The 65,946-nt window shown below is 49.2% G+C and overlaps 1 protein-coding gene across 1 annotated transcript; it reads right to left on the bottom strand.

Moving 5' to 3' along the window:
• Positions 1 to 13,940: 13,940 nt before the first annotated feature.
• On the bottom strand, positions 13,941 to 59,665 carry LOC135887537 (zinc finger protein 84-like). The gene is made up of 13 exons (XM_065415266.1): positions 59,423 to 59,665; positions 56,918 to 57,142; positions 55,808 to 55,923; positions 45,675 to 45,766; positions 44,145 to 44,281; positions 41,360 to 41,486; positions 37,795 to 37,908; positions 36,814 to 37,374; positions 35,787 to 36,561; positions 28,379 to 28,467; positions 16,444 to 16,683; positions 15,618 to 15,731; positions 13,941 to 15,217 (listed from the first exon to the last, which is right to left on the bottom strand). Exons 1-13 carry the CDS (start codon positions 59,663 to 59,665, stop codon positions 13,941 to 13,943), a joined length of 4,110 nt encoding a protein of 1,369 aa, XP_065271338.1.
• Between the last annotated feature and the right edge of the window lie 6,281 nt (positions 59,666 to 65,946).

Genomic DNA, 65,946 nt, shown 5'->3' on the forward strand with positions numbered 1-65,946 from the left:
CCCTTTAATCACAGAGGGTGGGGGTCTGTTCCTAGGAGCCGTTGCTGTTACAATGAAGTGAAAGTCACTTAAAGGCTTAAGGCTCATAGCAGGGGTGGTAACATAGTGCTCACTTCAAGAACAAAGTCAATTAACTTGTTTGTAAGTTTTACATAGTAATAAAGTATCTTTCACAGAACAGATACAATCAATGGTTTCTACAGACAGTAGCTTACAAGTTTTAACAGAAGACCCAAGAGATTTTTGTACTTGGTGAAACTGTTGGATTTTAAAGTGTGGGGGACAAATTAGGGGGGGGGCACTGTCACTTGGGGGAATCACTGTTAGTACCTTCTTTAATATCCCTACATGAATTTATCCCGTTCTCTTTTAAACCCTGTTATAGTCCTAGCCTTCACAACCTCCTCAGGCAAGGAGTTCCACAAGTTGACTGTGTGCTGTGTGAAGAACAACTTCCTTTTATTTGTTTTAAACCTGCTACCGATTAATTTCATTTGGTGGCCCCTAGTTCTTATATTATGGGAACAAGTAAATAACTTTTCCTTATTCACTTTCTCCACATCACTCATGATTTTATATACCTCTATCATATCCCCCCTTAGTCTCCTTTCCAAGATGAAAAGTCCTAGTCTCTTTAATCTCTCCTCATATGGGACCCGTTCCAAACCCCTAATCATTTTAGTTGCCCTTCTCTGAACCTTTTCTAATGCCAGTATATCTTTTTTTGAGATGTGGAGACCACATCTGTACTCAGTATTCAAAATGTGGGCGTACCATGGATTTATATAAGGGCAATAATATATTCTCCGTCTTATTCTCTATCCCCTTTTTAATGATTCCTAACATCCTGTTTGCTTTTTTGACCACCTCTGCACACTGCGTGGACATCTTCAGAGAACTATCCACGATGACTCCAAGATCTTTTTCCTGATTTGTTATAGCTAAATTAGCCCCCATCATATTGTATGTATAGTTGGGGTTATTTTTTCCAATGTGCATTACTTTACATTTATGCACATTAAATTTCATTTGCCATTTTGTTGCCCAATCACTTAGTTTTGTGAGATATTTTTGAAGTTCTTCACAGTCTGCTTTGGTCTTAACTATCTTGAGCAGTTTAGTATCATCTGCAAACTTTGCCACCTTTCTCCAGCTCATTTATGAACATTTTTAAACATGGTTGCATGATGGCACACAGAAAGATGTTGAATCTCCCTCACCAGCACTGGCTCTGTGTCTGGAAAGGGCTCTGGTCTCAGCAGAGTTGCAAAGGGGTAAAAGTTTGCACAACTGTGCTGTGCCAGAGTCATAAAATTCCTATGTGTGTGGAGATCCCTCAATCTCCTGCAAGGGAAACCACACATCTCCCAGGAACCAGCTGACATCTCCAGAGAGTCTCCAGGAACATTTTCCCTTCTGTTGGGATTGTAGAAGGGCAGCCACCCACCCAGCACATCTACAACCACCTGTCTCTGAGTAACCCTCTGAGCCAGGGAGCTCAACACTGATACCTGAGCAGAGAAAGAAGAAGACAGCACAGCCTCCCCTCCTTAGCAAGAACAAGAGCCCTCTGATGGCAACAGCTAATGAAACCCCCTCACTATGCTCGCCCTCTGGGGATGGAAACTGAGCTCAGGAGGGATCCGGCCAGAATCTGCCTGGAAATGTGTCCCACAGAGCAGCATCCCCTGCTGCTCCTCAGGGCTGTGTCTCACCTCATGGGGTCCTTTTGACTGGGGATCTCTCTGGATCCATGGGTCCCTGGTCACCTCACAATCTCTTCAGGCTCCTGATTCCTACCGAGCTAGCAGTGCTAGGAGAGAGAAGCGAATGTAGAGGAACCCTGGCTCACCAGACAACTTATAAAGGAAACCAGATTGACAGGGACACCTGCAGCAGGGGCTGGGGGGACAGAGGGTAAGGCTGGAGCAGCAGGGATAGCTGAGCTAAATAACCATTTCCCCCCTCACCTCCCATTTGTGCCTCACTTGTTACTATTTCTTCCTTTCCTTCTAGCTCTGTGTCACTTTCACCTCCTAATCCCCTCCCTTCTCATCTACATTCCTCCTCTTGTTATATTCTCACCTCTTTCACCCCCTCTCACTCTCTGTCTCTCAGCCACATAATCTCTGAGCCCCACAACCCCAGGGATCTCTCAGCTGCCCCATGTTCTCTGGGCCACCTCATCGCCCTGCGGGGCTCTCAGACCCACCCCATCCCATATTGGTCCACCCTCTAGCACTCAGAGCCTTCTCAGTCCCCTACCTGGGCTCTGTGCATCATCATACTCCTGCCTCTGAACCTGCCCTGGCCTCGCTTCTCCACCAGCTTCTCACCACCCACAAATCACTCCCATGTAGCTGGGATCTGGTGATCCAGGACAGGCCTGACTCTCAGGGATGTTTATTCCCCCAACCCTGAGGGTGAACTGTCCCTAGCAGTGGAAGTACCAGGGGGTGGGACCCGCAGCAGGGGGCGCTGTTCTGTGGGACATGTTCCCAGGCTGGGAGAAAGAGTCAGGCCGGATCCAGACATGTGCCACGTTTCCAGCCCACAGGCAGCGGGTTTCATTAGCCAGGGCCATCAGGGGCCACTGGGGGCTGCTCGGGGACGGGAGGCTGTGATCGCTGCCTCTCGCTCTGCTCAGGGTTGGAGCTTCCTGGGTCAGACGCTGCTGCCGCCGCCTCCATTGTCTGGGAGCTGGGAGCGGGACCAAGCAGCGGCTGAAGCGGGATCTATGCTGGGGGGAGACCTGCATTAATCTCGCTCTGTGCCCAGCCCAACTGGGACTGGCCCCTGGGGCAGCCCCGGGCTCTGCCACCCCAGCTCCCAAGCTGGAGCCTGCAGGGGATGCAGAGACCTGGGGGGACCACGCTGGGGCTGGGAGGGGAGACTGGGCCCTTCTGCACAGCGCTGGGAGATCTCTGGGGAAAAGCTCCAGCCAGGGGCACAGGGAGCTGGGTCCCCGCTGTCTGTTCCCCTCGGGCAGGTCTCTGGGTCTGGCCCTGAGCCAGACCCTCTGCCCAGGGGTGGGAGGCTGGGTGTGTGTGAATGGGGGTGAAGCCCTTTGAGAGCCCCCCCAGGGAAAGCCCTAGAGAAGGGCAGGGCTGTGTCGGGATGATGGGTTAGTTGGTTTCCCACAGAAAATGGGCACTGCCCAAACCCAGAACTGAAAGGGGCAAAACAGTGACACGTGCCTGTGAATTAGCCTCTGAATGTGCCCCCAGCCAGGGCAGTGCAGCGGGCACAGAACTGTAGCTGTGCTCACGATGCCCTTTGCACACTCAATAGAGGAAGGGGAGAGGAATGGCTGGAAATAACTGTGGGTGTAAATTCAAAGGCTGATGCTGGCTCACGTGAGTAATAAAGTGAGCAAATGTTTTCCCAGACTGGCAGAGTCTAAATCCTCTGTCTGCAGGGAAAGAGCCTGGGGTGGGGGTATTGGGGTGTGAAATGAACTAAAGCCCCTTCTGAAACCTCCCCCATCACCCTTCTCACCCTGACAGGCTGTAGAATAACATCCGTGTTTCGATCCAGATCATCCCATTCTCCCAGGGGACAGGGCAGGGAAATGGAACATTCTCAGGTAGTAGATTGTCCAGCAGCTGCTGGAAGTTTGGTCAGAAATTAATGGGGGGAGGGAAGGAAAAGGGGAGGAGAACAGAACATGAAATCTCTGCTGGATTCTTTAAATGTGGGCCTTGAATTACATAAGAACGGCCATACTTAGTCAAACTAATGGTCCATCTACCTCAGTATCCTGTCTTCCAACAGTTGCCAGTGCCAGGTGCTTCAGAGGGAATGAACAGACCAGGCAATCATTGAGTGATTCATCCTGTCGTCCACTCCAAACGCCAGGCAGCCAGAGGCTAGGGACACCCAGAGCATGGTTTTGCATCCCTGATCATCTTGACTAATAGCCATTGATGGACCTATCCTCCATGATCATAACTGATTATTTTTTGGCCTTCACAACATCCCTTGGCAATGAGTCCCACAGGTTGACTATGCATTGTGTGAAGAAGTAGTTCCTTTTGTTTCTTTTAAATTTGATACCTATTGGGTGATGCCTGGTTTTTGTGTTATGTGAAGGAGTAAATAACACTTCCTTACTTTCTCCACACCATTCACGATTTCATAGACCTCTATCATATCCCCCTTTAGTTGTCTCTTTTCCAAGCTGAACAGTCCCAGTTCCTACCCTGTTTCCTGTTTTTAACCAGTTACTGATCCATGAGAGGACCTTCCCTCTTCTCCCATGACTGCTTGTGTTGCATAAGAGCCTTCGGTGAGGGACCTTGTCATAGGTTTTCTGAAAGTCCAAGTTCACTATATCCACTGGATCACCCTTGTCCACATGCTTGTTGACCCTCTCAAAGAATTCTAGAAGATTGGTGAGGCATGATTTCCCTTTATAAAAACCACGTAGACGCTTCCCCCAACAAATCATGTTCATCTATGTGTCTGATAATTCTGTTCTTTACTAAGGTTTCAACCAGTTTGCCTGGTACTGAAGTTAGGTTTACTGGCCTGTAATTGCCAGGATCACCTCTGGAGCCTTTTTAAAAATTGGCATCACATTAGCTATCGTCCAGTCATCTGGTACAGAAGCTGATTTGAGTGACAGGTTACATATCACAGTTAGTAGTTCTGTGACATGCCCAGCAGGGGGTGGTGGAAATTCCTCACTGTGAGGAAACAAAGCCCTGGATGTGCTGATATCAGAGGCCTATTGCCAGTGCAGATTGTGCCCCAGCCATCAACCTCCTGGAAAGGCAGGGGCTGGGCTTGCATCTCACAGGGGGTTAACCAATCACTGCAGGGCGGTGCAGTGCCTCTCTCATGCTGGCTGAGCTGTGCACCCCATGAGAAAGAGCAGCTTGTGAAGTTTCTGCCTGTGAAATATGATCTGTATAGAGAACAGCAGGTGATGGCAGATTATGCTGCAATGTGGTGGGTGGGGAGGGGATGTGTAGGGAGTGGGGGAGGGGAGTGGGGAGCAGGGGGGCATATTTGGGGGTCATGGGAGTCACAGACACCCCCAGCCCTGCACTCAGGAGTATAAACAGTCCCTGTTCTATTCCCTCCGCTCCCCCCCACCACACTCCTCACCCCGGTGTCCCCTCCACATCCACATTTCTCCTCCTCACTCCTTCCCCACACTCTCCCCAACTCCCCTCCACTTTCACTCTCCCCCCCCCCCCCGGGTCACTCCTTCCCCCCACTCTCACTGGCTCCCCTCCACCACCCTTCCACCCCTATAGTCCCTGCTGCTTCCCCTCGAAACCCGACTTCTTCCCCTCCAGGTCCCCCCAAAAGCTGTCCTCTAAGGCTGTGTTATGTCTGGTACAGTCCAGGCTGTCTGATCTCGCCATGCAGGCAGCTCAGCCACTGCCTGTGATGTGCACACAGCAGCAGGGAGCACTAGAGGGATTCCTGTGCCTGCAGCGCCCAGTGGGCACCCTGCGGGCTGGATTTAGTCTCTAAATCAGGCTTTTCTGGTTTTCATTTTCACCCAATCAGCAGGATGCTGCCAGTGGATCCCTAGAACATTCCCTGGAATTTTGGAATGGGTCAGCTGCAGTGTCCAACAGATATCACATCACAGACACAGAGAGAAATCCCTTTGAGTGGCGCATCGGGCCCCGCTTCCCTCTGACAGGAAATTTGGGGGCAGTTATATTTCCCTTCCAGTGTCAGAGTTTGTAGGGTGGATTTCATTCCCCCTGAGGGGGGAGAGGGAAGAGTGTGTGTGTGTGTGTGTGTTTGTGTCACTACAGGGGGAATCTCCACCTGCAACACCACACATGCAAAACTGAAGGCCCACACTACTCACTCAACCCCCAGGAAGGGGGAACTGCCCTTCTCCCCTCTGCTTGCTTACCAGCACCCTGTCTTCTCTCCATCTCAGCTAGTCTCCTGCATGCTTGCCCCACCCCCTATGTTCACCTCTCTTTCCCTTCAGTCTCTTACCTCTCACCTCTGCTATATCCCTACATGCTCCTGCCCACCCTTAGTCCTCACACTCCTTCCTGCACCTCTTCACTGTCCTTCCTACACACCTTCCCCTGAAGCCTCATAAACCTCCTCCCTGCACCCCAATTTCCTTCCATTACATCTTCCCTGCCAAGCCCACACATCTTCCTAAACCCTTCAGGGTCAATCTGACCCCCACAAATCACCCTGCACCACGCTCAGACTCCCACGAGCTCCCAACTTACCCTGTATCTGCCTCACCCCACTCCCCACATTACACTGCACCTGCCCACAGTCTGCCTCATGCCCCCACTTTCCTTTCACCCCATCTGCTTTATGTGTGCACCAATCATTCCCCTTCACCCCCCCCCCCAACTCTGCCTCTAGCTCCCTGCATTCCCTTTACTCTTCAGTTTCCTGTCCAGTCTCCTAACCATGGAGCTGCAGCCATATTCCCTGAGAAGATGGCTTCCGGTTCATGGAAATCAATGGGAGTTGGTAGCCATCTTTATTAGAGGCAGCCTCACTTCCACATGCCAAAACTGGAGGGAAATGGTGGCCATCTTGAATACGGGCATCTTGATTCCAGACCCCCTGAAAGAAATGGGACATGGCAGTCATGTCAAACAAGGGACCGTGCAAGTTCTCTGCTAGGAATCGGGAGAGCATGGAGAAATGTTACAAATATTGTGAGATCTATAATGGAATAACTGGAGTTAGCAGCTCTGGGCATCATAGTTTTTCCACAGAAACAGTGGAGGTTTTTAATGAAAGCTTTGAACATTTTTTCCATTCTTCCCTAGAGAAAGCAGAGAAATTTTGCAGCCCTTCCTGTGTCTCAGGTGGTGGGATTCTGACTGGGACAGCAGTTTCTGAGTGGGGGACTCTGGCAGTTTCAGGGGCCGGTGACCTTTGAGGAGGTGGCTGTGTATTTCAACCAGGGGCAGGGAGCTCTGGTGGACCCTCTACAGAAACGTCATACAGGAGAATTATCAAAACGTGACCTCGCTGAGTAAGGAACCCTAGTGCCTTGGGTATTAGAAGTAGGGGTATCTCTGAAGTACCTAAATCACTTCTACCCAGGATCCTTTCCTGGTCCCCTATATTTCAGGGGGATCATCCCAATAGTCCCCAGACCATTGAGAGAAAGCCTATCCCCTCTACACTCCTCCCAGAGAAGAGGCAATTCAGAGACAGTGTGGAGATGTTAATCCATCCCCATCCAAGGGAGAGGATGGGTGTGTGACACCGACACCCCCATATTCACCACTGTCATATAATTAGGATATGTTTTGGACAAAGTATGCCCTGTGAGGTATCATTCTAAAAGTTTTGATTTGCTAGACTATAATATCTCATTAGATTGTATGTGCTATCATTGTATGTGATGTTATGAAGTTGGGCTATGTATGTGTTACTGAAACACGTTGTTAGGTTGAAAACACCCACAAGCAGCCTTTCAGGTACAACAGTAAAAAGGCCAAACAATGTTAATGGCTTATTGAGGAAATGCACACAAGCACAAGGATTACCCCAGGAACTGTGTAGAATAGAACCCTCTCAGAGATAGCACTACACAATGGGAACTGTTTGACTCAGGTCACAGCAAAAGAGCTTTCCAGCAAGTGGGCAGAAAATATAAAAGGGGGAAATGACATGATTGTACCTCACTCTCCCTACCACAACACACCTGGAAACAAAGACTGAACTGGGGGAAGTGATGATCCCAGGCTAAAGGGATTTCTAGCCTGCATATGAAAACCTGTGAAACTCAAGCTGCAAAGCAATGGCAGCTTATGCCTTAAGAATCTGCCAGCCAGTTTATCACTCCGTGTGAGAATTTGGTAATTCATATCCTACTTCTCTAGTATATTAAACTCAGTTTGTGTTTTTGTTTATTTACTAGGTAATCTGCTTTGATCTGTTTGTTCACATCAATACAAATCGAAAAATCTGCTGAGGAGTTTTTATTAAGGGCACAATTCAGGATCTAGAAGGCCTCAGCTTCCCCTGTCCTTGCTCTTCAGGACTGGAATGTGTAAATGGTGGGAGAGGTCAGGAAATGATTGGTGCCTAGCAATTGTAACTGGCTTTTGAAACTACAAGTTTTTCTCATTGTAGAGGGATTCAGAGTCTCTAGTGTGACAGCAACAGGGAGGGATCGGAATGGAAACAAGACTCGGGAACTTGGCTGTGAAATGCACTAAAGCTCCTGCACCCTCCCCAATTGCCCTTTTCGAAATGATAGAAAATTGATAAGGGAATCAAAAGGATAGAAGGAGAAATCTATGGCCAAAATAACCACCACAGCCTGCTTCACCTTGTTCCGTCCTCCTAGGGGTTGGTGAATGGAAATGGCTGCAGCAGATGCAATTGTGGTAGGGGATTTTTTAGGAAACTTATATTATTGTTCTATTATTGTATTACCAAGGAGCCCTAATCATGATCCAGAACCCCATTGTGCAAGGCATTGTACAAATGTAGAACAAAAAAAATAACAAAAACAGTGGATGTTTTGTTTGGTGGCTGCAGTTGTTCATTCCCCTCCAAAGCAGGTCCAAGGCAGGGGGTGAAATCAAGCCTGGGGTTTGATGGCTCAATTTATAGATCAATGGAGCTGGCATCTGGGACACAGAACAGGATAGCAGAGTGCCTAGGGGATAAATCCCCTTTTCCCCAATAGAGACAGTTGCGACACCATGGAGTTAGTATCACAGAAAGCACCAAAAAACTAGAAGCAGGAGCCAGACACCTGGTGGGAAGCAAACGCCTGGGATGGAGTCCAGCCAGGATGTTTGAGAGCCCTTTAGCTGCTCTGTGTCCTCGGGGAAATGTCAAGATTCTGCCCAGGAGCAACTGGATTCCTCACTGAGCTGAAAGAGAGAATAGACACTGGAGATGCTGCTGGTGAGGAGACAAGCTGCTACCCCTCTGGAGGTGTCTGTTTATCCAGTCTTGTGCTAAGCTCAAGAACTGAGGAAATTCCCCAGGATGCCCAGGGAGACGAAGGGTTTGCAACAAATCTTTTATTCAGAAAAGCAGAAACCAATGTTGAAAAAACTTCAATGTGAAATAAAGACTCAACCAAAATCTAAAGGTCCAGAAACACAAGACCTCACCCCCACCATCCAGAGGCAAGGTGAATTCCCTCCCAGGGCAGTCATTTCAGGAATAATCACAATGTGTTCTGAGTCTCTGCTTGAAATCAGGGACAAGGGAATCCAGCTAAAACCCTTCAACTCAGTAAAACACTCCCCTGACCGAGAGAGCTAGGGAAGAATGAGACAGTGGCAGAATAATAAAATACAGTAATAATAAAGAAACTTTCTAGCTGAAGATGCCAATATTCATAAAAAGCAACAGAGAGTCCTGTGGCACCTTTAAGACTAACAGATGTATTAAATTAAATTAAATCAATGGAGATATCCCATCTCCTAGAACAGGAAGGGACCTTGAAAGGTCATGAAGTCCAGCCCCCTGCCTTCACTAGCAGGACCAAGTACTGATTTTGCCCCAGATCCCTAAGTGGCCCCCTCAAGGATTGAACTCACAACCCTGGGTTTAGCAGGCCAATGCTCAACCCACTGAGCTATCCCTCCCCCCATATTGGAGCATAAGCTTTCGTGGGTGAATACATGCGTTTGAGGAAGTAGGTATTCACCCACGAAAGCTTATGTTCCAATACATCAGTTAGTCTTAAAGGTGCCACAGGACTCTCTGTTGCTTTTTACAGATCCAGACTAACACGGCTACCCCTCTGATACTTGACAATATTCATAGAATCATAGAACTGAAAGGGACCTCGAGAGGTCATCTAGTCCAGTCCCCTGCACTCAAGGCAGGACTAAGTATTATCTAGAGCATTCCTGGCAGGTGTTTGTCAAACCTGCTCTTAAAAATCTCCAATGATGGAGATTTCACAACCTCCCATGGCAATGTATTCCAGTGCTTAACCACCCTGACAGTTAGGAAGTTTTTCCTAATGTCCAGCCTAAACCTCCCTTGCTGCAATTTAAGCCCATTGCTTCTTGTCCTATCCTCAGAGGTTAAGAAATGTTTTCTTCTTCCTCCTCCTTGTAACCTTTTACATACTTGAAAACTGTTATCATGTCCCCTCTCAGTCTTCTCTTTTCCAGACTAAACAAACCCAGTTTTTTCAATCTTCCTTCATAGGTCATGTTTCCTAGACCTTTAATCATTTTTGTCTCTTTTCTCTGGACTCTCTCCAATTTGTCCACATCCTTCCTGAAACATGGTGCCCAAAACTGGACACAATACTCCAGTCGAGGCCTAATCAGCGTGGAGTACAGTGGAAGAATTACTTCTCGTGTCTTGCTTACAACACTCCTGCTAATACATCCCAGAAGGATGTTCACTTTTTTTGCAACAGCGTTACACTGTTGACTCATATTTAGCTTGTGCTCCACTATGACTCACAGATCTCTTTCCGCAGTACTTCTTCCTAGGCAGTCATTTCCCATTTTATATTATTGTCATGAGACACTTGATACTGTGTTGCTATTAGTGAAATCTGATGGGATGATGCACATGAATGGAATGCTAAAATCAATGGTTTTCACCTAGTCAGGAAAGATCAAGTGGACAAAAGGAAGGGGGAGTGGCACTCTGTCAAAATAGCATTACTTGTTTCTAAGTTACTGATAACTAGGAATAAAATGATCTTGAATGCTTATGGATCAAGGTCCTAACAGATAAAGCACAAGCTGGGGTACTAGTTGGTGTCTGCTACAGACCACCAAATCACACTAGGGAACAAAAGGATGACTGACTCCTTAAGTATCTACCTTTAATATATGTATGGAAAAAGCTACATGATCGGGAGACTTCAGTCTGAGTGACGTATGTGGGAGGTCTCATGCAGCCACTAATAAAACATCCTTGGAGTGTCTAAATATTATAAATGACAACTTCCTAACTCAAAGTTTTGCATCCAACACAGGGGGATTCTATATTAGATCTTGTCATGACATACAAGGAGGAATTGATCACAGAACTAAAAATTAGTGGTAGCTTAGGCACAAGTGATCATGACTCAATCACATGTGTTACATGCAAACATCATAAGTCCCAACCAATACTGTATATATTTGATGTTTTGAAAGGACAAATTTCACAAAGCTGAAAACAATGATGAGACAAATCAGCTGCAAGGAAGAATTTAAACAGAAAAATGTAAATGGTTACCAGGAATAAGAATACTTTACTAGATGTCCAAAATTCAACAACTGGTTAAAAAACAACAACTTGGCTTCGAGGAGAAGTGAAGACAGCTATAAAAATAAGAAAACAATATATTAACAAATGGAAGAAATGGAAAGTTAATAATAATGAACATAAATCAGAAGCTAGAAATTGTTGAAAATTGAGAAGGGAATCAAAAAGACACAAGCAGATCTCCATGGCCAAAAAAATTAAGGACAATAAGAAAGAGGTTTTTTTAAGTATATTAAGAACTAAGAGTCCTAACAATAGTACTAGTTCCTGACTAGATGGAAATAGCAGAATTATCAATAATAATGCAGAAAAGCAGATGTATTCAATAATTTCTGTTCTGTATGTGGGAACAAAAATGAAATAGATGATGTAGTTATATCGTATGACGGCAACACTCTTTCCATTCCAATTGTATCTTGTGCGGATATTAAACGGCAGCTACTAAAGTTAAGCAGTTTTAAATCTGCATGTCCAGATAACTTGCATCCAAGAGTTTTAAAAGAGTTAGCGGAGGAGCTCTCTAGACCATTAATGTTGATTTTAAAATAACTTTTGAAACACTGAGGAAGTTCCAAAAGACTGTAAGAAACCTAATGTTGTGCTTTGAAGGTTAATGGGATGACTTAGGCAATAGTAGGACTGCCAGCCTTACAGATCCTGGGAAAATTAATGGAGTAGCTGATACGGGACTTGATTAATAAAGAATTAAAGGAGGGTAATATAATGAATCCCCATTAACATGGGTTTATAGAAGACAGATCCTGTCAAACTAGCTTGATTTATTTTTAATGAAATTACAAGTCTGGTTGATAAAGGTAATAGTACTGATTGAATATACTTAGACTTCTGTAAGACATTCGACTTGGTACTGCATGATACTTTGATTAAAAAACTAGAATGATACATGGCTCACATTAAATGGGTTTAAATCAACATGGCACACATTAATGGATTTAAAACTGATTAACTGACAGGTCGCAAAATATAATTATAAACTGGGAATCATCGAGTGGGTGTTTCTCAGGGGGTCCTGCAGGGATCAGTTTTTTGTGGTATCCTTTTTAACATTTTCATCAGTAACCTAGAGGAAAACATAAAATCATCACTGATAAAGTTTGCAGGTGACACACAGATTGGGGACTGTTATAAAGTTGGGTGCCAGCAAACCATACGCATTTCAGTATGGCCAAATATAAACTAATATAATTAGGAACAAAAAATGCAGGCCTTAGTTACAGGGATGAGGGACAGTATCCTGGGAAGCAGTGATTCCGAAAAAGACTTGGGGGTCATGATAGATAATCAGCTGAACGTGAGCTGCCAATAGCCCAAAGGGCGAATGTGCTCCTTGGATGTCTAAACAGGGGAATATTGAGTAGGAGTAGAGAGGTTTTATTACCCTCCATATTTGGCAATGGTGTGACAGCTACTTGAATACTGTGTCGAGTTCTGGTGTCCACAATTCAAGAAGGTTGTTGATAAACTGGAGAGGGTTCAGAGAGGATCCACAAGAATGATTAAAGCCTTGGGAAACATGCCTTATAGTGAAAGACTCCAGGACCTTGATCTATTTACTTTAGCAAAGAGAAGATTAGGAGGTAACTTGATCACAGTCTCTAAGTAAGTATCTTGGAAACAAATATTTGACAATTGGCTCTTCAGCCTAGCAGACAAAGATCTAACAAGAGCTAATGGCTGGAATTTGAAGCTGGACAAATTCAGCCTAGAAATACGGCACAAACTTTTCAACGGTGGGACAACTTACCAAGGGTTGTGGTGGATTCTCCATCAGTGGCAATTGTTAAATCAAGACTGGATGTTTTTAAAAAAAAAGTTCTGCTCTGGTTCAAACAGGAATTAATTCACAGAAGGCCTATGGCCTGCGCTATGCAGGAGGTCAGGCTAGGGGAACACAATGGTCCCTTCTGGCCTTAGACTCGATGAACACACAGTGATTAGTGACACCCCACAACTCTCCAGGGAAGTGGGCGACTATTACTATCCCCAGGGGGGCAGAGACGGGAGGAACGGCACCACAGAGAGGGGAAGTGATTGGTACGGGATCACACAAAGAGAGTTGGCTACTGATCCGAGAAGTCCTAACTTCCACTTCCTTCACCCTGCTCTAGCCTCCTGACCACACTCTCTTCTCAGAGCCAGGAGCCAAACCCAGGAGTGCTACGTCCCAAGTCCCCGGCTCTCACAGGGCAATCAAATCTCTCTGGGGAATCTCCCCCCTGGATTCCCCAATGTCCAGTGCATCTCTCTCCCCTCCTTCCCCATGTCTACAGGGACGTTCAATACACCGAGACTTGCTCTGAAATTCTGTTACTTCAGAGCAGTAGCTCTCGGCTGCCTTATAACTACGGCCCCATACGGCTACTTGGTGCTGCCCTACAGAACATCCCCGCGCATCTGTCCTCAAGGCCTTAGGAGCTGCAAGGATGACTGGATGGCAACGGGAAATTTTTACCTCCCTGCTAAATTGGAACTTGCACAAATGTCTCCCCACTAATTCCATCGCCTGCTCCCCCTAGACCCTGAAATGACTCATCTCCCCAGTACCCAGCATTTCCCCCTCCTCTGGCCCCACCAGCCGCCCTCACTGAAATCCAAACCATCCACCTGCCTGCTGCCCGCACTCAGCCCATCCTCAATTGCAGCAGGTTTACACTTTGCTTCAAGGGAGCACAGACCCATTGCCCCACAGGGAGAGCTCCCACTGCCTTCTATCTTGTGTGGAGTTTCTGGTGGGACATGAGGGAGACCTTTGCCTTGTAGCTTTTCCCACAGACAGAACATTTATAGGGTGTCTCTCCATTGTGCATTCTCTGGTGTCTAATAAGGTGCCATTTCTGAGCAAAACTTTTCCTGCACTCGGGGCAGTTATAGGGCCTCAGGCCAGTGTGGATTCTCCTGTGTCTAATAAAGGCCGAGCTGTGACCGAAGCTTTTCCCGCAATCGGAGCATTTATAGGGCTTCTCTCCTGTGTGGATTCTCCGATGCACAATAAGGTCAGAGCTATTACTGAAGCTTTTCTTGCAGTCGGGGCAGTTATAAGGTCTCTCTCCTGTGTGGATTCTCTGATGTGAAATAAGTTCTGAGCTCTGCTTGAAACTTTTCCCACAGACGGAACATTTATAGGGTGTCTCTCCTGTGTGGATTCTTTTATGTATAGTGAGGTCTGAGCTCCGAATGAAGCTTTTCCCGCACTCAGGACATCTAAAGGGTCTCTCTCCAGTGTGGGTTTTCTGGTGTGTAATGACATGAGCCTTCCGACTGAACCCCTTCCCGCACTCAGGGCAGTAGAAGGGCCGCTCTCCCGTGTGGATTCTCTGATGAGTGATAAGGTGTGAGCGCCGACTGAAGCTCTTCCCACACTCAGGGCAGTTATAGAGTTTCTGTCCCGTGTGGATTCTCTGATGCTTAATGAGGTTTGAGCCATCACTGAAGGTTTTCCCACAGTCGGGACAGTTATGGGGTTTCTCTCCCGTGTGGGTTCGTCGATGTGACAGAAGTTCTGAGCTGCGCTTGAAGCTCTTCCCACAGTCATGACACTCGTAGGGTTTTTCTCCCGTGTGGACTCTCTGATGTATAATCAGGGTAGAGCTCCGACTGAAGCTTTTCCCGCACTCGGGGCAGTTATAGGGTTTCTCCCCCGTGTGGTTTCTCTGATGTACAATAAGATGTGATCTCCAACTGAAGCTTTTCCCACACTCAGCACAATCATATGTTTTTTCTTTAGTGCAGATTCCTGGCTGGATCATGTCTTTGGGAAGGTCTTTCAAAACTCCTCCACGGTGAGTGGATTTACCCTGTGTCTTCCCTCGGTGGTTTCCCAGCTGCCTCTCTGGCCTGAGCTGACTCTTGCAGGTTGCTTTCTGGAGTCCTGAGCAGGGACTGTTCCCTTCAGCTCTTCCTGATTGCATCCCATGCAGTTCCACTTGCTCGAGACCTTCCCGCTGAGAATTCTCCGCCTCCTTCTCAGTCACCGTCCCATCACCTCCTGGGACAGAGGGAAAATTCAGACATGAATATCAACTTGATCTTGGATGAAAGGGAACCTCAGAAAGGAGAGTGCAAAGTGGGAAGCAAACCAAAATAACTGCTGGGAAGATTGAAAAAAGCAGGAGCTGAATGTCCCCGCCTCCAAAACCTTTCTCCGGAAGAGAGGAGGGAACCAATTCTGCCTCCACATCCCATCCAACAACTCCGGGTGAAGGGAGCTACAGTCAGGTGTCAGGCAGGGCGGGCGGGAAGCCATGAATCACACGACACCTCGTGGGAACAATTCTGACCTGGGTGAGATGGGGCAGAACTGGGGTAGCTCGTGGGGCCTTTGTGGGAATCCCAGCTGTTGACATCAATGGCGGGTGGTTTCTGCATCCATTTAACCAATGCCTCACCTGTGTGGATGTTTTTCAGGATCTCTCTTTCCTTAGAGCCCTGGAGATCCAGGACCCATGGCTCTTCCCCCCGTTCCAGCTGGGAGATCACATACGGTTTGGGAATGGGAAAACCTGCTCCAGGGAAAAGAAAACAGAAGAGACAAAAATTTTACAGGTTTCAGACATGCATCCGATGAAGTGAGCTGTAGCCCACGAAAGCTTATGCTACAATAAATTTGTTAGTCTCTAAGGTGCCACAAGTACTCCTGTTCTTTTTAAGAATGTTACAGTTATTCTGACCCAGAGATGGGTTGGATAGGTGTCCTTGTATAAATTCAACACATGGAAAAATGTTCCTGGAGATCCTTTGGGATGGTCAGATGGTTCCTGGGAGACCTCCTGCAGAAAATTCAAGGATTTCCACCCATTGGGGATTATATGACTCTGGCAAAGCACAGTTGTGCAACCTCTTACCCCTTTGTAACCCTGGTGAGACCAGAGCCCTTTCCGGGTATAGAGCCAGTCCTGGGAAGGGAGGGACACACAACATCTTTCTGCATACCAGTGTGTGCCCATATTTAAAAACACAGATAGGAACATACCACCCATCCTCTCTCTCGGACATGCTGGGGATGGGGATGTATTAGCACCCTACTGTGTCTCCATATCTCCTCTCCCATAGGAGGGGGCATAGAGGACGCAGACGCTTCCCCATGGGTTCTGGGGACAATGGGGCTGATCCCCCTGAAATCTAAGGGACCAGGGAAGAACCCTGAGCAGAAGCCAACCCAGAATCTTCAGAGACTCCCCAGCTTCTAATAACCAAGGAGACAGGAATCCTTACCTAGAGATGTCACAGTCTCATAATTCTCCTGCATGATGTCCCTGTAGAGGGCTCTCTGACTGGGGTCCAGCAGAGCCCACTCCTCCTTGGTGAAATACACAGCCACCTCCTCGAAGATCACCGGCCCCTGAAACAGCCAGAGTCCTCCACTCAGGACCTGTTCTCCCAGCCATAATCCCACCAGCTCAGTTGTGGGCAGGGCTGGAAAATCCCCCTCCTCACAGAGAGCAGGGAACTGCCCTGGGGAAGGGGAAATTTCTCAAAGCTGTCATTAAAAACACAGTTTCTGTGGTGAAACCATGATGCCCAGAGCTCCCAACTCTGGTGATTTTATCATGAGTCTCACAATATTTAGTTGGAAGTTTTGGACATTCCCATGCTCTCATAGGAATCTCATGATTCCTGGTACAGAACTCACACATGTTCGAACCCTTGTTCAACATGGTCCCATTACCTTGGAGGGAAGGGGGCTGGAGTCAAACTACCCTGATTCAAGATGGTCACCAATTCCCTGCAGTTTTGCCATGTGGAAGTGAGAGTGAGGCTGCCCTTGGTAAAGACAGCCACCAACTCACATTGAAAACAATGAGACTGAAGCCCTGCTCTCCTCAGGCACGGCTCTGACTCTGTGGTTAGGAGACTGGACAGGAAACTATGAAGATAAATGGAAATGTGTGGGGGTCAGAAGGAGGCTGAGGGGGATTCAAGGGGATTTGTGGGGCCAGAGAGGCTGAGGAGCTGCAGGGGCATATGGGTTGCAGGTGTGAGAAACAGGAGACTGCAAAGGGAAAGATAGATGAATACAGGGCAGGTGGGGAAGAGACTGGAGACCGTGCGGGAAGACATTGGTTGGGGCAGAGTGGAGACAAAGTAATGGGAAGGGAAGGGGGTGAAGAGGGCCAGAAGGACAGCTCCCCCTTCCCAGCTGTAGGGGAGGGTCAGTAGTTGGTGTCCCCCTGTGAGCAGCGGCAGGGAGGTTTAATTTTTGCACGTGTACTGTTGCAGGGGGAGTTTTGTGGCTGCAATGCAATACACAAACACTGGGGGCCAGGCAGCTTAGCCCCTGGTGGTGGGAGGGAGGAGCCCTGCCCCAACGCTGAAAACCCAGAAAGCAAATAAAATTGCTGCAAAATTTATTATTTTTTTACACTAGTGTTTTTTAAGGTGAACTGGAGAGGCAAACAGGGGACTTTTGGAGGGAGTGTGAGAGGTTTCTTCTAGGTACAGTTTTACATGGCCAGCAATGGAACAGTGGTTGTGACCTGCAACAGATGTGCCACATTTTCTTTCCTGAAGGAGGTCAGATCAAACTTCCTCTGGATGAAGTGAAAGTTGGTGGCTATGCTGGAAGAAAGATTAGTGGTTTGGCAGGACAAGAACAGATACAGAGATGCTGAGGAGTTCTTGCAACCAAATTCAGGAAGCATCAGCACCCCATATTCAAGAATGGAACTGGCCACCACAGAACCAGGGAGAGGAGCCGTGGCAATCTGTAATCACTGAGGCGGGAGGACCAGGTGACATTCTCCACAGCTGGAGGAATTTGAGGATGGGCAAACCGTGAACACCAGAGAGAAGAGGACCAGAAGGAACTCCACATAGCTAGAAGTATCCCATTGTTATCATGTTCTCAGTGTGGAAACTGCAATATCTAGTTAACCAAATAGAATGGAGACCTGTACAGGACATACCTGAGGATGCCTGCCCAACCCACAAGACAATCAAGCATGCCTACAAAGAGATCTCCACCCATGCAAGGAAGGCAGACGATCCTTGTTGGAGATTCTGTGCTAAGAAGAATGGAAAGAACATTCTGCCAGGGACAGGCAGACAACAGGACAGAGCCCAGACATGAGAAGTCACTCTGAGATTGGATAGGGCTTCTGGAGTCAGTGGGCAAAGATCCAGTGGTGATGGTCCGTATCAACATTAATAACACTGTGTCATGGGGCAACTTCAGAGAAATTGGAAGGGTGCTAAAGGAAAGGAACGTGAAAGTGATAGTCTCAGATGCTTCTTGTCCTGGAAGCGAAGGAAGGCAGAAGGTTCTGGAAGCGAACCACCGGCTAGGTAAGTAGTGGAGGGTTTTGGTTTTATAAAATATTGGACCATCTTCTAGGGGGAAGAGAGGGCTGTACAGGTTGGATGGCCTCCATATCTGTTGAAGGGAAACCAATCTGCTAGGGGAAAAGCTGGCTAGAGTAGTCAAGAGGACATTAAACTAATAACAAAAGGAGGGAACAAATGAGTACTCAGACCAAATGATGAAGATGTTGAGAACAAAATTATTCAAGGCACCAAGAGACACAAAGAGAAGAAATTCTTTAATTGTCTACACATTAGAAGCCTGGGTAAAAAACAAAAGAAATTGGAATTGCTTGTTAATGAGAAAAAATTCAACCTACTTGTTATTACTGAAACTTGGTGGGAAGATCGGCATGATTGGAATGTTAAAAAAATTAAATAATATAGTCTCATCATATGATGATAACTCCTTCCATTTTACTAGTATATCTGGAAGCTACTAATGTTAAACACTTTTAAATCAGCAGATCCAACGAACTTGCATCCAAGAGTTTTAAAAGAGCTGGCTAAGGAGTAGCTGAAGAGTAGTTAATGTTGATTTTCAATAAATCTGGGAATACCGAGGAAGTTCCAAAAGATTGGAGGAAAGCTAATGTTGTGCCAATTTTTAAAAAGGGTAAACAGGGTGACCTGAGTAATTATAGACCTGTCAGCATGACATCAATCCTGGACAAGAGAATGGAGCAGCTGATGTGGGAATCAATTACTAAAGAATTAAAGGAAGGTAATGTAATTAAAGCAAATCAAGATGAATTTTTGGAAGACTAACTTTGTACCTTTTTTGAGATGACAAGTTTGGCTGATAAAGGTAATAGTGCTGATCATACTTAGCATTTTGAAAGGTGTTTGACTGGTACTGCACAACATTATGATTAAAAAACTAAAATAATATCAAATTAAAATGGCAGAAATTAAATAGATTAAAAACTGGCGGGTCTCAAACTGTAACTGTAACCAGGGAATCGTCATCAAGTGGGTGTGTATCCAGCGGGGTCCCACAGGAATTGGTTTATGGCCCTATTGCTATTTAACATTTTTATCAGTCACCTGGAAGAAAACACAAACTCATCACTGATAAAGTTTGCAGATGACACAAAGATTGGAGATGTGGTAAATAATGAAGAGGACAGATCACCCTTATAGAGCAATCTGGATCATTTAGTAAGTTGGGTGTCAGTAAAGAATTTGCATTTCAATATGGCCAAATATAAACTCATACAATTAGGAAGAAAGAATGCAGGCCATAGACACAGAATGGGGGACTCTATCCTGGGAAGCAGTGAATAAAACTTGCGGGTTATGGTGGATAATCAACTGAATATGAGCTCCCAGAATGATGGTACGGCCAAAAGGGCTAATGTAATCCTTGGATGAATAAACATGGGAATGTCGAGTAGGAGTAGAAAGGTTATACTAGTTCTGCAACAGCTACTTGAATACTGTGGCCAGTTCTGGTACCCACAATTCAAGAAGGGTGTTGAAAAATTGGAAAGGATTCAGAGAGGAGCCACAAGAATGATTAAAACATTGGAAAACATGCCTTAAAGTGAAAGACTCCAGGAGCGCAGTCTATTTAGCTTAACAAAGAGAAGGTTAAGGGGTGACTTAATCACAATTTATAAGTATCTACACAGGGAACAGAAATTTGATAATGGGCTCTTTAATCTAGCAGATAAATATATAACAATACAATAGCTGGAAGTTGAACGTGGACAAATTCAGACTCAAAATAAGGCACAAACTTTTTAACAGTGAGGGTGATTAACTGCTGGAAAAACTTACCATGGATTTTCCATTAGTGGCATTTTTTCCAATTCAGTTTGGATGTTTTTTTAAAAGATATGCTCTAGTTCAAACAGGAACTAATTCAGGGGAGCCCTAAATCCTGTGTTATACAGGACATCAGACTAACTGATCACAATGGTCCATTCTGACTTCCTATGAATCTATGCCCATCTCCTGACTTTCCGGAGAGACTCACGGCTTCTGAGTTCTGCATTCTGGCTGTAGACTTTGGATAGCAACATTTTTAGGCATTTGCTTTCTCAAGTATAGTAATTTACACTGAGCCTGTCCCACAAATTCAGGGCCCAAATTAAAGATGGTGTAGTGTATAAGGGTAGGTTAGTATCTCTTTAAATAATTTGTGAGCTCTCTAGTAGCGCTCACTGTGTGCTAGTTTTAGAAACCTCAAGAAATCAGTGCAGCAGTGTGTGTAGTTAGGCCTTGAGTGTCGGTGGGTATTTAGTAAATATGGCTATTTGAAACCCAACTCTGCCTGTGTGCTTTCTCCAAGTTCTTTGTGTTGTTTGAAGAGCAAAAGACCCAACTGGCAACGGGGATGGGATCTGAATCCAGAAACACAGTGGAATAGACTGTGACTGCAGATGCCCAGTGGAAATGGAACTCAAAGGAAACTGCTGCCTGTAGCCAGTGGGGCTGTCAGTAAACTGCTCATTGAGTGGGGACAAATAAAGGGTTTAAAAAAAAAAAAAACCACTCTGGCTGGCTGGGGAAAACGGACTTGTTTGATAGCTCAGCAGAGGGCTCGTCCTCTGGAGAGCTGGAACAGTATTTAATTACTAACAGTGCAGGGGCGTGCGCAATGGGGCGCAAGCAGGGGCACGGGCCCCCCCCAATCACTGTGGGCACAGAACTCCTCCAGGGCTGGGGCAGGAAGAGCGAGCTCCTCTGGCCATAGGGCGGGGCGGGAAACGACAGCTCCTCCGGCTCTGGGGCGAGATCCAACTCCTCCAGCTGCCTGGGAAGAGCGAGCTCCTCCGGCCCCAGGGCTGTGGCTGGGAGCCCCAGGTCCTCCAACGCTGGGGCTACAAAGGGGAGAGCCAGCTCCTCCGGCCATGGGGGGCAGGCACAGAAAGTGCCCCTCCAAAAGCGGCCAAAATTTATTCCTGTGCACACCCCTGCAACAGTGAGACAAAGGTGGTGGGTTTATTGACTATAATAAGGGGCCCACAGAGTCTATTGGCCTTAAGCAAGGGTTGGGGAGTTCGGGGAGGGAAGAGAAGGAATAGGGCGGCTGTCACAAGGTGGACTGGGCCCTTTAAGAAAGAACAGGTCCAGCCCGCCTGTGCCTCATTAACAGCCTCACAATGGGGCATGATAGAGGGCTCTAGAAAGAGCCAGAGGAGAGGAGGAAACAGGAAGAGGAAGCTGTGACAAAGAGTGAGAAAGGCTCCTGCAAGGAAGACCTTTGGAGTTTGGGGACAATATGTGAGGGAATTGACTGTGTGCAGTTTAAGGCTGGAGGGGTGGAAACGAAGATATTTTGGGGTTTATTTTGAACTTTTTGCTAATAAAACAGACCCTAAGGAGGGGTATTATTGAACAGAGAGAAGCCTTTTTGAGTTTATGGAGGAACCACGAGGGCAACTGAGGCAGGACACTTGCAGCGCAACCTCAGTCCATGACGGGGTGCTCAGGAGGTGGCTGGTCCTGTTACAGTGGCACATAGCTCTCCTGGCATAGGGGGAATGCAAGAATGGGGGACACGATATGTGGAAAGAGGGGAATTGGGAAGGACATGGGAGGAAGAATCAGGGATTCTGGCATGGGGAAGGGGGGGCACGCAGACCCTTTGCATGAGGGAGTGGGTGGGGGGTTGCAGGGAGCCTCTAAAATAGGGATGGGAGGATGGCACACCTGTGGGGGCCAAGGGGAATGAAAAGATGCCAGGAGCCCCTGATGTGTACAATAAGTTTGGCCTACAGAAGCAACAAAGTGTGCAGTCTTCTAGTAATAGTAGTATTGATAGTAATATATTGCTAAGTTATTTTTTTAAATGTTCTCCTTCATCAAAGAGGCAGGAGTAGCCGGTGTGTAGGAAGTAGGTAATATCCCTTCAAACAGTTTGTGAGCCCTCTAGTGGCCCTCACTGTGTTCCTTAGGAGCTGCCAGAAACCAGACCAAGGGTATGTCTACACTACGGGATTAATCCGAATTTATATAATTCGAATTTAGGAAACCGATTTTATAAATTCGAATGTATTCGGCCACACTAGGCACCATTAATTCGGTGGTGTGCGTCCAAGCTACCGTAGTAGCATCGATTTCCAGAGCGTTGCATTGTGGGTAGCTTTCCCATAGCTATCCCATAGTTCCCGCAGTCTCCACCCCCCTTGGAATTCTGGGTTGAGACCCCAGTGCATGATGGGGCAAAAAACATTGTCGCAGGTGGTTCTGGGTACAGCCTCCCCCTCCCTCCCTGAAAGCAACGGCAGACAACCATTTCGCGCCTTTTTTCCTGAGTGAACTCTGCAGACTCCATTCCGCAGCAAGCATGGATCCCGTTGTGCTCCAGAACGCAGTCATGAACATTGTAAACACCTCGCGCGTTCTCGTGGAGTTTATGCTTACCCAGGACCAGAAAAAAGAGGCGAGGAGGAGGAGGCGGCGACTGCAGCGCAGCGACAAGCGTGATGAGGACATGGACACGGACACAGAATTCTCTGAGACCGCGGGCCCCGGTGCTTTGGAGATTATGATGTTAATGGGCCAGGTTATAGGCTTGGAACGCCGATTCTGGGCCCGGGAAACAAGCACAGACTGGTGGGACCGCATAGTGCTGCAGGTGTGGGACGATTCCCAGTGGCTGAGAAACTTTCGCATGCGTAAGGGCACTTTCATGGAACTTTGTGACTTGCTTTCCCCTGCCCTGAAGTGCCAGAATACCAAGATGAGAGCAGCCCTCACAGTTGAGAAGCGAGTGGCGATAGCCCTGTGGAAGCTTGCAACGCCAGACAGCTACCGGTCAGTCGGGAATCAATTTGGAGTGGGCAAATCTACTGTGGGGGCTGCTGTGATGCAAGTAGCCAAAGCAATCACGGAGGTGCTGCTACGAAAGGTAGTGACTCTGGGAAATGTGCAGGTCATAGTGGATGGCTTTGCTGCAATGGGATTCCCTAACTGTGGTGGGGCAATAGATGGAACCCATATTCCTATCTTGGCACCGGAGCACCAGGGTACCCAGTACATAAACCGCAAGGGGTACTTCTCAATGGTGCTGCAAGCACTTGTGGATCACAAGGGACGTTTCACCAACATCCATGTGGGCTGGCCGGGAAGGGTTCATGACGCTCGCGTCTTCAGGAACACCAATCTGTTTAAACGGCTGCAGCAAGGGACTTACTTTCCGGACCAGAAAATAACCGTTGGGGATGTTGAAATGCCAATTGTTATTCTTGGGGACCCAGCCTACCCCTTAATGCCATGGCTCATGAAGCCATACACAGGCAGCCTGGACAGGAGTCAGGAGTTGTTCAACTACAGGCTGAGCAAGTGCCGAATGGTGGTAGAATGTGCATTTGGCCGTTTAAAAGGTCGCTGGCGATCCTTACTGACTCGCTCAGACCTCAGCCAAACCAATATCCCCATTGTTATTACTGCTTGCTGTGTGCTTCACAATCTCTGTGAGAGCAAGGGGGAGACCTTTATGGCAGGGTGGGAGGCTGAGGCAAATCGCCTGGCTGCTGATTACTCGCAGCCAGACACCAGGGCGATTAGAAGAGCACACCAGGAAGCGCTGCGCATTAGGGAAGCTTTGAAAACCAGTTTCATGACTGGCCAGGCTACAGTGTGAAATTTCTGTTTGTTTATCCTTCCTGAAAACCCGCCCCCTTTATTGACTCATTCTCTGTAAGGAACCCACCCTCCCCCTGCCCCCAGCTTGCTTTCAAAGGAAATAAAGTCACCATTGTTTAAAAATCATTTATTCTTTATTAATTGATTATAAAAAGAGGGAGAGAACCTGAGTGGGGTTTGGGAAGAGGGTTTGGGAAGGAAAAGCCCACTAAAAAAAGGTTAAAAAAATGGCAGCCTTTTGCTTGGGCTGTCCACTGGGGTGGAATGGGAGGGTGTACGGAGCCTCCCCCACCCGTGTTCTTACACGTCTGGGTGAGGAGGCTATGGAACATGGTGAGGAGGTAGGGGGGTTATACAGGGGCTGTAGCGGCACTCTGTTCTCCAGCAGCCGTTCCTGAAGCTCCACCAGACGCCGGAGCATGTCTGTTTGCTCACGCAGCAGCCCCAGCGTTGCATCCCGACTCCTCTGATCTTCCTGCCGCCACCTCTCATCTCGAGCGTCTCTCCTCTCCTCACGTTGGTCCCTTCTGTCCTCACGTTGGTCCCTCCTGTCCTCATGTTGGTCCCTCCTGTCCTCACGGTCACTGGCTTCTTTCCTATACTTGCAAACCGTCTCCTTCCACTCATTCAGATGAGCTCTTTCACTCCTGGTGGATTGCATGATTTCGGCAAACATCTCTTCTCTCGTCTTTTTTTTACGACGCCTTATCTGGGATAGCCTTCGGGAAGGAGGAGGGAGGCTTGAAACATTTGCAGCTGCAGGAGGGAGTGAAAAAAGGAGAGAATTTTTTTAAAAGATACATTTTTCAGAACAATGCTTATACTCTTTCACGGTGACAAATACTATTCACATTACATAGCACATGTGATTTCTGTGCAAGGTCGCATTTTGCCTCTTAATATTGAGTGCCTGTGGCTTTGCTGCTAGAGATCACAGACGCAGGTCCGGGCAACAGAATTCAGCTTGCATGCTGCCATGGTAAGCCACTGTCTTTAGGCTTCTGCGCCCTGCTTTCCCACATACCAAGTAAAGCCCGTTGTGCTGCAGTTTTCCTGTTAGCTTGTTTTCTGCTGCTGAAGGTTAACACCCCCCCACCATCCAATTGTCTGGGATGAGTGCTTTCTCCCTCCCCCCACCGCGTGGCTGGTATCAAGGAAGATCCCTGCAGGAACCAAACTAACACCCCCCCCCCCCCCCACCCGCCATGAATTCTCTGGGATGAGTGCTTTCTCCCTCCCTCCACCGCGTGGCTGGTATCAGGGAAGATCCCTGCAGGAACCAAACTAACACCCCCCCCCCCACCCGCCATGAATTCTCTGGGATGAGTGCTTTCTCCCTCCCCCCACCGCGTGGCTGGTATCAGGGAAGATCCCTGCAGGAACCAAACTAACACCCCCCCACACACACACCCGCCATGAATTCTCTGGGATGAGTGCTTTCTCCCTCCCCCCACCGCGTGGCTGGTATGAGGGAAGATCCCTGCAGGAACCAAACTAACACCCCCCCCCCCCGCCATGAATTCTCTGGGATGAGTGCTTTCTCCCTCCCCCCACCGCGTGGCTGGTATCAGGGAAGATCCCTGCAGGAACCAAACTAACACCCCCCCCCCACCCGCCATGAATTCTCTGGGATGAGTGCTTTCTCCCTCCCCCCACCGTGTGGCTGGTATCAGGGAAGATCCCTGCTAGCAAAACGCGAAAAGCTCTGGGCCAATCCTCCCCCCCCCCCCTTTGCACTTGGCTAAATGCAGGGAAGGATTTCTTTTCAGCCACAGGCAAACAGCCCAGTAGGAACGGCCACCTCTGTCCCCTTAATTAAATTCCCTTATTTCAACCAGGTTACCATGAGCGATATCACTCTCCTGAGGATTACACAGCAAGATAAAGAACGGATGTTGCTTGAATGCCAGCAAACACCGGGACCATACGCTGCCAGGCTCTGTCAGGCAATGATACCAGATTACTTGCTACTAGCATGGCGTGGTCAAGTGTCCTACCATGGAGGACGGAATAAGGCTGCACTGCCCAGAAACCTTGTGGCAAGGCTTTTGGAGTACCTCCAGGAGAGCTTCATGGAGATGTCCCTGGAGGATTTCCGCTCCATCCCCAGACATGTTAACAGACTTTTTCAGTAGCTGTACTGGCTGCGAATGCATCCCAAGTGCTCAGGGCAAATTAATCATTAAAAATGCTTGCTTTTAAACCATGTTTTATATTTTAAAAGGTAAACTCACCTGAGGTCCCTTCCATGGGGTCATGGTCTTGGGTACTGGCTTGGGAGGCTTGGGAGGGTACTTCAGTCAGGGTGAGAAACAGATCCTGGCTGTTGGGGAGAACGGAGAGCTGGGTGCTCTCAGCCAGCTCGTCCTCCTCCTCCTCCTCTTCCCCTTCCACGGAATCATCAGGTGTACCTGATGAGATTATCCCCATCTCGGAATCCACAGTCAGAGGTGGGGTAGTGGTGGCGGCCCCCCCTAGAAATGCATTTAGCTCGGCGTAGAAGCGGCATGTCCGCGGCTCTGACCCGGAGCGACCGTTTGCCTCCTTTGCTTTTTGATAGGCTTGTCTGAGCTCCTTGACTTTCACGCGGCACTGATCTGAGTCCCTATTGTGGCCTCTCTCCATCATGCCCTTGGAAATTTTTTCAAAAGTTTTGGCATTTCGTCTTTTCGAACGCAGTTCTGCTAGCACTGAATCCTCTCCCCATATAGAGATCAAATCCAGTACCTCCTGTACGGTCCATGCTGGTGCTCTTTTTCGATTATCAGCCTGCATGGTTACCTGTGCTGATGAGCTCTCTGTGGTCACCTGTGCTCTCCACGCTGTGCAAACAGGAAGTGAAATTCAAATGTTCCCGGGGCTTTTTTCCTGTCCACCTGGCCAGTGCATGCGAGTTCAGATTGCTGTCCAGAGCGGTCACAATGGTGCACTGTGGGATAGCTCCTGGAGGCCAATAACATCGAATTGCGGCCACACTAACCTTAATTCGGATTAACAATACCGATTTTGACGCTACTCCTCTCGTCGAGGAGGAGTACAGAAATCGAATTAAAGGGCTCTTTAATTCGAATTAAATGGCTTCGTTGTGTGGACGGGTCAAGCGTTAATTCGAATTAAGGCAGCTAAATCCGAATTAAAGTCGTAGTGTAGACCAGGCCCAGACCAAGTAAATGTATATAGGTGGCTAGGCCTTGCACTTAGAATCATAGAATATCAGGGTTGGAAGGGACCTCAGGAGGTCATCTAGTCCAACCTCCTGCTCAAAGCAGACCAATTCCCAACTAAATCATCCCAGCCAGGGCTTTGTCAAGCCTAACCTTAAAAACCTCTAAGGAAGGAGATTCCACCACCTTCCTAGGTAACCCATTCCAGTGCTTCACCACCCTCCTAGTGAAAAAGTTTTTCCTAATATCCAATCTAAACCTCCCCCACTGCAACTTGAGACCATTACTCCTTGTTCTATCTTCTGGTACCACTGAGAACAGTCTAGATCCATCCTTTTTGGAACCCCCTTTCAGGTAGTTGAAAGCAGCTATCAAATCCCTCCTTATTCTTCTCTTCTGTAGACTAAACAATCCCAGTTCCCTCAGTCTCTCCTCATAAGTCACGTGTTCCAGCCCCCTAATCATTTTTGTTGCCCTCCGCTGGATTCTTTCCAATTTTTCCACATCCTTCTTGTAGTGTGGGGCCCAGAACTGGACACAGTACTCACCAATGTCGAATAGAGGGGAATGATCACATCCCTCGATCTGCTGGCAATGCCCCTACTTATACAGCCCAAAATGCCGTTAGCCTTCTTGGCAACAAGAACACACTGTTGACTCATATCCAGCTTCTCGTCCACTGTAACCCCTAGGTCCTTTTCTGCAGAACTGCTGCCTAGCCATTCGGTCCCCAGTCTGTAGCAGTGCATAGGATTCTTCCGTCCTAAGTGGAGGACTCTGCACTTATCCTTGTTGAACCTCATCAGGTTTCTTTTGGCCCAATCCTCTAATTTGTCTAGGTCCCTCTGTATCCGATCCCTACCCTCCAGCATATCTACCACTCCTCCCAGTTTAGTGTCATCTGCAAACTTGCAGTGTATAGTTAGAAAAACCCAACTGTGCCCCTGGGGTTTCTCTATATTGTGTGTTGTGTAAAGAGCAAACTATGCAACAGAAGGTTTTTCATTTCCAGTTTTTCCCTCTGTCTGTATTTACTGTCCCTCCTCCATATGCAGACCAACCCCACCACCTCCTTGAAAATCACTTACCTGCACTGGCTCCATTACAGTCCGTTCCCTTCCCTGTCCCCTGGGAGGATGGGACAACCTGGAGCAAGATGTGGACATTATTCTGCAGCCTGTCAAGGCGAGAAGGGCGATGGGACAGATTATAGAAGAGGTTTTAGTCCATTTCACACAGATTTCCCCAGGCTCTTTCTCTGCAGAAAGATACTTTAAATTTAGACTCTTTATGGCAGCATAGCCCAGCCCCACCCATTACGACTAAACCCACTGAAACATGTTTAAACCCTCCAGTAACACAGTCTTTAAGCCAAACACTAGAAAAGAGCAGAATCAAAGGAGACGCTCTGGGGATCCCCCCTGACACTGTCCCCAGGGCAGCACATCCCCGCAGCAGCGCGGGGACTAGACAGAGGCAGGAATTGGCTTTTCCTCTCCCTGCTCCTCACCTTGTCCCAGGAAAGTCAATCTGCCCCGGGGTGCTGCAGGGAATGGGGCTGGGCAGGGCTGGGAGCCGGGAACCTCCCTCCCCACTGATTGCTCCAGCTGCCCCTGCCAGTCTCTGCCCCGTCTGCCTCCTACCCCGTTCCCTCGGGCTGGGAAACTCGGTCCCACACCGGCCCGGGGCGTTCGCTCTCCCGGAGCTGGCTCGGCTCCTGCAGGCGCTCAGGGGGGCAGAGCCGGGGGGGGAGGGATCAGGGAGGGCAGCAGCTCTGGGACTCGCAACTCCCCCCCGCGCGCAGAGCTGGGGCGAGGAGGGGCCGTTGGTGCAGAGTCACTTTCCTGCCCGGCCCCAGCCCTTTCCCCCGGGTCTCTCCCCTCACCTGCAGGCTCCGGGTCAGGGGCTGGGGTCGGCAGAGCCCGGGGCTGCCCCAGGGGCTAGTTCCAGCCACCGCAGAAAGTCCCCCCTGGGAGGAACGGATGCAAAGGGAGGTCAGTGCAGGTCTCTCCCCGCACCCCGCTGGGGAACAGCAGCGGCTCAGCCCGGGCTCCCAGCTCATAATGGAGGCAGCAGCAGCCGCTTCTTCCAGCCGCCTTGATCACTGATCACTCATCACTCAAATGCAGGAGCTGTGCGGTCTCTGGCCCTCTGTGACTATCATTAACGCCTCCTACCTACCTTGAACTCTCCCCCTTCCCTCGCCCCAGCGCCGGATACAACAGCTCTCAGCTGCTGCTCCCAGCCCTGCTTCCTGTGCCCCCTGGATAACAACCCGGGCTGCAGCCCTCCCTGGGACTGACTGTAACGAAAGCCCAGAGTCTGTCGGCAGGGACAGAGCCCGGGGGAATCAGGGTGTGAAATGGGCAAATCCCCTCTTGAGACCGCCCCAATCGCCCTCCTCGGCTGAAGCATAAGGACGAGTCTTTTGCTTCAGATTATTTCTGTTGGGGGAGGGAGGAGGAGATTTGGTACTTTGCTGTTGTTAGCCAGCTGCCTGAACTATCCAGACATTCTCAGTAACATTGGCTGAAGAATCCTCTGCCCTCCCTTGCCATCAGAATCTGCTCCCTGGTATAAAAGGGGGCTAAAGCAGTGGCTCTCAACCTTTCCAGACTACTGTCCCCCTTTCAGGAATCTGACTTGTCTTGTTTTACAACAGGCTACATAAAAAGCAGTAGCAAAATCAGTACAAACTCAAATTTCACACAGTGACTTGTTTATACTTCCCTACTATACACTGAAATGTAAGTGCAATATTTATATTCCAATTGATTTATTTTATATGGTAAAAATGCAAAATTCAGCAATTTTTCAATAATAGTGGCGTTGGCACTTTTGTATTTTTATGTCTGATTTTTGTAAGCAAGTCATTTTTAAGTGAGGTGTAACTTGGGGATACATAAGACAGATCTGACTCCTGAAAAGGGTACAGTCATCTGAAACGGCTGAGAGCCACTGGCTTAGAGAGACCACATGGGGGGAGAGAGAGGGAGTGACATAGTAGTTTGCCCTGTAATAGGGCAGCATTAAAGGCCAGAGCAGTTCTAGGGGGCTGTGTATGCAAGGGTGTCCCTACAGCATGGAGCAAGGCAGTGAGTCACTCGCTCTGGGGAGACCCTGTCTGGATGTTTGGACCTAGTGTAGAAGCCCAGAGCCCTGAGTTACAGGGACCCAGGTATTCCTGCCTCATGACTCTATTTCCCATGGGCTTTCTTCTATTAATTAGACCACAATAAATGGATTGTGCCCTGTTAACTTCTGGAGGGAGGACTGTGTCTCTGGAGAGGGGGTGTCATTGGGGAATACAGGACTGTAAGGAATTGTGAATGTCCCAGGAGGGCCCCAAAATTAAAAGGCCCCAGGGATGCTGACCAAAGCCCAGGATGACAGCAGAGGGCACGTGTCTCTGGGACTCTGTCTCTGGTTCATTCACTCTGGAGGTTTCACGGAGGAGAAAAGGGTTGTGCCTGGATCCCTTCTGCACCATGTTTCGGGGTAGGGGTCCCATTGGCAGGTGGCTGAGGTTCTACAGCTTCGGGTCGGTTTGGAGATTGGGGTGGACAGCTGAGTGCCTTGTCCTCAGCCAGCCAGACTTTGGAGGGGTGGAACTAAGGACAGCAGCCCACCTTTGGGGACAGGAGGGAGACCCCAGTGTCCCTGGCCAAAACAGGAAAGGCCTGGGAGAGGGTGAGCTGTAAGTGGGGACAGGACAGACCGGGGTTCGGGGAGCTGCAGCCCTGTAGGTTGGGGAAATCTCTGGTTGGGTGTGTTCTTTGCGGGGCCCAGAGGGATTTGGCCCAGTTGTACCCAAAGGTTCTCTAGCGTTCCCCCACTGTGATGGGGGAGTCGTGCAATGCCCAGGAATTGGTTGATTCTGCTTAGTTTTACTTTAATGCATTCCCTGTATGACCCCAGGTCACAAAATGAACTCAACCCCAACATGTGGAGGGTCAATCTGGGGGGGAAACCCTGAGTGTTAGGCACCTGCATGAGGGCTCAGACAGTCAGGCACCGACAGCGCTTGTGTAACCCACTGGCCAGTGTGTGTGACATGTCTCCCCACCCCCATGCTCCGAGGAAATGTGGCTGTCACAGCCCAGCTACTGAGCCACGCTGAAGACACTCATGCATCCAGCTAGGGAAGTCACAGGTGTTGGCCAGGCTGTGCTGTGAGACTCTGCTGACGCTGTGACCTGTGCCAGCTCTGAGAGATGCCCCCTTTTGGATTCTCTCAATAACACCCTCTGGGGTTCTGGCCCAATGACCCCAATGGCACAACCACTGATTTACACCAGCGAGGCACCTGTCCCACTGTTGTGTAATTCCCATGTGTCAAGTGGCTCCGTGAACTGAAGGAAGAACTGGGGTGGGCTTTGGTCTGGAGAGGGCTCTCTGGAGGGAATCTCTCCTCCTATCTGGGGAGGCACGCTCTGCCCCTGGTAGGGCGGCTGGTGTGGCAGTGGCTCTCCCTGTCCCCAGAGTCATATCCAGAGGGATCTCCGCCCCAAGTGCAATGTCTGATGAGGGAGGGGTGCGACCCGTGCCTGGGGGTCTCTCTGCCCTCTGGGGAGGCTCTGGTGCCTGGTGTGAGTAGACGTGTTCCCAAAGGTTCTTGCTGCTTCACTCACACTGGTAGGGCCTGGACTGGCTGTGTGGATGCTGGATGTGGGGACCCTGGCAGGGTATCTCCCTGGGTGGCTGTGCGGGTGCAGGGTGAGCGCTGGGGACCCTCACAGGGCGTCTCCCTGGGTGGCTGTGCAGTTGAGTGACATCTGATACAACATCGGCTGGGCACAATGGGCGAGATAAGGCAGAACTGAGGGAACCTGCAGGGCCTTTAAAACAATCCCAGCTGTTTATACCAATGATGGATGGTTTCTGTGGGACCGTTGAACCAATTCCTCACCAGTGTGGATGTTTCTCAGGACCTGCCTCTCCTCAGAGCCCTGGAGGTCCAGGACCCACAGCTCTTCCCCCACTTCTCAGATGGGAAATTATGTTCAGTTTGGGAATTGGAAAACCTGTTGTGAGAAAACAGGTGAGATGAGGGTTTTACAGTTGTCCTGAGACAGAGCTGTTGCCAGATGGGCTGGGTGGGTCCTTGTATAAACGAAACAGATGGGAACATTTTCCTGCAGACTCTTTGGGGAGCTCAGGTGGTTTCTGGTGTGACATTGGCAAACCAGGTGCCACTTTATGCCAAGATCCCTGTGCCTCACTTAGATACTGAAAAACAACCAGAACCAGTCTGGTTGACCTGTGTGTTAGTACTGGTCAAATAGGTGGTAGAGTTATAAAAATGTGCTTAGTGTTTTGACTTTTTTGAATGCTTGTAAGTGCTGTGTACCTTAATCTCACTTATAATAACTGCATCCCATATTGTAAGGTAATAGTTGAGCATTTGCATTGTGAGCCTCTGTAATTGTGTAAACCACCAGACAAGAGAGAAATATTAACTAGCGTGACATACTAGTATCCAACAAGGGTTATATCCAGCCTGAAAGAGCAAGCCCATTGACACCAGACAAACTAGGAGACATGATGCGAGTGAATTCCTCCCAACAGTTGAACTTGCAACTCAAAGCGGCGGGAGGGGGGGGGGGGGAATCAGGGAATAAGAAGCCTTAACAAGGAGGAACTGTATCTTCATGCTGCTTGGATTCTGAGGGGCAAGGATTACTGAGCATACACTAAAGATACCCCGTAAAGATACTCTGTTTCCCTGCAGCTCAGATGATGGCCCAGGGCTGCTTCAAACACCCGCACTGAGATGTCTGGGCTGACAATTTCAGACAGCAACAAACACATGGGGGTGTTTTGTCTGGTGGCTGCAATTGGTCACTCCCCTCTAGGTCCAGGGCAGGGGTTGTGATCAGAGCCCTGATGTTGGGGTTCAATGGCCCCAGGTACAGCACGGAGCTGGGGTCTGGGACCAAGAACGGGACAGCAGAGTATAGGGGAGGGGAAGACTCAGAGACTGAGATCAGAGGCACTTAGAGCTGCAAGAGCAAAGACATGGAGGTGCCAGATATCCCTTTTAAAGCAGGATGGGCAGACACATCAGCGAAAGGGGCTGGATAGGGGGAGTGAGAGATTCCTGCTGAGGGGGAGTGAATAAGAATGGCCATACAGGGTCAGACCAATGGTCCATCATTCTACCCCATGGTCCTGACTTCCACAGTGGCCAAGGCCAGGTGCTTCAGAGGGAATAAACACAACAGGGCAATTTTCGAGTGATCCAGCCCGTTGTCCAACCCCACAGCTTTTGGCAGTGAGATGCTTAGGGATACCCAGAGCATGGGGTTCCATCCCTGAATGTTTTGGCTTGAGCTTATCTAATTCTTTTTGAAGTTATACTTTTGTCCTTCACAACATCCCCAAGCAATGAATTCCACAGGCTTGTGTGAAGAAACACTTCCTTTTGTTAGTTTTTACCTGCTGCCTATTCATTTCATTGGATGACACCTGGCTCTTGTGTTATATGAAGGGGTAAATAACACTTCCTTATTTACTTTCTCCACACCATTCATGATGTTACAGACCTCTATCATAACCCCCACTTAGTTGTCTCTTTTCCAACCTGAACAGTCCCAGTCTTTTTCACTGCTCCTCATATGAAGCTGTTCCATACCCCAAATCATGTCTGTTACCCTTGTCTGTACCTTTTTAATTTCTAACATATCTTTTTTGAGATGGGGAGACCAGAACTGCAAGCCATATTCAAGGAGTGTGTGCATACCATGGATTTATATAGTTGCATTATGAGATTTTCTGTCTTATCTATCCCTTTCCTAATGATTCCAAACATTCTGGTAGCCTTTTTTGACTGCCACTGCACACAGAGTGGATGATTTCAGAGAGCTATCCACAATGACTCCAAGATCTCTTTCTTGAGTGGTAACAACTCATTTAGACCCCATCATTTTATATGTATAGTTGGGATTATGTTTTCTAAAGCGCGTTACTTTGAATTGATCAACATTGAATTCATGAGGGGGAACTCACCCGTTCAGCTCAAGAACAGAGGAAATGTCTGAGATTCCCTGGGAGACGGTGGATTTGCAACAAACATTTTATTAGGAATTTATTTGGAAAAAACAGAAACCAAAGTAAAAACTTCAATGAGAAATAAAGATGAATCTGAAATCTGATTTTCTAGAAACAAGAGACCCTCCACTCACCCACCATCCCAAAACAAGGAGAAAAATTCCTCACAGGGCAGTTATTTCAGGAAAAATCCCATGTGCGATGTCAGCTGAGCCCCTGCCTGAAAACAGGGATGAGGAAATCCTGCTGAAACCCTTTCCATAGGTTCAGTCACTCACTCCGCTGACACAGTGAGCCAGGAAGGGGCAGACGAGGGTCAGCACCTCTGGCCTCCTGAGTCACTTCTCACAGAAGAATTAGTGACACCCCATGACTCCCTGTGAAGGGGAGCAACTATTATCCCCATCAGAGACTGGAGAAGAGGAGGCTGCACAGAGAGGAGGGGGAGTGACTGGCACAAGTTCACACCAGGAGACACTAGCACGGAGCGTTATTGAACCCAGGGGTCCTGTCTGCCCATCTCTCCACTGCCACCCCACACCTCCCACCTCTAACTGTGGGTATGCACAGAAGATGCTCTGGTATGAGCATAATTCACCCAGTCATCACCTCAAAGAGCGTGTGATCTGTGGAGGCAGCTGGAGTTGTCCTGAGGGCCATTAAAATGAGTGGAATCAGGGTGTTCCGATAGTATCCATTGGCACCTACCACCTTCCGGAGCATTCGTTTGATGGCGTGATTTGACACACTCCCCTCTCAGAACTGGGAACTGAACCTAGGAGTCCCACGGTCCCAGCTTCCACTGCTTTAACTGACTAGCCCTTACTCCCATACAAGAGCTGAGAATAGAACCCAGGAGTCCTGAGTCCCAATTCCTCCTGCTGTCACTATTACACCATACTGTCCTCCCAGGAACAGTGCAACTCCAAATGACAATAGCTGTTTGGGGAATCTCCACCATTCATTCCCTTCTCAGTCGCTCCTCGCATCCCACAGCTGCAGAGATGTTCAATACACTGAGCACTGCTCTGAAATCCTGTTGCTTCAGCTTAGTAGCACCATCTGCCTTATAACCACAGCCCCATGCGGCCTCTCGCTGCTTCTCTGAGGAACATCCTTCTGCCCCTGTCCTGAGAGGCCTGAGGAGCTGCAGACACAAATGGCAACAGGGCATTTTTACCTCTTCTCTACATTGGTAAGCGTGTGTGGAATCCATAGAAACATCTCGCTACTAATCTCATCATCTGCTTCACCCAGACCCAGAAACAACACAGCTCCCCAGTATCCAGCGTTCCTGCCTCTTCTGGGCCCCATCAACCATTGCCCACTAAAACCCCAACCTTGTGCCCACCTGCTGCCCCTGCCCAGACCCCCCTCAAATGAAGCACATTTACACTTTGCTTCAAGAGGACACAGACCACAGGGAGAACTCCCAACACTTTCTACCTTGTGTGCAGTTTCTGGTGGGATATTAGTGAGGTCTTCACCTTGTAGCTTTTCCCACAGACAGAACATGTATATGGTTTATTTCCGGTGTGCATTCTCTGATGGACAATAAGGGTTGAGCTCTGGGTAAAGTTCTTTCCGCACTCCGAGCATTTATAAGGTCTCTGTCCTGTGTGAATTCTCTGATGCCTAATAAGTTGCGATCTCTGACAGAAACTTTTCCCACATTCGGAGCACTTAAAGGGTTTCTCTCCCGTGTGGATTCTCTGATGCGAAATTAGTACTGAGCTCCGCTTGAAGCTTTTTCCGCACTCAGGGCAGTTATGGGGTTTCTCTCCCATGTGGATTTTCTGATGTGAAATAAGCTCTGAGTTGCGCCTGTAGCTTTTCCCGCACTTGGGGCAGTTATAGGGTCTTGCTGCCGTGTGGATTTTCTGATGTACGTTGAGGTTTGATCTCTGGCTGAAGCTCTTTCCACAGACAGAGCATTTATAAGGTCTCTCTCCTGTGTGAATTCGTCTGTGTGAAATAAGGTCCGAGCTCTGTTTGAAACTTTTCCCGCAGTCGGGGCACTTATAGGGTCTCTCTCCCGTGTGGATTCCCCAATGTGAAATCAGGTAAGAGAAATTGGAAAAATGTTTCCCACACTCCAGACAGTTATAGGGTCTCTCTCCTGTGTGGATTCTCTGGTGTTTAAGGAGGTTTGAACTCTGGCTGAAGCGTTTCCCACAGTCGGGGCATTTATAGGGTCTCTCTGCCACATGGATTCTCTGATGTACACTAAGGTCTGATCTCTGCTTGAAGCTTTTCCCGCACTTAAGACAGCTATAGGGTGCCTCTCCAGTGTGGATTCTCTGATGGATAATAAGGGTACCTTTCTGACGGAAGGTTTTCCCGCAGTCGAGGCATGTATAGGGTCTCTCTCCTGTGTGGATTCTCCGGTGTGAAATCAGGGATGAGAAATAAGCAAAATATTTCCCACACTCAAGACAGTTATGGGGTTTCTCTCCCGTATGGATTGTGTGATGTGAAATAAGGACTGAGCTCTGCCTGAAGCTCTTCCCACAGTCTGGGCATTTATATGGTCTCTCCCCTGTGTGAATTCTCTGGTGTGAAACAAGGTCTGAACTGTGCTTGAAACTTTTCTCACAGTCAAGGCATTTATAGGGTCTCTCTCCTGTATGGATTCTCTGATGTACAATAAGGTGTGATATCTGACTGAAGCACTTCCCACAGCTGGGGCAGTTATAGGGTTTTTCACCAGTGTGGACTCTTTGATGTCTAACAAGGTAGGATCTCCGGTTGAAACTTCTCCCACACTCAGCACAGTCATATGGTTCCTCTTTACTGAAGACTCTTGGCAGGATCGTGGCTTTCTTAAGGTCCTTCAGACCTCCCACTTGGTAAGTGGATTTACCCAGTTTCATCCCTGGGTTACTTCCTTGCTGTCTGTCACAGGCTTCTCTCTGCTCAGGACTCTGGGAAACGTCCTCTTCCGTTCTTCCTGATAGATTTCCGTGTTGTTCCACTTGCTCAGGAACTTCCTGCTGAGGAGTCTCCTCCTCGCTCTCACCCACCATCCCATCACCTGCTGGGACAGAGAGATAATCCAGACAGGAGTCATTCCCTGTGCCCGAGGGGAAAGGGAACCTCAAAAAAGTGAATGGGTTGGCAGGAAATAAACCAAATACCTGCTGGGGAGATGGAAAAATCAGGAGCCAAATCCCTCCCCCCAAAACCCTTCCCCAGAAAGGAGAGAGGAGGGGACCAGTTCTGCCTCCACATCCCAAGTGAAAACCCAGTGGGGAGGGAGCTACTGCTAGGTGTCAGTCAGGATGGATGGGAAGCCCTGACTTGCATCTGACATGAGGATACGACACCAGCTAGTCACAATCCTGACCTGGGTGAGATGAAGCAGAAGTGGGGGAGCTCACGGGCCCTTTGTGGGAATCCCAGCTGATTATGCCAATGCTGGGTGGTTTCTGTGTCTATTTAATCACTTGCTCACCTGTGTGGATGTTTCTCAGGATGTCCCTTTCCTCAAAGCTGGGGAGATCTGGCACCCACGGCTCTTCCCCTCGTTCCAGCTGGGATATTATGTTGGGTTTGGCAATTGGAAATCCTGCTCCAGGGAAAGAAAGCAGGTGAGACCAGGATTTTACAATTATTCTGAGAGACAGCGGTTTCCAGATGTGCTGGATGAGTGGGTGCCCTTGTATTCTTCACAGAGCTTAAGGGCATCTAGTCTGACCTAATGTGTATCACAGCCGATATACCCCCTATATTAAGCCCAGAGACTTTAGTTGAAAACATTTCAGTCCCCAGGAGAGTAAACTGTGTGGCACAGGGAGAGAACAGGAGAGATCAACATGCTACTAATGTCTGAGGCCCCTGCACTGGCAGGGCATTGATTTGGCAAGATATGCTCAGATGATCCCAGGAGGTGAGCTAGACCCAATGCTGCAGACTCAGGAAAGCTAACCCCCTCCCACACCAAGGTTCCAGCCAATCGGAGTTGCAGGAAAATTGATTCCTAACCCCATATCAGGCGATCAGTCTGACCCTGAGCATGTAAGACACACCAGCCAGGAATCTAGAAAGAGGGTTTTCTGTACCACCTCAAAGTACTGGTCCACCCCATCTGGTGTCCTGTCTTCAACTGTGGCCAATCTCTTATGCTTCAGCGGAGGAAAACATACAAACGAAGACCCCATCCTAGAACACAACTAGCCATTTGTACATCAGGGTAAAATATTCTTTTCTGACCACTGTAAACGACTAACTAAACCGCAAAAAATTATTATAATCATTATTCAACGAAAAACCAGAAAAAACACGTAATAAATTCAGTGATACCCAAACCTCCAAAAACCCAGGAAATACAGAGTTAAAGTATTTCAAACTCAAACTTCTGAAAAACCAGGAAATTGTATTGGCATGGCAGTGCCACTATAGTGAAGGTTGCATCACGACTTCTGTTGAAAGGTTCACCTTTCTAAGTCCTCTAAAATTGACATCCTTTGTCAGACGGGTGTAGGGTACAGTGACCCAAACTTGGGGTCATTTGAGCTAGAGGTGCCAGAGATATAAGACCTGAAAAAACCAGCCATTTATAAAGAGTTTCTAGTTTGTTTGTTTTTTTGCATAGAGTTAGAGATCTAACTATTGATGTGACGCTGGTCTCAATAGTTTTACCCAAAATAGTGCATGGCACCCCCTAAATCTTTGGGGGATCCAGACTGAGAATGGGATTTAAGAAAATGTACACTTTTTACAGTACGCACGCACCAATACAGAAAAACATTTAGTGGGTTTCCATTCCTGCCATTTTATAGGCTTTAAAGCTCAACTCTTGTAAATGCTCTAAAATCTGAATGGTTACTCAGATCATTTTGCATTTTGTGTGCCTCCTTGAGGTGTGGGGTCTTTTGAGGGGTTCTCAAGTTACAAGTCCCCTCAAAAATGTCCCTCTACTGAGAGGTACTAGTGACTCAGACCTTGCTGAGACTGATAGCTGTGAACTCACCCTTCAATTATGCTTCAGGGTTTCAGCCAGCTACCAGCAGGGATCAGAAAAGAATCCCCCCAATGTATTCTGGGAGGGGTTTTTTTTTGTATTTCCTTCCTATGAAGCATCAGGGATGATCATGGCTGGAAATGGGGCAGTGGGGGGGGGGGGGGGGGGGCAGGGCTCTTAGGTCGCACCGAGGATTCTCTCTCTCAGGTACTTGGCTGGCTGTTTCTTGCTCACAACATTGGGGACTAACTGATCGCTGTACGTGAGGTTGGAAAGGAATTTCCCCAGGTCACATTGGCAGTGACCTTGGGGGTTTGTTCACCTTGTTGTCTTCTGCAGCATGTGGATGCAGGTCACTTGCCAGGATTCTGTGGAGCATAAGCTTTCGTGGGTAAGAACCTCACTTCTTCAGATGCAAGTAATGGAAATCTCCAGAGGCAGGTATAAATCAGTGTGGAGATAACGAGGTTAGTTCAATCAGGGAGGGTGAGGTGCTCTGCTAGCAGTAGAGGTGTGAACACCAAGGGAGGAGAAACTGCTTCTTACAGAGGCTTCTGTATCCCTACTTTGAACTTTAGGGTACAAATGTAGGGGCCTGCATGAAAACTGCTAAGCTTATCTACCAGCTTAGCTCTGGTCCCGCTGCCACCATTCTCGATGGATTCCCTCCCTGGGAAGCCTTGAGAAACCTTTCACCAATTCCCTGGTGAATACAGATCCAAACTGCTTGGATCTTAAACAAGGAGAGATTGACCCTTCCCCCCTCCTTCCTTTCACCAACTCCTGGTGAATACAGATCCAAACCCCCTTTGGATCTTAAAACAAGGAGAAATCAATCAGGTTCTTAAAAAGAAGGCTTTTAATTAAAGCAAAAGGTAAAAATCATCTCTGCAAAATCAGTATGGAAAATAACTTTACAGGGTAATCAAACTTAAAGAGCTCAGAGGAATCCCCTCTGTCTTAGGTTCAAAGTATAGCAAACAAGATAAGCACTCTGGTAAAAGGTACATTTACAAGTTGAGAAAACAAAGTAAATCTAAGACGCCTTGCCTGGCTTTTACTTACAATTTTGAAATAAGAGAGACTTGTTTAGAAAGATGGGGAGAACCTGGATTGATGTCTGGTCCCTCTCAGTCCCAAGAAGCCTCTGTAAGAAGCAGTTTCTCCTCCCTTGGTGTTCACACCTCTACTGCTAGCAGAGCACCTCACCCTCCCTGATTGAACTAACCTCGTTATCTCCACACTGATTTATACCTGCCTCTGGAGATTTCCATTACTTGCATCTGAAGAAGTGAGGTTCTTACCCACGAAAGCTTATGCTCCCAATACTTCTGTTAGTCTTAAAGGTGCCACAGGACCCTCTGTTGCTTTTTACAGATTCAGACTAACACGGCTACCCCTCTGATACAGGATTCTGTGGGTGTCTCACACTTAATCATTTCCCTGCCATTGTTGGGGCCTCAGACTCTGTGCACCTTGGTTCCTCTTATTCGCTGTCTGCTGCACATAATGGTCTAGTCTCCTGAGATCTGTAATACTTCGGTCTAATTTTGGTTGTGCGGTTGTGTGCAGGTGCTGAGGGGCGTTGATTACCTGTGATATACAGGAGGTCAGACTAGATAACCTGGTGGTCGCTTCTGGCCTTAAAACTCAGTGACTCTAATGACCTTCTCTTAAATCAGTCATTTCTAAGACAGAGGCCTGGTCTACACTTACAATTTAGGCTGATGTAGCTACAGCGCTCAGCTACACTGCCGTAGCTGTGCCATCCTAGCCTTTGGTGTAGACACAGCCAGATGGACAGAAGAATGATTCGTCAAGATAGTTACTAAAACAACAAGGAGTCCGGTGGCACCTTAACGACTAACAGATTTATTTGGGCATAAGCTTTCGTGGGTAAAAATCCTCATTTCTTCAGATGCACTCTCTCACAGTCTCTCTTCGGGACTGATCCTCCTGAAATCTAAGGGACCAGGGAAGAACCTGAGCAGAAGCCAACCCAGATGCTTCAGAGACCCCCACTCCTTCTAATACCCGAGGGGACAGGAATCCTTACCCAGCGAGGTCACATTCTCATAGTTCTGCTGCATGACGTCCCTGTAGAGGGCTCTCTGACGGGGGTCCAGCAGATCCCATTGCTCTTCAGTAAAATACACAGCCACCTCCTCGAAGGTCACCAGCCCCTGAAACAGCCAGAGTCCCCCTCTCAGAACCTGCTGCCCCAGCCACAACCCCACCAGCTCAGTCACAGGCAGGGCTGCAAAATCCCTCACCCCCACCCCACAGAGAGCAGGAAATTTTCCCTGGGGAAGGGGAAATTTCTCAAAGCTGTCATTAAAAACACACTGTTTTTATGGAGAAACCGTGATGCCAAGAGCTGCCATCTATGCTGATTTTAATCATGAGTCTCACAATATTTAATTGGATTTGGGGGCATTTTCCATGATCTCATAATTCCTCACACAGAACTCACACATTCTCCCTTGTTCTACATGGCCACCACCTCCCATTACTTTCAGGGGGGTAGAGTCAAACTACCCTTATTCAAAATGGCCACCATTTCCCTACAGTTTTTAAACCCACCTCCAGAGTTACTCTTGGCTTCTGAGTGCTGTAGGATGGCAACAGAGCTTTGGTATCAACACATTCGGGGGGTTGTTTCCTCACAAAGAAGTATTTCCACCCTATCCCTACAATCCAGGCCCTACCTTAAGAAGATGTAGTGTATAAGGTTAGGTTAGTATTTCTTAAAATGGTTTATGAGCGCTTTAGTGGAACTCACTATATTCTAGGTTTTAGAAGCCTCCAGAGCCAGTCAGAGCAGCAGTGTGTATGTAGCTAGGCCTTGGGTGTCTGTGTAAATTTACTAAATGTGATTATTTGGAACCCAACTATGCCTCGGTGGTTTCATCGAATTCTTTGGCACATTACACAGTAAAAAGACAACAATTTGCACTGAGGACATGGTCCAAATCCGGGAATACAGTGGAATAGACAGTGACTGCAGAGGGCCAGTAAAAGTGAATCTACAAAGAAATTGCTACCTGCAGCCACTTGGACTGTTCATTAAATCAGGGTGGAAGGGGGAAGGGTTAAAAGTGCCTGGTATTTGGAGAAAACGGGCTTGTACAATAGCTCAGTAGAGGACTGTCCCACCGATATTGAGAGACAACATGGAGCCCAGTGAGACTATGTCTTCGCTGCAGAGTTAACTCCAGTTTATGAGCTACTCCTCATAAATTAGCCTAGCTTGAGTGAGAGAGGCCACACAGAGAAATAACACCTGAGTTACTGTGTCCACACTGGTGTTATTCTCACTTGTGTGTGTTGCTAAGACTTTTGGGGGCACATCCTACGATTCTTCACTCTGCAGGCAGCTGAGCTGCTCTCAAGTTAAGGGTTTTGTGTGTGGACGTGACTCAAGTTAGGGGCAGCGCTCGAGCTATAACTAGAGTTAACTTTGCAGTCATGACAAGCCCCGGGACAGTTATAGCATCTCCAGAACTGTTACATTTAGAAGAAAACAAAATGTTATTTGGAATTCTTTACAATGTAGATGAAGTTAGACTTGAAATGAAGCTTGATACAGGGTGTGCTCTGTCCTATTTCATAGCAGGATTATCAGAGGCTACTTACAGAAGTAACGTTGTGGAAAACCTCAGTGCTACTAAAAACATACAATGGACGTCCTCTCTCCCTGAGGTCTTATTAAAGTGAAGGTAACATAAATAAAGAACATATGCTGAACCTGTATGTTGTGGAGTGAAAGGATCCAGTACTAAATAATAGAGAATGACATGGATTCAACTGGACTGGCAGAGCATAAAAGCCCTTCATTTTTGTTGTTATTATTATTGATTCTGATACAAAACAGATTAGCTGAACTTATGCACAAGAAAGCTGATGTCTTTCACTGAATGTCTGCCTAAACCAGCTTTTAAGCACAAGTTTAGCAGGATTTCCTACCCCAGTGATGCCTATTAAAAACACCTACCCTACAGTACAGCCACAGACATTGACTTGTGTCAGCACCACTGAGACTTGCATCCTTGTTTCCACTACAAGTGACCCTAGAATCACATAGCGGGAAGATGTGGCTGACACAGCTAGGCCAGAAAGTACAGATTCTGCCTAGATGCTGTTGTGATGCCAGTGCAATGGTCTTCCGAGAGAAGTTGTAAAACAACTCAAATTGAATTTGTAGCATGCTGGATTCTTTACCATGGTCAATTTGACAGTAATGTGTTGGTGAGATTTTTTCCCCCCCAATAGTTTTTTACATTAAAGAGGGAGGAGTCCATAGCATGCAGGAATTGGGTAATATCCCAGTCACCCAGGTTAATGGGTCTGATGAAAAGGGAAGCCAAGCAAGTTGCTGGGTAATGAGAAATGGGGAGGACTGCAGTGTGCTAACCTCATCAAGGGTGTTGAACATTGTGATTGGGTGAACCCTAGAGGATGGAAGGCTGGGTAAGCCAATTGGAGGGGGGATAAGAGGAGGACAGACTATCTCCCCCTTCCTGAGGGAAATGTGGGCGATCCCCCGACTGTCTTCCCCCTGCCTCAGGGGAGCATGGGAGATCCCCCAACTGTCTCTCCGCACCTGAGGGGAATGCGGCCGATCCCCTGACTGTCACCCCGCCACCTGAGGGGAATGCAGGCGATTCCCCGACTGTCTCCCCCCTGCCTGAGGGGAATGCGGGCGATTCCCCGACTGTCTCCCCCCCGCCTGAGGGAAATGCGGGCGATTCCCCGACTGTCTCCCCCCCGCCTGAGGGAAATGCGGGCGATTCCCCGACTGTCTCCCCCCCGCCTGAGGGGAATGCGGGCGATCCCCTGACTGTCTCCTCCATGCCTGCGGGAGCACGGGCGATCCCCCGACTGTCTCCTCCATGCCTGCGGGAGCACGGGCGATCCCCCGACTGTCTCCTCCATGCCTGCGGGAGCACGGGCGATCCCCCAACTGTCTCCTCCACGCCTGCGGGAGCACAGGCGATCCCCCAACTGTCTCCCCCACGCCTGAGGGGAATGCGAGCGATCCGCCGACTGTCACTCCTGCCTGAGGGAAATGCGGGTGTTGCCCTGACTGTCTCCTCCCACCAGAGGGGAGCGTGGGCGATGCTCTGACTGTCTCCCCCCGCCTCAGGGGAGCAAGGGCGATGCCCTGACTGTCTCCCCCCGTCCGATAGGAGCACGGGCGATGCCCCGACTGTCTCCTCCCGCTCGAGGGGAGCGCGGGCGATGCCCCGACTGTCTCCCCACTGCCTGAGGGGAACACGGGCGATGCCCCGACTGTCTCCTCCCACCAGAGGGGAGCGTGGGCGATGCCCCGACTGCCTCCCCTTGCCCAAGGGGAGCGCGGGTGATCCCCTGACTGTCTCCCTCTGCCCGATGTGTTGCCGCTTTTGCCCTCAAATTGCTGTGCCGAACTCTGGCAGACGCAACTGGCCTGGGAAACGCCGAGGAGCCTCCCTGTGCTGTGGGGACTTTTTCCACTGTGAATAACGCCTATTGCTGCCACAGAGAGGTTAGACCCCTGGGTGAATCTGCACTCTTGTCACCTCACCACACTCCAGCAGCTTCAGGCCTACAACATCTCATCAGGGTACATGGGGTCCTCCACCTTATAAAGCCCACTAGTGTGGAATAAACTGGACTCGTCGATCCCGGGCAACCCACCCTAAGGGTTTTGTTACTTGCGAGTTGTATAGAGTTACTGAAGTATCGACTCCAAGTCCATCTTTCCCTTCCCTTTATAGGCTTCCTGTATATTTCCCCTTCTAAATAACGTGTACATTGATTGTTGGTTCATCCATTACGGAAGGTATGTACGAAGGCATCAGGCTAGTCCTGGGGGTAAGGACCGGGTCAGGGATAACTGAAACTGCATTGGGAGGTAGGGTAGGGTTCCTGGCTCCCTTAAACAGTCAGGTGAGGGCAATACCAGCTAGTAGCTGAGAACCCAGGCGGTTGAAACCCACTGTGGCCGAAGCAGAGGGACACGGTAAGGGCTCCCGTTGATGATTAGCTGCCTTTAGAGATAAAGCAATCCATAAAACCCCATTACATCCCTTTAAGCATTTTGTGAGCTGTCTGGTGGCTCACTATGTTCTATGGTTTAGAAGCTGCCAAGGACTAATCTAAGTGTAAATACAAGGCTAGACTTCACATGTCTGTGTAGTTACTAAACACGGTTATTTGGGACCTAGCTGTGCCCATGTGGCGTCTCCATATTGTGTTTGTTCTGTAAAGAGCAAAGGACTCAACAGAGGTTTTTCATTCCTCATTAAACTTTCCTCCTGTATTTCCTGTCCCTCCCGCACGTCCAGTCAAACCCCACCCTCCCCACCGCCTCCCTGCCAATCACTTACCTGAGCCAGCACCACTGCAGCAGCCATGTCTCTTCCCTGTGCCCTGGGAGGATGGGAGGATCTGGAGCAAGATGTGGATGTCATTCTGCAGCCTGTCAAGGCAAGAAGGGCCATTGGGCAGGTATCAGAAAACGTTTTAGTCCATTTTACACCCCAGTTTCCCCCGAGCTCTTTACCTGAAGCCAGATTCTAGATTCTGCCAGGCTGCAAAAACACTCGGTCACTTTATTGCAGCGCAGTCCCAGCCCCTCCCACCCGGACTAAACCCACGGAGACATTTTTAAAAGTCTCTGAACCAAATCTTAGGGCAGGTTCACACTTACAATGCTGCAGCAGCACAGCTGCATCTTCAGTAAAGATGCTACCTACACCAACAGGAAGGCTTCTCCTGTCGAGGTAGGTGCTCCACCTCCCAGAAGGCAGTAGCTATGTCCACGGGAGAATTCTCCTGTCAATCTAGCACTGTCTACACCAGGGATTAGATGGTTTAACTGTGTTGCTTTTCTTGGGGTGTGGATTTTTCACCCCAGGTGCGGGACCCCTGCCCCGGAGCAGAGCTGGGGCGAGGAGGGGCCGTTGGTGCAGAGTCACTTTCCTGCCCGGCCCCAGCCCTTTCCCCCGGGTCTCTCCCCTCACCTGCAGGCTCCGGGTCAGGGGCTGGGGTCGGCAGAGCCCGGGGCTGGTTCCAGCCACCGCAGAAAGTCCCCCCTGGGAGGAACGGATGCAAAGGGAGGTCAGTGCAGGTCTCTCCCCGCACACACCCCGCTGGGGAACAGCAGCGGCTCAGCCCGGGCTCCCAACTCATAATGGAGGCAGCAGCAGCCGCTTCTTCCAGCCGCCTTGATCACTGATCACTCAAATGCAGGAGTTGTGCGGTCTCTGGCCCTCTGTGACTATCATTAACGCCTCCTACCTACCTTGAACTCTCCCCCTTCCCTCGCCCCAGCGCCGGATACAACAGCTCTCAGCTGCTGCTCCCAGCCCTGCTTCCTGTGCCCCCTGGATAACAACCCGGGCTGCAGCCCTCCCTGGGACCGACTGTAACGAAAGCCCAGAGTCTGTCTGCAGGGACAGAGCCTGGGGGAATCAGGGTGTGAAATCGGCAAATCCCCTCTTGAGACCTTCCGAATCGCCCTCCTCAGCTGAAGCATAAGGACGAGTGTTTTGCTTCAGATTATTTCTGTTGGGGGAGGGAGGAGGAGATTTGGTACTTTGCTTTTGTTACCCAGCTGCCTGAACTATCCAGACATGCTCAGTAACATGGGCTGAAGAAGCCTCTGCCCTCCCTTGCCATCAGAATCTGCTCCCTGGTATAAAAGGGGGCTAAAGCAGTGGCTCTCAACCTTTCCACCCTACTGTCCCACTTTCAGGAGTCTTGATTTGTTTTGTGTACCCCGAAGTTTCACCTCTTTTAAAAATGACTTGCTCACAAAATCAGATGTAAAAATACATAAGTGTCATAGGACAGATTTACTGAAAAAGTGCTGACTTTCTCGTTTTTACCCTATAATTATAAAATAAACCGATGGGAATATAAATATTGTACTTACAGTTCAGTAGCAGGGGTTCTCAAACTTCATTGCACCACGACACCCTTCTGACAACACAAACTACTACATGGCCCCTGGAGGGGGGACCACAGCTTGAGCCCATCCGAGCCCCACCTGTGTGTGTATGTGTGTGTGTGTGTAGGGGGTGGGGGGAACACAAGCCCCACCGCCCTGGGGCGCAGGAGCCAAAGTACAAGGGCTTCAGCCCCCGGTGGGGGGCTTGTAACCTGAGCCCTACCACCCAGGGCTGCAGCCCTCTGGGTTTGACTTCAGCCTTGGGCCGGTGGGGCTTGGGCTTTGGCCCCAGGTGGTGGGGCTTGGGCTTCCCCTTCAGCCCCGGGTCCCAGCAAGTCTAACACCAGCTCTGGTGCCCCCATTAAAAAGGGGTCACGACCCACTTTGGGGTCCTGACTCACAGTTTGAGAAGTCCTGGCATATAGTATATAGAGCAATATAAACAAGTCATTGTATGAAATTTGAGTTTGTACTGACTTCACTAGTGCTTTTTATGTAGCCTGCTGTAAAAGTAGGCAAATATCTAGAGTAGATGATATAACTGTTGGAAGACCTCTGAGTACCCCTGGTTGAGAACCACTGGGCTAAAGGATTTGAGGGGGCAAATCAGATGAGAGGGATGGGCAGAACTTGTGCAGGGGCCACAGTGTGTTCAGAGGAGGGTGACACTGGTGAGGAAAAGGAAGGAGAGGGGCATTCTGGCAAAATCAGGAACATCGAGCGGGAGCTGGGGATCAGAACTGGGGAGATGTGCTGCCACACAGTGGCAGAGGGGATAAAAGTGACCACAGAGGGAGTGATTCATCTGCGGGGGTTGCCAGAAGAGGGTGTGGATGGCAGAGAGGCTGGTGGTTCTTGCTGGAAGTTTCATCTCAGCATCTCCTATCCAGGGCTGCGACGTTAAAGGCACAGAGCAGCCCAATGCACAGCTAAGCGGCTCTACTCTGTCTGAAATGATGTATTGAGCTGCCAGAGGAAACTTGATTCGGTATCCAACCCCTTTGGGCTTGTCTACACTGGAAATTATTGCCAGTTATAAGGGTGTAGTAATACCAGGAAACCCCCCATGTGGAAATGCCTATTCTGGTATAATAGTGGCTCCCCCCCCCAATTTAGTTAAACCCCTTCCCAAGCGACATCAGCTAAACCAAAAAATCCCACTGCTGTACCAGACTGGCAGTGTCCATATAGGGATTCATACCAATATGACAAGATCTGCTTAAACTCGCACCTTAGCTTACACCAGTATAACATGCCTGTGTAGACGAGCCATTAGTGCTTTTTCACGCACCACTAATTGTTGCAGAATTTACTTCCCCCAAATATTCACAAATGCACTGTTCTATCATATTATTTAGATCCTCCCAAACTGAATTTTGTACTGTAATTTTTAGTAAGCAAAGAGATCTGTGAATTTGCTACCTAGACACACCTGACATTGATATCAGTGGCAATACTTGCATGTAGTACTTGCCAGACATGCAATGCAATGTAAACTCTGCCTCCTGGAGCTGGCAAAAGCCACTGGGAAAGGTTCAGTAAGGACAGTGCTGTAATAAGTAGACAGGAGGAACATCTAAGACAGGGGTCGGCAACCTTTCAGAAGTGGTGTGCCGAGTCTTCATTTATTCACTCTAATTTAAGGTTTCGCGTGCCGGTAATACATTTTAACGTTTTTAGAAGGTCTCTTTCTATAAGTCTATATTAACTATTGTATGTAAAGTAAACAAGGTTTTCAAAATGTTTAAGAAGCGTCATTTAAAATTAAATTAAAATGCTGATCTTACGCCATCAGCCTGCTCAGCTCGCTGCCAGCCTGGGGTTCTGTTCACCTAGGCCGGCAGAGGGCTGATCAGGGCCTGCGGCCGGGACCCCAGACCTGGGGGGGTAGGTGTTTTAGGGGTCAGGGCAGAGGGCTGGGGGACGGGGTTCAGGGCAGAAGGCTGGGGTGTGTGGGGGGGTTCAGAGATCAGGGCAGAGGGCTGGGAGGGGGTACAGGGCAGAAGGCTGGGTATGTGTTGGGGTGTGGGGGGTTCAGGGCAGAGGGCTGGGGGTGTGGGGGTGCAGGGCAGAAGGCTGGGTGTGTGTTGGGGTGTGGGGGTGCAAGGCAGAAGGCTGGGTGTGTGGGGGGGTTCAGGGCAGAGGGATGGGGCTGTGGGGGTGCAGGGCAGAAGGCTGGGTGTGTGTTGGGGTGTGAGGGGTTCAGGGCAGAAGGCTGGGTGTGTGTTGGGGTGTGAGGGGGGCAGGGCAGAAGGCTAGGTGTGTGTTGGGGTGTGGGGGTGCAGGGCAGAAGGCTGAGTGTGTGTGTGGGGGTTCAGGGCAGAGGGATGGGGCTGTGGGGGTGCAGGGCAGAAGGCTGGGTGTGTGTTGGATGGGGGGTTCAGGGCAGAGGGCTGGGGGTGTGTGGGTGCAGGGCAGAAGGCTGGGTGTGTGTTGGGGTGTGAGGGGTTCAGGGCAGAAGGCTGAGTGTGTGGGTGGGTGCAGGGCAGAAAGCTGGGTGTGTGTTGGATGGGGGTTCAGGGCAGAGGGCTGGGGGTGTGTGGGTGCAGGGCAGAAGGCTGGGTGTGCGTTGGGGTGTGAGGGGTTCAGGGCAGAAGGCTGAGTGTGTGGGTGGGTGCAGGGCAGAAGGCTGGGTGTGTGTTGGGGTGGGGGGTTCAGGGCAGAGGGCTGGAGGGTGTGGGGGTGCAGGGCAGAAGGCTGGATGTGTTGGGGTGTGAGGGGTTCAGGGCAGAAGGCTGGGGGTATGGGGGTGCAGGGCAGAAGGCTGGGGGTGTGTTGGGGTGTGAGGGGTTCAGGGCAGAAGGCTGGGGGTGTGTTGGGGTGTGAGGGGTGCAGGGCAGAAGGCTGGGGGTATGGGGGGTGCAGGGCAGAAGGCTGGGTGTGTGTTGGGGTGTGAGGGGTTCAGGGCAGAGGGATGGGGCTGTGGGGGTGCAGGGCAGAAGGCTGGGTATGTGTTGGGGTGGGGGGGTTCAGGGCAGAGGGCTGGGGGGCGTGGGGGGTGCAGGGCAGAAGGCTGGGTGTGTGTTGGGGTGGGGGGTTCAGGGCAGGAGGCTGGGTGTATGGGGTGCAGGGCAGAAGGCTGAGTGTGTGGGGGGGTTCAGGACAGAGGGATGGGGGGTGCAGGGCAGAAGGCTGGGTGTGTGTTGGGGTGGGGGGGTTCAGGGCAGGAGGCTGGGGTGTGTGGGGGGTGCAGGACAGAAGGCTGGGTGTGTGTTGGGGTGTGGGGGGTTCAGGGCAGAAGGCTGGGGGTATGGGGGGGTTCAGGGCAGAGGGATGGGGTGCTCGGCTCGTGGGCGTGCTCCCAGCCCCCTGCCCTGAGCAGCTCAGGGATATGCCCTGTTCCACCCCCTTTCCCCAGGCTCCGTCCCTACCTCTCTCTGCATCCTCTACGGAGCTGTGTGCACGCTGCTGCTCTTCCCCCTCCTCCTTGCTAGGGCCATCAGCTGATTGGCGCAGGGAAGGAGAGGAGGAGGGGCTGGAAAGCACCATGCTGGGGGAAGAAGCGGGGGAGGGGGGAAGCTTGGCTGCCGCAGAACCAAGCTTTTGCCTTCTGCCCCCGCAGGGGAGAGCAGTGGGCGGGGGGGCTAAGTGAGGATGGGGGCCGGGACCACGGCAGGGAGCTGCGTGCCACTCAGAATCGGCTCGCGTGCCGTAGGTTGCCGACCCCTGATCTAAGAGAACATGCCATAACTGTGCAGTGCTCCACAGATCTGAATTCTGGTATTTATCTGCATGCACCCCCACTGCCTTCACTGTGTTAGGGGTAGCTGTGGAGGGATTAGAATGGCTTGGCAAAGCTGTTTCTGTGATATGAGGAGAGGAGGGACATCTGAACTTGAAGAATCAATTGTCTTTCAGCAGTGAATTTTGCAGGTTGTGACAGCAGAAGTGCATAAGGTGTGACTTTGGCGTGGGGATTGTCATGCGGTCTGGTGGCACATATGACTGATCTCCTGGGTTTAGTGAGGGGTAAGTGAAGGCCATGTCTCAGATGGAATCCTCAGGGCAAGGGTGAAGGGGAATTAACATTTAGCAATTCTGGAGTGATTTGATTAGCGTAGACTGGGGTGGTTTGTTTGGAGGGGAAAGTGGATCATTGGGAGGTTTCTCCTTCTTCCTCTCCCTCCATCTGGCAGCTGTTTTCCCTTCAAACCCAGAAGTTCTTGCCATGTTCAGTTTGGGAATTGGAAAACTGGTTGTGAGAAAACAGGTGAGATGAGGGTTTTAGAGTTGTCCTGAGACAGAGCTGTTGCCAGATGGGCTGGGTCCTTGTATAAACGAAACAGATGGGGAGCTCAGGTGGTTCCTGGTGTGACATTGGCAACCCAGGTGCCACTTTATGCCAAGGCCACTATGCCTCACTTAGATACTGAAAAACAACCAGAACCAGTCTGGTTCACCTGTGTGTTAGTACTGGTCAAATAGGTGGTAGAGTTATAAAAACGTGCTTAGTGGTTAGACTTTTTTGAATGCTTGTAAGTGCTGCGTACCTTAATCTCACGTATAACATCTGCATCCCATATTGTAAGGTAATAGTTGAGCATTTGCATTGTGAGCCTCTGTAATTGTGTAAACCACCAGACAAGAGAGAAACATTAACTAGCGTGACATACTAGTATCCAACAAGGGTTATGTCCAGCCTGAAAGAGCAAGTCCATTGACACCAGACAAACTAGGAGACATGATGCGAGTGAATTCCTCCCAACAGTTGAACTTGCAACTCAGAGCAGAAGAGGGGAGGGAATAAAAAGCCTTAACAAGGAGGAACTGTATCTTCATGCTGCTTGGATTCTGAGGGGCAAGGATTACTGAGCATAAACTAAAGATACCCCGTAAAGATACTCTGTTTCCCTGCAGCTCAGATGATGGCCCAGGGCTGCTTCAAACACCCGCACTGAGATGTCTGGGCTGACAATTTCAGACAGCAACAAACACGTGGGGGTGTTTTGTCTGGTGGCTGCAATTGGTCACTCCCCTCTAGGTCCAGGGCAGGGGTTGTGATCAGAGCCCTGATGTTGGGGTTCAATGGCCCCAGGTACAGCACAGAGCAATGGAGCTGGGGTCTGGGACTGAGAATGGGACAACAGAGTATAGGGGAGAGGGGGTTTATCCCCCTGGACAGAGATGCAGTTACCACAGTAGGGAGACAGTGCCACAGAAACCACCAGGAAACTGGGAGCGGGATCCAGGAAACTGGGAGCGGGATCCAGGAACCCAGTGGGAAGTGAATGGCTGGGATGGAGTCCGGGCAGGATGAGGGCCCTGCAGCTGCTCTGTGTCCAAGGGGAAATGTCACGATTCTGCCTGAGTCACTTGATTCCTCAGTGAGCTGGATTTGGAGCAGAGAGAGAGGACAGACATTGGAGATGCTGCTGGGCAGAAGGAGATGGCTGCTCCCCATGGGAAGTGTCCATGTATCCAGCCTCCCAGGGACGAGCTGCTCTAGCTCTGAGCGACCAATTAAATTCCTAGGCTATGGGAAGTGAAGACCCAGAGACTGAGCCCAGAGGCACTTAGAGCTGCAAGAGCAAAGACATGGAGGTGCCAGATATCCTTTTTAAAGCAGGATGGGCAGACACATCAGTGAAAGGGGCTGGATAGGGGGAGTGAGAGATTCCTGCTGAGGGGGAGTGAATAAGAACGGCCATACAGAGTCAGACCTATGGTCCATCTAGCCCATGGTCCTGTCTTCTGACATTGGCGAATGCTACCTGCTTCAGAGGGAATAAACAACAGGGCAATTTTTGAGTGATCCATTCCGTCGTCCAACCCCAGAGCTTCTGGCAGTGAGATGCTTAGGGACACCCAGAGCATGGGGGTTCCATCCGTAAACATCTTGGCTAATAGCCATTGATAGACCTATCCTCCATGAGCTTATCTAATTCTTTTTTGAAGTTATACTTTTGTTCTTCACAACGTCACCAGGCAATGAGTTCCACAGGCTTATTGTGTGTTGTATGAAGAAATACTTCCTTTTGTTAGTTTTTACCTGCTGCCTATTAATTTCATTGGGTGACACCTGGCTCTTGTGTTATATGAAGGGGTAAATAACACTTCCTTATTTACTTTCTCCACTCCATTCATGATGTTACAGACCACTATCATAACCCCCACTTATTTGTCTCTTATCCAACCTGAACAGTCCCAGTCTTTTTCACCGCTCCTCATATGAAGCTGTTCTGTTAGCCAAATGGGCTCATTTCCCCCTGGAGCTGCCCAATTACCCCAAGGAGGCACGGGAGTCTAGAAGACGGCTTCAAGTTCTTTATTGATCAGTCAGCTGAGTGGGTGTCTCCCTCGACTATTGCCAGAGGGAGGAACACACTTGCAAGCACAACTGGGCTTCTTTTATACAGAGAGACAAACAACTTAGCGTGTCTAAATTCTGCTAACCTATGCATTGTTTAAATTCAGTTCTAGTAGTAATCAGGATACATCTGTTTAGCTTTCCGTCCTTCACATTCCTTTCCCAGGGTCGGGGCGCATCCGTCCAACCTCCTCCCCTTTTCCATATATCTTCTATACATCCTGTATACGTGCAGCTTCATGCATGGGAAACGACAGTGAGAACTGAGATAAGCATGTTTACTGGGATAACAAGCAGAAGCCGAGATAAGCATGTTTTTCGGTTTTTGGGCCTAACAAGATTCCCCCCTAAAAAGCATTTTGAGAGCCTTATGGCCCCCAATCCTCAGCCTCTACCGGCTGGTATAGGGCCATCATTTGTTGGTGTATAATTTGATTAGCCATTCGTCGGACTAATGCAACTACACAGGGGGCAAAGCAAGCTAGGGTTAATAGGGTTGTAATAAAGAGTATAAAGAGAAGAAGGCCTTCTCGGAGCCATCCCAGTTGCGGTAACCAGGACGTAAACCAGTTCATATCCCACCCTCCCCAGGTCTGAACTGGGACATGGGCTAATTTCCTCATTTCTTTTGTTAACTGTTTTACCGCTTTTTCATTATCGTCTATTTGTAAACAGCAATTAGACTCATTTAATTTTGCACAGACTCCTCCTTCCTCCGCCAGTAAATAATCGAGGACTATATGATGCTGATAGATCGCATTCCTCATCTGGGTTGATTGATCGGCCAAAAGGTCAAGAGCCGCGGCTGTTTGGTTAGTTAAGATCTCCAATACAGCCTGTAACCTAATTATTCGATTTAGGTTATAAATAGGTTCTTTGGCCCCGGATATTAACTCATTAGGATTCCAAGTGGCCGGTCCATAATGTTGTATAATTCTTTCAGGGGGCCACTCCTGAGCTCCCCACGTTTGGGAGCTTCCGGCGGCCAAGGTGGAGTTCACGAACCGCCTTTCCCTAATCAAATCGTCATACACCTTAATTCCCAATTTATTTCCCTGCCCCTGGGGTAATAGAAAGAACAAGGGTCTAATATAGCCGATGTAACATATTCCTGACCAATTTGGAGGCAGTCTTCGGTAGGCATAGGACCCACAGATCCAATAATGGCCTTTCAGGGCCCAAGTTCCACTAGCAAAGGGACCATCCCAGGTCTCAGAGTCCCCTGGTTGTTCAAAATATAAATAAGTACCTGGCCCTAAAGGTCCCCCCACAAGCCCATCACTGTAACCGTACGAGTCGCAATAATTACATTTTCACGCCCCAGCTCCCGTCTTTCAGACACAATCGCAGCCCCATTTTGGCTGATTGGTGCTAGACCAGAACTGTCTAAAACCTTCGACCCGGGTCCCATTATGATGCTGCTATGCCCACTGATACCACCGCACCACATGGTCCTTACTATTGGTATTGTCTTGCTGGCAACTTAAAGATAGGGCATCAAAGAACCTATCCTGTCCTACCACCTTGCAACCTTCGCCTTTAGGTTGTTGGTAGGAACATTTCACCCAACTATTATTGGTAAGTTTCACATGGGTGTGGTTCCATCGCCCTTGATATTTAGAACAGTCATACGGGCGACAGTAGGGATCCCAGCAATCAAATCCTCGGGATAGAATCCACTCACACCTACTTTCTCCCACATACACTCCCTCCTGTTTCGTTTGATTAAGGCAAAGAATACCCATTCCAGCAGAATAGAGTCGCCAGGGACTACCATCCTCAGTCCAAACTCCTGTTCCATTGTGGACTATACTTAAATTACTGAGCCACCATTTAGGTTGCACTGGTTGGGTTACCCAAGGCCATTCATTTAATTCCCCTGGGCCTCCACACACCCAACAGTTACTGAGATTAAAAGAGTTTGCTATTGTTTCTCCCAGTTGTACAAACCTATTCTCCCAACCATAGCCGTGATAGACACATATGAACAGAAATATCAATAATGAGTTCATTATTGCTTTTTCCTAAACAGTCCTTTTAGTCCATCGAGTCCTTGATACTCCCAGACGGTGTCTTCGCCCGTGCCACCCCGGGCTTCCGGGGCCAGGGCGGGCAGAGGGCTGGTGTCCTCTTCCGTGGAAATGGTTCCCTGGTCAGGATTCAGAAACCGCTTTACCCGGGTGTGATGTGTCCATTTGTCGCTCCCGAGAATTTTAACTGCGGCCTGGCTGATGAGCAAAACGGTGTGTGGACCGTCCCACCTTGGCGTAAGGGGGTCGCGTTTCCACTTCTTGACAAGGACCTGGTCACCGATCCGGAACGGATGCACGGTCTGGTCCAAGGGGAGGGCCTGGAAAGGCGCCGCGTATCGATGAAGCTGCAACAAAACAGATTGCAACCCGGAAACCTGTTTCCATAGTAAGTCATTTCCCACTTCCCAGGTTACATCCTCCCGGAATCCTGGGATAAGTATTCGGGGTGGAAATCCAAAGAGTAGTTCAAAGGGCGAGAGTTTAAGACCCTTACGTAGGGCCCTTCGAATGCGGGTGAGGGCGAGTGGCAAGGCATCAAGCCACTTTAAGCTAGATTCTGTGCATATTTTAGTCAGAGTATCTTTGAGAGTTCTATTCATCCTTTCTACTTGACCCGAGCTTTGCGGCCTCCAGGGTGTATGTAGTTTCCATTGTATACCGAGGGCCTGGGATACCTGCTGGACCACTTGTGAGACAAAGTGGCTTCCCCTATCAGACTCAATTACCTCGGGGAGATGGAAACGAGGAAGTATTTCATGTAACAGGGCTTTGGTAACCGCCCGGGCCTGGCAATGCCGGCTGGGGTAACACTCCACCCACCCGGTAAGTTGATCAACAAACACGAGCAGATATTTATAGCCCCTGCAAGGTCAACTTGCCATCTTTGAAAAGGGAATATAGCCCATGGTCGGCCTCCCATCGGGGCAGGAGGGCCACATCCCTTCTGGTTCGTTCGTTGACAGATGGAACAATTATTAACAACTCTCTGGGCTTCCATGTGCATACCCAGTCCTTTAAGGGACCTGGTAGCCAAGTCAACCATTGCCCCAGACGTCCCCCTTTGTGCAGGAGCTGGAAAATCTCCTGGAGTACTGGCCTGGGGACGAAAACCTCTCCCCCAGGCAATCTCCACCATCCAGAGGAATCCTGCCGGCCTCCTGCAGCTTGGGCATGACCCATTTCCTCGGTTGTGTATTGGGGAGGAGGGGTTTTAGTCTCAGTATCTTGAACCATGAGAAGCCGCGAGGCCCCGTCTCGGGCGGCCTCCTTCGCGGCCTGGTCAGCCAGTTGATTATACTTTCGCTGTTCGGCCTCGGGAGCCCTCCCGTGGGCACGCACATGTATCACGGCGACCCGGAGTGGAAGCATCAGGGCTTCGAGCAGAGCTTTAATGAGGCTCCCATGCGCAATCTTTTGACCTGAGGCCGTAATGAATCCTCTCTCTTTCCACAGGGTCCCGTGTGCATGTACCACCATGTAGGCATAACGACTGTCCGTATATAAGTTAAGGGTTTTCCCAGCCCCCAAGCGAAGAGCCTCAATAAGAGCCACCAGTTCCGCCGCCTGAGCGGACAAATTGGGACTGAGTTTAAACTTGTATGCCCCTTCATCCTTAATCACTACTGCCGCGCCAGTATATCGCTTGCCATCCACTACATAGCTGGACCCATCAACATACCCCTCAACATCGGGGTCGGGCCAGGGCAAATCTGAAAGATCAGGTCGGGGTTTGGTTTCTTGTTGCAAGACTTCAATACAGTCATGGGTAGGACCGGCCTCTGAGGAAACCTGGGGGTCAGGCAGTAGGGTGGCCGGGTTAAGGGAACTGACTGTCTTAAAGGTCAGATTGGGGGCCAACAAGAGCCCTACTTCGTATCTAGTATGTTGGCTGGGGTTTAGATGCTTTTCCCCAGCGCCTGTTCCCAGTATCTGAGGCACCCCGTGGGGGACCGCAACTTCAGTGTCTCCACCCAAGGTTAACTTTTCGGCTTCCTGAACGAGGAGGGCGGTCGCTGCTACGGCCCGTAAGCAGGCGGGCCACCCCTTGGCGACAGGGTCCAAGACCTTCAAATAGTATCCAATGGGTCGCCAGGTTGGTCCTGACTTTTGGCACAGGACTCCAGCTGCCACCCCTCCCCTTTCATGAACGTATAGGGTGAATGGCTTCCGGGAATCTGGGAGGGCTAGAGTGGGAGGCCGAACCAAGGCTTCTTTAAGCTCTTGAAATGCTTTTTCCATTTCCCTGGTCCATTTCCAGTGGAGCAGACCCTCCTTAGTCAAAGACTCATATAGTGGTCTAGCTTTTCCCCCATAGTCGGGGATCCAGAGTCGACAGAAGCCAGTCAGTCCCAGAAATGCCCTTAGTTCTCGGGGGTTTCGGGGCTGAGGGCTATCAAGTATAACCTGGATTCTTTCTTTGCCCAAACTGCGACTCCCTTGGCAGAGGTGGTATCCAAGGAAGGTGACCTGCTGCTTAACCAACTGAGCTTTTTCCTTTGATACTTTATATCCCTGTACCCCAAGGTGATTGAGGAGCTCTACAGTTTGCTCCTTGCAGACTGTCTCTGTTTCAGTACTCAAGAGCAGATCATCGCAGTACTGAACTATGTTACAAGCAGGATGGTTAGCCAGGAATGGGGCCAGGTCCCTTTTCAGCTGACTGCCAAAAATCTCTGGTGCACAGGTGAGTCCCTGTGGGACAACGGTCCAAAGATACTGGGCCTTGTAATGGGTGTCCGGATCCTCCCATTCAAAGGCAAACAACTTTTGAGATTCTAAATCAAGGGGGATGGAAAAGAAGGCGTCTTTTAAATCTATAACCAAGAACCAGCTGTGGTTCTTAGGTACTTGGCCTAGAATTGTGTGGGGATTTGGGACGACTGGGTAGGGGGCTTCTATCAACTTGTTAATCTGTCTCAGGTCCTGGACCAATCGGTACTGTCCATTGGGTTTAGGCACTCCCATTATTGGAGTATTGTATGGGGATGTGTCTTCCTTTAACCACCCGCACTGCAGGAACTTTTGAATCAGGGGTTTTAACCCGATCCGAGCGGTTAACTTAAGGGGGTATTGTCGAATTCGGACTGGGCTGCTTCCCTCCTTAAGGGAAATATGCACTGGTGTAGCATTCCTGGCTCGGGCCACGCCTCCTTCCTCCGCCCAGACCTTGGGATTTACCCCCGGCAGCTGGCTTCCATCACTTCCCTTGCATTCCAGGGAATGATCTTTAGCATTTATGAGAGCCATCTGGTAATTAGAGGCTTGTTGCTTAGGGATTCTGACTTCCATTGTCCCGTTATCGAATGAGATCTCCGCCTGTAATTTAGTGAGGATATCTTGTCCGAGCAGCGCTATGGGGCAGGAGGGACTGCAAACAAACTGATGGGAAATTTGACGGTCCCCTATTTTTACTAGGAGAGGCAAAGTTTTTTCCAAAGCTGTAGTTTGTCCCTCTATCCCCTGGACCATGGCACGTTCCCGAGCTCTACCTCGGGGAGCCTTATTAAGGGGGAGCAAACTAAGAGTGGCCCCAGTATCAATAAGGGCTTCAATTGGGCTGCCCTCCACTTTAATCTTTACCGTGGGATCCAGGCTGGCAGCTTGCGCCGCCAGGAGGGGCCGCTGGGTCCCCCGGCCCCCCTATGGGGAGGATTCCTCCCCTGAACGTCCCGTACCGTTGTAGAGGATGGGAAGGGACGGGGATTTATCTTTACGTTCCCTTCCCATGGCCTTTCGCCGGGGGCATTCATTTTTCCAGTGCCCCTCTTCCTTACAGATAGCGCACTGATTTCGACCCAGGCGAGGGCCCCTCCCCTTCCCAAGTGGCCCTGGCCGTCCCTTAACTTTGCCCCCCCCTTCCTTATATTCTTCCCTTAGGGCCATGGCTAAAACGCGGGCCCCTTTCTTTCGCTCCTCCTCATCCCTCCGATCATAAACCTTCATGGCAATTTCTAAGAGTTCCTCTATATTCTTGCCCGACGCCCCCTCCAATTTTTGCAACTTCTTTCTAATGTCCTCGTAGGACTGCCCAATGAAAAGCGGGATCAGTACCCGCTTCCCGTTGATATCCTCAGGATCGAGGTCCATATATCTTTTACAGGTATTACAAAGCCGCTCATAAAAGGCAGCTGGGTTTTCATTCTTTTCCTGTCTTATATTATATAATTTGGCCCAATTTGGGGTTTTTCTAATGCAGCGTTTCATCCCCTGGACTATAGCCGTGGCGTATTGGCTATGAGAGGCCCGGCCTGCCGCGTCATCATGTTTCCAGTCAGGAGGGCTTTCAGGCAACCGCGTAGCTACCGTGGCCGAGTCTCCCCCCGTCTCAATTACCCACTCGCGGGCCCTTGAGAGGACTAAACGCCTCTCTTCCACGGTTAACAGAGTGTTAAGAGCGACCCTCATGTCGCCCCAGGTAGGGTTGTGGGCCGTAATTAAGGTTTCAAACACTGCTGTTAGCGGGGCAGGATCTTCCGAGAATGGGGGATTTTGCTGTTTCCAATTGTATAGATCACTAGTGGTAAAGGGGACATATATCATAGTGAGGTCACCACCGGGGGCTACAGCCTCCCGCAGTGGACACAAATAATTCTGTTGCAAGGGCATTTCGTGTATCGGACCACTCTTGTCCGATGGGCTAATAAGGGTAAATTTAGTATCCCCAGGGTTATAGTCAGATGACATTTTCCACGGCGTTACGGAGTTCTGATTTGTTACGGGGCCAGTCTCGCTCCTGGTGTGCTTAGACACAGGAGAGCTCAGGGAGGTTGGAGGAGACTCCTGTTTGGGAGAGCCCTGGTGGCTTGGCTCACCCCTTTCAGTTGAGGCATTATCCTCAGAGGAGGAGGTGGGGACTCCAATTGAGGGTACCGGAGCCGGGAGGCCGGGATACAAAGGGGGAGGGGGCATAGGATCAGGGGCAGAGGGAATCACAGCCTGCCGGCAAGATTTCTTAACGGGGGGACAGGGTTTCCTAACAGGGGCATGGACCATTAAGGTTTTAATAGTTTGTGATCTACATTTTTGCAACCATGGGGGAGGATTGGCCACAAGGTCCTGCCAAATATCTATATAGGGATATTGGTCCCAATGCCCATCCCGGGTCCCAATGCTATGCACAGCTTGTACGATCCCTGGTTTGAGCGTCCCTCCCTCGGGCCATTCTACCCCGAATGTCGTCCATTCAAGAGTGCAGAATTTCACAAGATTGTCTTTACATAATACAATTCCATAATCAGCCTGGCGTCTAAACGCCTTCCAGTTATCCAGCATACATCCCAGGGGTGTCCCGGAGAAGGTGCTTTGTCCGGACCCCATTATGCTTTACCCAGAGTTTTCCGAGACAGAGGTATCAAGAGGGGGAAGGGGTAGGGATCTAGTCCTAACTCAGATATCCGCTGGGTCACGAGGTTCGGCTGACCCCCCTTGCAATCAAGATATCCTGGTCACCGGGTTTCCCCTCGCAGGAGTCTTGGGGTGGCTGAAGTCAGTTTAAGCCTCAGACCTGTCAGCGGCACTCATTCATCTTTCACACAGATCCCTTAATCAGTTACAATCTCGGTTTCCAACATACCATTAAGAGAAGAAACAAGATTACCCCTCCCAGAAACAAGAGTAATCCCTGAGGTTGTTCCAAGTCCCAATAATTGTTAAAAACGGCCCATGGACTTGTGGAGTTAGTGACGTTACTCATTGGCCGTCATTTGCTTACCCTTTAACCAAAAACACAACAACAAGACATTTACAAAGCTACAATGATGTTAACATACCTTCCCGTATACAGGCTGCCTAGGGGATTTCCATCGTCCAACCCACACCTCGGGGGCGTTATTCCTCAAACCCAGGAGGTAAACGCACTTACCGCCCGAAGTGGCCGCGTCCGGCAGTCAGACATCCCCTTCTTCTGAAGCCGTCTTGCTTCTGTGTCCTTCAGAGTTCTCTTTAGAGAGGACGCAGCCGCCCCGGCCGATTGTGACGATCCGAGGCCCGAGCAAACCAACAGCTCGAGGTGGCCACTCCTCTGAATCGCCCTCGGCCGTCGGTCAGTGCCCTCTACAGGGAGAGAAGTCCCTTCGTGGTCGCCATTTTGTTAGCCAAATGGGCTCGTTTCCCCCTGGAGCTGCCCAATTACCCCAAGGAGGCACGGGAGTCTAGAAGACGGCTTCAAGTTCTTTATTGATCAGTCAGCTGAGTGGGTGTCTCCCTCGACTATTGTCAGAGGGAGGAACACACTTGCAAGCACAACTGGGCTTCTTTTATACAGAGAGACAAACAACTTAGCGTGTCTAAATTCTGCTAACCTATGCATTGTTTAAATTCAGTTCTAGTAGTAATCAGGATACATCTGTTTAGCTTTCCGTCCTTCACATTCCTTTCCCAGGGTCGGGGCGCATCCGTCCAACCTCCTCCCCTTTTCCATATATCTTCTATACATCCTGTATACGTGCAGCTTCATGCATGGGAAACGACAGTGAGAACTGAGATAAGCATGTTTACTGGGATAACAAGCAGAAGCCGAGATAAGCATGTTTTTCGGTTTTTGGGCCTAACAGTTCCATTCCCCTAATCATGTCTGTTACCCTTGTCTGTACCTTTTCCATTTGTCACATATCTTTTTTGAGATGGGAAGACCAGAACTGCAAGCCATATTCAAGGAGTGTATGCATACCATGGATTTATAGAATTGCATTATGAGATTTTCTGTCTTATCTATCCCTTTCCTAATGATTCTCAACATTCTGGTAGCCTTTTTGACTTTTTGCACACTGAGTGGATGTTTTCAGAGACCTATCCACAATGACGCCAAGATCTCGTTCTTGAGTGGTAACAGCTCATTTAGTTGGGATTATGTTTTCCAATGTGCATTACTTTGGATTTATCAACATTTAATTCATGAGGGGGAACTTACACAATCTGGGGTACTTTGTCCCGCATCCGTACAGCTCAAGAACAAAGGAAATGTTTGAGAGTCCCTGGAAGACGATGGATTTGCAACAAACATTTTATTAGGAATTTATTTGGAAAAAACAGAAACCAATCAAAGTAAAAACTTCAATGAGGAATAAAGATGAATCTGAAATCTGATTTTACAGAAACAAGAAACCCTCCCCATGGCCACCATCCTGAAACAAGGAGAAAAATTCCTCAAAGGGCAGTGATTTCAGGAAAAATCCCATGTGTGCTGTCAGCTGAGCCCCACTTTGCTTCAAGAGGACTGTCAAGGCTGTATCCCCACTTTGAACTTTAGGGTACAAATGTAGGGGCCTGCATGTAAACTTCTAAGCTTAACTATCAGCTTAGCTCTGGTCCGCTGCCACCATCCCAAGAATTCCCTCCCTGGGAAGCCTTGAGAAACCTTTCACCAATTCCCTGGTGAATACAGATCCAAACTCCTTGGATCTTAAAACAAGGAGAAATTGACCCTTCCCCCCTCCTTCCTTTCACCAACTCCTGGTGAATACAGATCCAAACTCCTTGGATCTTAAAACAAGGAGAAATTGACCCTTCCCCCCTCCTTCCTTTCACCAACTCCTGGTGAATACAGATCCAAACTCCTTGGATCTTAAACAAGGAGAAATTGACCCTTCCCCCCTCCTTCCTTTCACCAACTCCTGGTGAATACAGATCCAAACCCCCTTGGATCTTAAAACAAGGAGAAATCAATCAGGTTCTTAAAAAAGAAGGCTTTTAATTAAAGAAAAAGGTAAAAATCATCTCTGTAAAATCAATATGGAAAATAACTTTACAGGGTAATCAAACTTAAAGAGCTCAGAGGACCCCCCTCTGTCTTAGGTTCAAAGTACAGCAAACAAAGATAAACACTTTGGTAAAAGGTACATTTACAAGTTGAGAAAACAAAGTAAATCTAAGACGCCTTGCCTGGCTTTTTACTTACAAGTTTGAAATAGGAGAGACTTGTTTAGAAAGATGGGGAGAACCTGGATTGATGTCTGGTCCCTCTCAGTCCCAAGAGCGAACCACCCCTTAAACAAAGGGCAGAAAACAAACCTTTCCCCCCCAAGATTTGAAAGTATCTTGTCCCCTTATTGGTCCTGTAGTGTGGTACAAATCGCCTATAATATCCGGCCAAGCCTAAGAAGGATTGGACCCGTTTCTTTGACTTTGGAACTGGCCACTTTTGGATAGCATCCACTTTGGCCTGTAGCGGATTTATAGTTCCTTGACCCACCTGGTGCCCCAGGTACGTCACTCTGTTTTGGCCTATTTGACACTTTTTAGCCTTAATAGTTAGTCCTGCCTGCCGGATGCGCTCGAAGACTTTTTCCAGGTGCTCCAGGTGTTCTGTCCATGAATCAGAAAAAATGGCCACATCATCGAGGTAGGCAACTGCAGATTCTCCCAATCCCGCTAAGAGACCATCTACAAGTCTTTGGAAGGTGGCGGGTGCATTTCGCAACCCGAAAGGGAGTACATTGAATTCATACACCCCTGCCTGGGTGACGAAGGCTGACCTTTCCTTAGCGGGTTCATCTAGTGGTACTTGCCAGTACCCTTTTGTTAAGTCTGAAGTAGAGATGAATTGGGCATGTCCCAATTTTTCCAATAGCTCATCTGTGCGTGGCATTGGATAGTTGTCAGGACGAGTTACAGCATTTAGCTTACGGTAGTCCACGCAAAAGCGTATTTCCCCATCTGGTTTGGGAACTAGAACCACTGGAGATGCCCATGCACTGCTAGAGGGGCGGATTATACCCGTCTGTAGCATGTCCTGGATCTCCCTTTGTATAGCCGCTTGGGCATGAGGTGACTCCCGGTAGGGTGGGGTTCTAATTGGGTGAGCATTACCTGTGTCAATGGAGTGGTATGCCCGTTCGGTCCGTCCTGGAGTGGCTGAGAAAATCGGCGCAAAGCTTGTGCACAGCTCCTTGATCTGCTGTCGCTGCAGACCTCCCAGGGTCGTGGAGAGGTTCACCTCTTCCACGCCACCATTCCTTTTTCCTTCATAGTAGACACCTGCAGGCCACTCCGCGTCATCTGTTTCCTGGGCTGTAAACTGGCAAACGTTTAATTCTCTGGAATAAAAGGGCTTAAGAGAATTAACATGGTATACCTTAGGCTTTATGTTGGAGGTGGGGGAGGCTATGAGATAGTTAACAGCTCCTAGGCGCTCCTGGACCGTGAATGGTCCTTCCCACGACGCTTCCATTTTATGGGCCTGGAGCGCCTTTAAGACCATGACTTGGTCTCCTACTTTGAAGGACCGTTCTCTGGAATGTTTATCATACCAGGCCTTTTGCTCTTCCTGAGCATCCTTTAGGTTTTCTTTAGCAAGGGCTAAAGAGTGTCGGAGGGTGCTTTGTAGGTTGCTTACAAAGTCTAGAATGTTAGTTCCTGGAGAAGGCGTAAACCCCTCCCATTGCTGCTTCACCAACTGTAATGGCCCCTTAACCTCGCGGCCATACACAAGTTCAAATGGTGAAAACCCTAAACTGGGATGTGGTACAGCCCTGTAGGCAAAAAGCAACTGCTGCAACACTAGGTCCCAATCATTGGAGTGTTCATTTACGAATTTACGTATCATGGCCCCCAAAGTTCCATTAAACCTCTCCACCAGATCATTGGTTTGATGGTGATGAGGGGTGGCAACCAAGTGATTCACCCCATGAGCTTCCCACAGGTTTTTCATGGTCCCTGCCAGGAAATTAGTTCCCGAATCTGTAAGGATGTCGGAGGGCCAACCTACCCTGGCAAAAATGTCGGCTAATGCCTGGCACACACTTTTAGCCTTGGGGTTGCTTAAGGGTACAGCTTCCGGCCATCGGGTAGCAAAATCCATGAAAGTCAGTACGTACTGCTTTCCTCTGGGTGTCTTCTTTGGGAAAGGACCCAGAATATCCACAGCTACTCGCTGAAATGGGACCTCAATTATGGGTAGTGGCTGGAGAGGGACTTTAACCTGGTCTTGGGGCTTTCCCACTCGTTGGCACACCTCACAAGACCGGACATAATTAGCAACGTCCTTGCCCATTCCCTCCCAGTGGAAGGACTTCCCCAACCGGTCTTTGGTTCTGTTCACCCCAGAATGGCCACTGGGATGATCATGGGCTAAGCTCAAGAGCTTTACCCAATACTTAGTGGGAACTACCAACTGTCTTTGAGGATGCCAGTCTTCCTGGTGCCCACCAGAAAGAATCTCCTTGTATAAAAGTCCTTTTTCTACAACAAACCAGGATCGGTTAGAAGAGCTGAGAGGCAGTGGGGTGCTCCGCGCCGCCGCCCAAGCTTTCTGAAGGCTGTCATCTGCTTCCTGCTCGGCCTGGAACTGTTCCCTTGATGCTGGAGACATCAGTTCCTGCTTGGACTGTGGACTTAGGCTTGGTCCCTCTGGAAGCGATGCAGGTGCTGGG

This window comes from Emys orbicularis, chromosome 13, assembly GCF_028017835.1.
Source record: "Emys orbicularis isolate rEmyOrb1 chromosome 13, rEmyOrb1.hap1, whole genome shotgun sequence".
In the NCBI taxonomy this organism is placed as follows: domain Eukaryota; kingdom Metazoa; phylum Chordata; order Testudines; family Emydidae; genus Emys; species Emys orbicularis.

What these genes read in the sequence shown, in the direction of transcription:
- LOC135887537 (XM_065415266.1), bottom strand. Translation starts at nt 59,665, where the DNA reads ATGGACCTCGATCCTGAGGATATCAACGGGAAGCGGGTACTGATCCCG. An exon ending in CGCGACCCCCTTACGCCAAG is followed by an intron (nt 45,767 to 55,807) that starts GTGGGACGGTCC and finishes TTGCCTTGACAG; the next exon opens with GCTGCAGAATGACATCCACA. An exon ending in CACCAGAAACTGCACACAAG is followed by an intron (nt 28,468 to 35,786) that starts GTAGAAAGTGTT and finishes TCGCCTTGACAG; the next exon opens with GCTGCAGAATAATGTCCACA.